A 72,089-nucleotide genomic window follows, 5' to 3' on the forward strand; every position below is an offset into this window, starting at 1 on the left:
TGGGGCATTGTCTTTATTACTGCTTGACATAGGAGGCCCAGGCCCACCATTTGAAGTACTATGACCTGGGTTTTATAAAAGGGTAGCTCAGCAGGCCTGGGAGCAAACCAGCAAGCAGCATTCCTTGGTGACGTCTGCTTCAAACTCCTACCTTAAGGTCTGGCCTTGGCTTCCCTCAGTGATAGACTGGAATCTGTCAGATGAAGTAAACCCTTTCATCTCCAAGATGCAACAGAAACTCAACGAAAGCCTCTCCCCTCTCTGTCTGCCTCTCTGTCTCTGTCTCTTTCTGTCTCTGTCTCTATCTCTGTCCCTCTCTGTCTCTCTCAGTCTCTCTGTCTGTCTGTCTCTCTATGTCTGTCTCTCTCCCTCTCCCTCTCCCTCTCCCTATCTCTCTCTCTCTCTCTCTCTCATAAATCCAAGGAATCTTAGACATGATGATTAATTTCATATAAACTATTATAGGAACAACCATTTCTTCATCTGATTTTTTTTTTTCTGGGCAAGAAACTACTGCTATATACAAGACACCATGTTTGGCTTAATTTCAACACTGCAACTGAAAGGCAATGCCTGGGCCAGAAGACAGGGATTTAAGAAAGGATTTCTGCTTTCTTGATTGGTTTATTCCCTCAAATGAACATATTTGCAATCTATATATGAGAACATGACTAAAAGGTAGAATAGGACAGGGTCATGATTGGGACAACTGGAGTGGCCAACCCACCCTCATTGCCCCACTTCAGTTCCTGCCATGAGTCTTACACAAAGACCCTAGGCCAGCAGTTTGCTGGTGCCCTGCTTCTCAGGACCTCTTGCTTCGTTCTCTAAAGCTCACATCTATAAACTGACAACAAACGCCTTTTTAAACTTTTCTTCCTGTGAACAAGAGCTCCTGAAAGGACTGATGGAGCCTGGATGTGGTGGCAGACCTCTTTAAACTGAGTATTCGGGAAGCAAAGGCAAGAGGATCTCTGAGTTTAATGCCAGCTCCATCTATAGAACCCATTCCAGGAAAGCCAGGGTTACACAGAGAATTCCTGTCTCAAAAAAACCAACACTCCCAGCCCCCTCCAAAAAAAGACAATTGCTTACAGAAAGGGGTTGACATATCAGAACTCCAATACTCTGGAGAGATTGGAATGCTACAGGACTAGAGGACTAGAGGCTAACTAACTTGTCTTCCAGGGCCAGCTCTAAGACACTGCCCCAGGCAAGGTGAGGGGTCTGCTCTCCCAGATGCTGAAGCCAGCAAGGGGCAGGGCCATTAGCATAGGAAATTTATGAGCATCTGATCAGAAAGACACTGAAGATGAGAGGCTTTTGTTACTTTCAACCATTAATGTGGAGGTGTCTGAGAGAATACCTCATGATGATCAATGGCCTTACACGGAAACTGGAGAAATGTTCCTCTTTCTTGGGTCAAAAGTGTTGACTCAAAACCACATCTCTAACCTTAAGGGAATAAAAGACAGTTTTTCTGAAATCATTTTGGGTGACCATGGCCTAGGAACACAGACTTTACCTCAAATTCATGTTCAAATGTAGAAACAGTTTCATGAAGTATTATAGCTTTATAGAACAAAAAGTCATAAATCAAAGCAAGTTTAAAATACCGTGGAGTTATAGCAGAGGAGTAGGTACATAGAAATTGAGGAATCTTTTTTATAGGCCCAAGATACTATTGAATAACCTGCTTAGTTTTGAGGTTGGTAGAAGCTTGCAGTCTGGTAAATTAATAAATATTTATCCATTAGACACAGGGTGTTAGTTCTGACACCATGGCAAGACTAATACTTGCCCAAGATAAGGTATTTAGCTTCTGGACCTACCACATTCCAGGCTTTCCACAGTGCTGAAATTCTAGTCACTCAGTTTCTGCAAATAAAGCTGCTTTTTGGAAACTCTCCTTTGCAGTCCTCTTTGTTAGCCAACCAAATATTTTTTGAGTGGGGTCACATATTATTTATTAAATATCATAAGTTCCCACATAGCTAAGCAACTCATTGCTAGGATCTGATGTAGAGGCTGAGTAGAGCAAGACAGCATCTTGTGGAAAGAAGAATAGGTAATAGGTAATGTAACCTTTTAAATTATCTGATATTAATACCAATAAAGACAAGAGAAGTGTAAACTGAGGATAAAGCAGGCACAGCAAGGTAACTTTCTTTTCTGTTTTTTTTTTTTTTTTTTGGTTTTTCGAGACAGGGTTTTTCTGTATAGCCCTGGCTGTCCTGGAACTCACTTTGTAGACCAGGCTGGCCTCGAACTCAGAAATCCGCCTGCCTCTGCCTCCCGAGTGCTGGGATTAAAGGCGTGCGCCACCACGCCTGGCTAACTTTCTTTTCTTAATTACATACAAAGTATCTATTTACAATCCTTATCCTATAGTCTACCTTTCTCTTGAGCTCCTCCAAACCCAAAAGGGCTCCTCAGTTCTCTTTGTTAGAATAGTGCTTTGCCTGTGTCCTGCCAGCTGCTTTTCTGTTGCTCTTTTCTGAGAGAGAGAGAGAGACAGACAGACAGACAGACAGACAGACAGACAGACAGACAGACTATGAAAGGTCCAATTACATATAAAAGAAGTCTCTGCCTCCTCCCCTACACCCTTGGATGGGGATGGGGAGGCTCCAAGGCAAGTCAGTAGTGGCTAAGTCATTTCAAGTTTATGGTGGGTTAGCTCTAGAGCACCCAGCTGACTTTGTCAGGGGTCATACATCAAGAAACACAAGCCTTCTCCCAAGCAACTTGCCTTAACATGGACAGGGACTTTCCATGCATTAGCATTCTTATCTATGGAGGCTTTTAGAGGCACGCCTAAACTGCATCTCTTCAGAACACACCTAACATCAACTGAATAATGCTATACCTATTTAAGCTTTGACATCTTGCTAATAATTAGCATTTCTACATACAATAATCAAATATCCTGTAACAGGTAAAGGCCACTAAGAAACAAAATCCTGGATGATGTTAAACCATCTGCTCATGATGCAGATCTGAATGATTTTCTTATGCTCTTTATCTGACATAGCACATGAACTGGGATGACTATATCTACAATCAAATAATTAAAGACACAATTTGACCTAATGGAGCGAAGCTAACAAATGAAGGAAAGATGTATTTAAAATAACCAAAATGTACATATTTACCTAGATTGACTATATTTCCCTGTGTTTATAGTTATTTGTACTGTATGAGCTATCTTACTCATATTTAAGTGGCTGGAAATGACACCTCCAATCACTTTAGTATTGTCTTCCCTTTTTATTTGTAAAATACAAGCATTCTTTAATGATTTTTTAAAAGGCTGGATAATTGCACTATAGAACTTTTTAGATAATAGTTAAAACTAGAAACATCAATACTTAATGTATAAATCAACATAGGGGTTGTTATTTAAGATTGCTATCTTTTGTCTAATTCTAAACCTTTGGTTATCTACAGCTAGAGTAAAGAGAATTAAAGTTATATTTAAAAACTAGATTTTAAAATTTTATCCAAACTATACTGTGTAATGAGTGTATATAGGACAGTAAAAACCTTGGATCTCTTAAATGTTAGATTTGGAATAACGTATGGGCTTAGGGTAAGTTAGCAGTCATAGCTACAAGGCATAATTAAATGAAAGGACATTATATCTTCACTTGTAACTTCTCTAAGACCAAGATTATTTTATCACTTAAAGATATATTGGTGGAACAACTAAATATCATAAAAAATTAAATCTAAGAAATATAAACATTGAGAGAAACATTTGGTTCTTGGGGTACTCAATTGTCAGCTAAGAGGAGTACCATCCAGCTACTTTAAGTTCACATGCCTGTGCTCTCAGACGATGAGAGAAAGCTTACTGTCTTCTAGGAAATGGGTTAAAATTATCTGGATACACTCCAGTTCTTTTAATAAGAATTAATCTTCTGTGTGATTTTATTTTTCTTTTAAGTAATGAATTCCTGTCCATCCTGCCTCCCTGCCTTGTCCCCCATCCCACTTCCCCCTCCCTCCCTCCCTTTGAGAAAGACTCTGTAGGTAATTTTGAATTTTAGTAACCAAAGTTAAAAGTCATTTACAATATTAGTTTATTTAATAGACCAAGTCTTATAAACAAATTTAAATATTTGTCCATTAAAACAAGTTTTACAAGTTTAATTCACGAGGAGTTTTCTAAGTAGTGTTGACATAAAAACTACAGCTATAGAAATGGCTCAGCGGTTAAGAGCACTGACTGCTCTTCCAAAGGTTCTGAGTTCAATTCCTAGCAACCACATGGTGGCTTACAGCCATCTGTAATAGGATCTGATGCCTTCTTCTGTGTGTCTGAAGACAGCTACAGTGTACTTATATACATAAAATAATTTTTTATAAGACCCTACAGCTCTTATCTTAAAAGGAATAAGTAATAATTTATTTTGGATCCAATTTGAGTGGCTGTGTCTTCAGAGAACATATCTGTGTCATTACAAACTGTTCCAATGGAGAAGTAGTTTCATGACATTTTTATAGTTTTACAAGACAAAGACAGTCATACATCAAAGCAAGTTTAAAACACATTAGTGGGTTCAAAGAGGCAGGTACAAGGAGATGGGGGAGCTTAATCTACAGGCCAAGATGCTATCTGATATCACGCTTAGTTCTGGGGTTGGTGGAAGCTAATGATATACTAAGTCAATAATTTTAAACGGTCTTATTTATAATCAAAAGATGTCAGAGTCTGAGTAGGGCAACAGAAGGCTCTTCAGGAAGGCTAAAACTATCTCAGATAAATAGCCTGTAAAACTGCAAGATTCCAGTCTCTCCACAGTATTGAAATTTCAATTGGAACATCAGTTTCTCTGCAAATCCAGACTTTTTCAGGAATTTGTCATTCATAGCCAGACACAGACCTTTTTTCAGAAACTGTCATTTACCGTATGTATCATTCTCTAAACAGATCTTGTTGTTGTTGTTGTTTGTTGTTGTTAAACCAGTGACCCTCCAAAAAGAAAAGGCTTTGTCCAATGAGGGGGAAAAAACCCTAAAACTTAATCATAGGTTTTTAAAATCCATATACCAAAACAGTAAAATGCAGATAACAATTTTAATAAGGTCATTTAAAAATGAAAGTTCAGGGGGCTTTTTCTAAACCACATACACACACATACACACACACACACACACACATCATATCTTAGATATGTAACAATTATAAACACAGGTAAATTATATTTGTAGTTTTTGTTTTCTTAAATAAATTTAAGTTAATTACTTGTTAAATGTTTCAATTATTATGATTAGTACCTTGAAACACTTTTTATTAGAAAAAGTATTTGCTTTTATTAGTGTTTATAAAGCATCCAAAGTAGGATAAAGTTTATCATTTATGACTATCATTTTCACTTTTAACCTAAAAACAGGAGAAAAAATTTCAAATATATCATTGTGGGGTTAATTACGCTACTTAACATTAAGCTTATTTAAACTCTAAAGATGTATTAGTAAGCCTCCAAGTAGGTTTTTGAAATGACAATTAAAAAAATACTTAAGAGGTGGCATTTATATTGGCATTGTTAAAATCAGGGTCTTAAAAAAACTGTTAGGTAAAAATTTTTCTTAGAATAATTTAATGTTTGTATTCACATACACGTTCACACACATATGAAACATATACAAAAGCACAGACATAAATTGTCTTCTTGACCTTTGGAGTAGAGTTTACTATTTCAAGGAAGTGCAATTGTTCATAGGAAGAATATATCCTGCAGCAGGAGCAACCACCTCTTAAAGTTCATATATGTCTCAAGCAATTTGAGCCATGTGGTAGAACCAGAACTAAAATAAGGATCAAGGAGATAGCATCTAGACCAGAACTATGTGAGTATGTATATCTTGTCCCTAAAAGTAGATTTAAAATTCTAACTTAAAAACTCAAGTTAATTGTTCCCCAAAGAGATTTAGAGCCATTAGCTGTCTCTATTTTACCTATGTGGTTGCATTAATTAAATAGACTTTTTCTCATTTACCATTATTTTGTTCTTTTAAATTTCAGTTTTATTAGGAGCCAAAATAAATCTGGGTCAAGTTTACAACTTTAGTTTACATGAGCACTTACTTATAAGCCAATTTGGTACTAAGTATATTATGAAAAATAAATAAGCACGGCTTTCTTTAGCAAGTATAGTAAGACAGTTTGGAGGAGTAAATGTTTCTCCAGTTTTCCCAAATACTTGCAAGTTAGTAATTATTACCATAAAACTGGCTAGAATACCAGAATGTGGTTTATCTTTAAATATTTCCTTCCTTTTGAACACCTTCTGTGATGGTTATTCTTGGTTATCAACCTGTCTACATTTGGAATTAACTAAAACTCAAAATGTCTGGATACAATTGAGAGGGATTTTTGTTTTGTTTTGCTTTGCTTTGTTTTGTTTTGTCTCGTTTTGTTTTGCTTAATTGGGTCATTTGAAGTGAGAAGGTCAAATCTTTGTGGTGGAAAGACCCACCTTTAATTTAGACCACACCTTCTGTTGACAGTCTGTATAAAGGACATAGAAGAAGGAAGCGTTCTCTCTTTCTCTCTCTCTCTCTGTATATATTTATGTATGTATGTACGTATGTATCCCTGTTTCTTACCTCCCTTCCTTGCAAATCCACTCCTTCATTGGCATTAGAGCCCACTTCTTCAGGATTATGGTATATACTGAGGACCAGCTGAGATATCCAGTCTCATGGACTGAACAACTACTGAATTCTTAGACCTTCAGTATACAGACATACACATAGAGCCATTGTTGGGCTAGATGGACTACAACCTGTCAGTCCTTCTAATAAATCGTGTGTGTGTGTGTGTGTGTGTGTGTGTGTGAGAGAGAGAGAGAGAGAGAGAGAGAGAGAGAGAGAGAGAGAGAGAGAGAGTCATTCTATAAATTGTTACTCTAGGAAATCCAGACTAATATAACAATATTCCTTCTTAAATGCTCACACACACACACACACAAATACACACTTTTTTTTTCTTTTCTCCTGAAAAATCGCCTGGAGATGCTAGGAAGGAAACTTGTTTAGAATCAGTTTCATGTTTTACTTTCCGGATTGACTTTCTCAGCTTTTACCCTGAGACTGTCTTCTACATGTTTGTACATATATAAGGATGCTCCAGAAACTGGGTGAACCAATAAACTTCATCCTGTGAATGTTAACTTTAGCAGCTGTGTCTCCAGAGATTGACTGACTAGAATTTTAGTACTGAGGGAAGATTGGAATGTTCCAGTCCCAAAGGGTAATTAGCTTATGTTGAGCTAGTTCTAGCTTCCAAAACAGACACCCTTTGTCTACCTCTGCGTCTGAATTAATGCCCTGTGACTAAGAGATAAAAACACTTTAGAGTTTATTAATTTAGCAAACCACTAGCACCTATCAACCCCAAAGCTAAGGAGTGTCACCAAACAGCATCTAAGGCTTATAGACAATGTATTTTAAACGTGCCCTGATTAACCTAATTCTGTGTTCCTGAGCTGTGTTTTCTTAGTTAGGGTTTCCATTGCTGTAAAGAGACACCATGACCAAAGCCACTCTTATAAAGACAAACATTTGATTGGGGGTAGCTTACAGTTTCAGAGGTTCAGTCCATTATCATCACAGCAGGTAGCACGGCAGAATCCAGGCAGACAAGGTGCTGGAGAAGGAGCTGAGAGTTCTGCATCTTGAACTGACTGCATCCAGGAGAGACTGTCTCCCAGGCAGCTAGGAGGAGGGTCTCATTGTCCACCCCCACAGTGACACACTTCCTCCAACAAAGCCATACCTCCTAACAGTGCCACTCCCCAGGACAAGCATATTCAAACCACCACAGTTGTTACGTTTCATACTGCGGTATGATTGTGGTGGCGGTGACGGGACAGTTAGTGAGCCTAGACAAGGTATCCCTCTGAGGAATCACACCATCCAACAGGCCTCGTATAAAGAAGATCTGTTAGGGGCAGGGGGAGGGCTGGAAAGGGGCAGAAAAAGGAGGTGAGAAAGATAAAAAGAGAAGGAGAGGAGGGAGAGGCAAGCCAGGAACATGTGGGGACAAGAAAGAGAGAGTGAAGGAGAGAGAGTGTGGGGTAGCAGTCTTCTTATAAGCTGAGGCACCTGGCTTGTTCCCGGAAGCAGGTGATGATGTAAGCTGTTGCTAAGTCACTGTTGCTAGGCTCCCAGGAGGAGCCGAGTGGAATTGTCTGTAAGCCAATAAAGGTCACTCATACCTACTCCAGAATAAACTATCTCTTATTCCCTTTAAGATTAGAGCTGTGGTTTTTGCATTGACAATTAGGGATCCCAATCTGGGTTCTGAGAATGATCTTTCTTTTGGAGGAATCACACGAATGGAAGCCAGGTTCCAGCAAGGACCCATTCTTGGAGTCCAGACAGCCTGATGTTACCTTCTCCGCTGATGTTGGTAAGGACTTCCTGGGTCTCCAGACATCCGTTGGTTTGGTTGACTATCCATTTTGGAGTTTCTGAGGTGGTTAAGTAGGACCCCCTTTAGATCTGCTCTCTAAGCATGGGGTTTAATGGATCTAGTTTGTTTATTTGCTTTGAAATGTTTGCTCTAGAAAAACTGTTCTAGACATTTAGTTTGGCTTGTTTACTTGCTTGCTTTTGAATCTCCAGAGACAGTTTAGATTCTGGCTGTTTAACTCATTTTTCAGATTTTGTTTGCTTTTGGAACTTTAAAGACATTTTGGTTTTTAAAAAGTTTGTCTTAGTTTTCTTTGACATGCATTGATTCATTGTCTTTTGGCCTTTGTCTCCTGACTCTCCTCTTCAAATGCATAGGGATGTGTTTGGAGATGAAACTGCTGTCTGGTACTCCAGTGGCTTATGCGTGATAGTTGCTGACTAACTTGCAAGTATTTGAACAAATGGAAAGATCTAAAGACAATATAAACTTTTGCTACCTCCAAACTGGTATATCTCCTGTGCTTAACAATGCCCTAAGGCATTGGTTCTCAACCTGGGGGTCACAACACCTTTGGGTCCCATGTCAGATGTTCTGCATATCCAATATTTACATTATGAATTAAAATCAAAGCAGAATTACAGCTATAAAGTAGCAATGACATAATTTTATGGCTAGGGGGTCTGTCTTAGTCAAGGTTTCTATTCCTGCACAAACATCATGACCAAGAAGCAAGTTGGGGAGGAAAGGGTTTATTCAGCTTACACTTCCATACTGCTGTTCATCACCAAGAAAGTCAGGACTGGAATTCAAGCAGGTCAGGAAGAAGGAGCTGATGCAGAGTCCATGGAGGGACTGCTTCCCCTGGCTTGCTCAGCCTGCTCTCTTATAGAACCAAGACTACCAGTCCAGAGATGGTACCACCCACAAGGGACCCTCCCACCTTGATCACTAATTGAGAAAATGCCCCACAGCTGGATCTCATGAAGGCATTTCCCCAACTGAAGCTCCTTTCTTTGTGATAACTCCAGCCTGTGTCAAGTTGACACAAAACTGGCCAGTACAGGGTCACCACATGTGAAACTATATTAAAAGGTCACAATATTAGGAAGGTTGAGATCCACTGCTCAAAGGATTAAAATTTTTAATGATAAAATAGGAAACATTCTTTAATTAAAATGTGAAACTGGGTGGGCTGCCTTGTCTAGCCTCAATAGGAGAAGACAGTTAGGCCTCCTGCAATTTGATCTGCCAAGGGAGTTGATATCCACAGGAGGCCTCCCCTTCACTGAGGAGAAAGGGAGAGGGTACTGGGGAGAAGGGAGGTGAGGCAGAGGGACTAGGAGAGAAGAGGGGGAGAAAGCTATGATTGGGATGTAAAGTAAATATTAATTAATGAAAAATGTAAGTGAACCATAAAAAACTAATAAAATTGGTAATTCATTACAATAAAGAACTCTTTTAAAACTCCATGTGGATTAAGTTATATGCTAAAATAAAAATAATATCTAAAAATGTTTCATTTATACCAAAACTAAGGACAGAATCTACAATACATTCTCATTCTTGACTCTCTCTTTCTTTCTTTCTTTCTTTCTTTCTTTCTTTCTTTCTTTCGTTCGTTCGTTCTTTCTTTCTTCCTTCCTTCCTTCCTTCCTTCCTTCCTTCCTTCCTTCTTCCCTCCCTCCCTCCCTCCCTCCCTCCCTCCCTCCCTCCCTCCCTTCCTTCCTTTCTTTCTTTTCCTCTCTCTTTCTTATAAAATCTGACACACACACACACACACACACACACACACACCCCGCCATGTAACTGGTGTGGCAGATACAAGGACATTATAAAGAGACTGTCTGTCAATATGATAATTAGACTGTTGAAAGAATAAAAACTTGCTAAGAATAAAGGAGTTTCCTGTGACTCTCATCTTCAGGGAAAGAAAGAGCAGCAACCAGAGAGTAAACTTGTCTCCCAGAAAGAGACTTCACACAATTCTAGTATCTTGTCAGGCCACAATGGAGGATGAGACTAAAACCTAGACAAGAAGAGTCAAAGATGGGAGTGACTAGAACTGCTTAGCTGTGGAAATCCTTAGCTCTCTCTTTAAATTGTATGCTCACTTCAGGACCCTAAAAACGGACTTGAGGGGTGTGTTAGACTACTTTGTCCCTCTTCCCAAAGTGGCTCCATTGAGTAGATCTCCCTTTTCTACTTTCCATTTTTAATTTTGGCTCTTTTTATTGGCTTTTTGAGAAGTGGCTACACCAACCTCCGACTTGGTCACAAGTTGCGATCTCCAAGTGTCACTAACTCAGACCCACTCAGACACAGTGTACAGCCTTTATAGACTTTATTCAAGCTATCTGGGACCATACCCAAGAATTTGGGGATCTAGGTGTGCCACCAAGTGTCCAGAACCCAGGTTTCTAATGGCAGAGACCTGTCTAGGAATTTTGCTCAGGAGCTGCAGGGTGGGCTTTGCAGAGTAAATTATTGAATCTGAGCAGTTTTAACAGAAGTTAATATAAGCATTAGCCAGCAGGAGGGGGTTGCTCACAAACAGGCAGCTAAGATGAACGGTTAGCTGGAGGAGGTTCCAAGGATAAGTTAGCTGGGGTAGCCTGACCTTTGGTTCCTTGAATAGACTGGGTAGTCTTCTATGGGATTCTCCATCAAAGAGATCAGATGTTAAACCTGGGATGGCCTCAGTAAGAATAAAAGATGGAGGAACCTCTCTCTGCACTCTCTTATTCAGTCACACAATTTGATAACACCTCTGCATTTTAAGCTACATACACATAAGCACATGAATGCACACACACACACACGAACTCATGCATACATACAGGCACACACACAGGTACACATACATACCAAAAGGAAGGAGCGAATGAAAAGGAAGAAGGGGAAGAGAGAGAGAGAGAGAGAGAGAGAGAGAGAGGAACTACCTTTCGTCTTCATGACAAGCTTTACCTTTTGATCTTCTGTTATTAAGCCTCTCTCACATCTCAAAGAAACAGAGATAAACTTTCTACTTTTTTTTTCTGAACTGGGTGTACCTAACTTCATGTCATTGTGTCATGTGTATCCATGACAAGTGTTTTAGTGTGTTTTTGGTTGTTTTCATATGTTGTTTGTGTTAAAAAGTTGTTTTTGTTTTTGTTTTTGTTTTGACAAACTGTCCATTTCAGTTCTCCTTTTTAAAAATTTATTTTCCTAATGTGATAAAATTGCTTTTCTCATGCCCAATTAAAATACACATGCATATTCACAAATTTAAATAGTGTGATCATATATATCAAGCAATCATATATCAAGCACTTATAAAATACTACTGTATATATTTCGGTACTTTAAAAACCCATTAAACCCATTAAAATAATATCTTTGGGGACCTGCCTGCTGCTAGGTCACACCGTGCTTTGTGGGCCAAGGACACCCAGAGTCCTGCCCACTTCCACGATACTCATTGGCACAGATGAATGGAGGGCACCCAGAGGCCAGCCCACAGCCACACAACATTGGCTGGCTGTAGACACATAGAGGCCCCCCAGCTTCTTGGACCTACTTCAGAGGAAGCCAGTACAATGTACAAGTATGTAGTGGAGAGATGGTAGAGAAAGAGAAGCAGAACATTTTGAGCATTGTGAAGAGAGGTAGAACTGGAGACACGAGGGTCTGCGTCCATGGCCACGCCAACAGCAGGATTCTGTATCGATATTTGAAAAACCATGTGAATGTCCCTGGTCTGTGCCTCTGCCTGGGAGCACACTGATGTCCAGAGGTTTTCAGAGCTGGCTCCACCTCTCACTGGGCCCACTTCCTACCTGTGGCAGCACTCTGGAGAGCAGCCCTGCATCTCATCTGGCCAGCAAAACAGAGCTGGCCCTGGTGGCATGGTATGGGTGAGCCAGCCCCGAGGGCGTGAGTGTGGGAGAGCTTGCTTCTGCTTGTACTAGGAAGATGCCCTCGCTCCCTTTGCCCCTCACTACCTTCAGAAATGGAAAGAGGTGGCTCCAGGGTCATGAGAGCAGGAGAACTGGCCCTGTCCTTCACCGGCTGAAGCACTCGGGAGAGCGGACCCAGTACCTCACCTGGGCAGCACAGTTTGATCTGGCACTGGGGTAGCAGTGCAGGTGAACCTGCTTGGAGGACAGGAGAGCTGTATTTAAACCAATTTAAACTTATGCCTGAGTAGTTTACAAAGAACGAGATTCAGACTTTGGTTATCTTATTTGGTTTTGACAATTACTAGGTTATAACTCCCAATCTACTTTCCTAAAGGCTGGCCGGCTGGCCCGCCTACCTCCCCAAACACTTGCTGTTTCTCCTGGCCCTGTGCTCATGTCTCCTGTCTCCTCCCATAGTGCTTCCTCCCTCTCCTCCTTGTTCTCCTCTCTCCTCATTTCTCTACCCCCAGTCAGGAAACTCAAAACCTGCCTACCTCTAATCCCTCCAGTAATTGTAGCCATTTTTACTTAGCCAATAGTTTTAAATTCAGAAACAAGGTTTGCACAAGGCCCAGACCTTCAGGTACAGAATTTAGTATTAAATACATAGTAACAGACCAAACCTCAAGAGAGAGCAGGAGAGCTGATTCTGCCCCTTGCCAGCTGCAGCACTGGGTGAGCTAGCCAGGGCAGTGCTGGAGAGCTCACCCTGGTGGTGTGGGTGCAGGAGAGCTGGCAGGCTGACTAACTCAGCTATCCCCTAGGTTCAGATCAAGGGCTTTGAGTTGGGCCACTCCAACATCTACCTCACCTCTGAACTGCTGGAGCGTGTGAAAGGGCTGGTCCTGTAGATCAAAGCTATAGCTTACACAATGAGATGTTTTCTATGCTGTATTTATTATTATTATTATTATTATTATTATTATTTTATTTTATTTTACGGAGGAGGATGCAAGGGCAGAAAGCAGATATGAAGAGATGGGGAGATGAGTGGAGTTGGGGTACATGATGAAATTCACAAAGAATCAATAAAAAGTTTAAAAAAATAATAATATATTTGGAAATGTTAAATGTTTCATAAACCTTAAATGCTTATTGTTTTAAAAAATAACATTTAAAAAGACTTTAAAAACAGAAGTGGGAGAAAAGAAAAAATAACATTTGTTGGGTCAAGATTTCATTAAGCTATAAAAGTTAATGTCATATACATAAAATTGATCAGGATTTCCTTCCAAAACAGAATCTAAATATACATACTATTTCATCTCATATATATATAAAGAATAACATAAAATTCATATTATTTCTTCAAAATACTCTTGTTTATTTATTTTTTTAAAGATTTATTTATTTATTATTATATGTAAGTACACTGTAGCTGTCTTCAGACACTCCAGAAGAGGGAGCCAGATCTTGTTACGGATGGTTGTGAGCCACCATGTGGTTGCTGGGATTTGAACTCTGGACCTTCGGAAGAGCAGTCGGGTGCTCTTACCCACAGAGCCATCTCACCAGCCCCTCTTGTTTATTTTTTAAGTCTAAGTTTCTTTAATGAATGCTACAACTTTGAGCCAGAGGATTCTCACTCCCATCTGTCTATGCTTTTGACAATTATACGCAGCTATCTTGCCTTGAGGACATTGTGGCAGTTTTGCATCATTCATAAATTATTTTGATGGTTATCCCAGTGATGACTTATTTATTTCTTTTTTTTTAAAGATTTACTTATTTATTATATGTAAGTACACTGTAGCTGTCTTTGGACACTCCAAAAGAGGGCATCAGATCTCATTATGGATGGTTGTGAGCCACCATGTGGTTGCTGGGATTTGAACTCAGGACCTTTGGAAGAGCAGTTAGAGCTCTTAACTGTTGAGCCATCTCACCAGCCACCCTTATGGTTTCTTTAACGTTCTAAGTCACTTTTCTACATTTAATATAAAAAGAATAATTGAGTAGGCCAAACTATTCTTAGTATAAAACTGTTAAGTGTATTTATGTTTGTATGTATCTGTTTTTGTTTGCTTGTTTGTTTGTTTTTGTACTGGACCATCTATAAATTAATAGATTTACATGTTTACTGAAGATCTCTATTTTGTTTCCTTTTCACAATGAGGATTATAGGAAATGTAATAATAATGTTCAAAATTTTGTCTTTCTTTTTATTGTTGGTTTTGATTTTTTTTTTTTTGAGATAGTTTCTGAGACTCTGCCTTCTGGGTGCTGGAATTAAAGCCATGCACCATGACTAACTACCCAGCTATTAAATGTCTATTATGTATGAATATATATATGGTTATATGTTTTGTTGTTGTTTTCATAATACATGTCAACATAAAATCCAGGAGGGACAAGCCACAGTTAGAGACAGAAAGACCAGAAAACACCACAGAAAACCAGATGGCAAGAGGCAGGCACAAGAATATAAGCAACAGGAACCAAGGCTAATTGGCATCATCGGAACCCAGTTCTCCCATCACAGCAAGCCTTGGATACCCCAACACACAGGAAAAGTAAGACTCTGTTTAAAATCACATCTCATGATGACGATAAAGGAATTTAAGAAGAAAATAAATAACTCACTTAAAGAAATACAGGAGAACTCGGATAAACAGCTAGAAGCCCTTCAAGAGGAAACACAAAAATCCCTTAAAGAATTACAGGAAAATACAACCAAACAAGCAAAGGAATTGAACAAAATCATCCAGGATCTAAAAATGGAAGTAGAAACAATAAAGAAATCACAAAGGAAGACAAACTTGGAGACAAAAAAACTAGGAAAGAGATCAGGAGTCATAGATGCAAGCATCACCAATAGAATACAAGAGATAGAAGAGAGAGAATCTCAGGTGCAGAAGATACCACAGAAAACATGGACACAACAGTCAGAGACAATGCAAAAAGCAAAGAGCTCCTAACCAAAATCACCCCAGGAAATCCAGGATACAATGAGAAGACCAAACTTAGGGATAATAGGTATAGAAGAGAGTGAAGATTCCCAACATAAAGGGCCAGTAAAATATCTTCAACAACATTATAGAAGAAAATTTCCATAACCTAAAGAAAGAGATACCCATGAACATACAAGAAGTCTACAGAACTCCAAATAGATTGGACCAGAAAAGAAATTCTTCCTGTCACTTAATAGTCAAAACACAAAATGCACTAAACAAAGAAAGAATATTAAAGCAGTAAGAGGAAAAGGTCAAGTAACATATAAAGGCAGACCTATCAGAATTGCACCAGACTTCTCACCAGACTATGAAAACTAGAAGATCCTGGGCCAATGTCATACAAACCCTGAGAGAAGAACAATGCCAGCCCAGGCTAATATAGCCAGCAAAACTCTCAATTATCATAGATGGAGAAACCAAGATACTCCATGACAAAACCAAATTTACATAATATCTCTCCATAAATCCAGCTCTACAACAGGTAGAAGATGGAAAACTTCAACACAATAAGGGAAACTCCACTCTAGAAATAGCAAGAAAGTAATCTTCTTTCAACAAGCCCAAAAGAAGTTAGCCATACAGACAGAATTCCACCTCTATCAACAAAAACAACTGGTAGCAACAATCACCACTCCTTAATATCTCTTAACATCAATGACTCCATTCCCCAATAAAAAGACTCAGACTGGTTACTCCTCCAGAGAGCCAAATAACCCTATCAAAAAAAAAAAGTGGGGAGGGGAATAGAACTAAACAGAGAATTCTCAACGGAGGAAACACGAATGGCTGAGAAGCACCTAAAGAAATGTTCAAGATCACTAATCGTCAGGCTTATGTAAATCAAAACAACTGACCTCACACCAGTCAGAATGGCTAAGGTGAAAAACTCAAGTGACAGCAGATGCTGGCGAGTATGTGGAGAAAGAGAAACACTCCTCCGTTGCTGCTGGGATTGCAAGCTGGTACAACCACTCTGGATATCAGTCTGGAAGTTCCTCAGAAAATTGGACATAGTGCTACCTGAGGAGCCAGCTATACCACTCATGGGCATATATCCAGAATATGCTCCAAGGTTTAATAAGGACACATGCTCTACTATGTTCATAGCAGCCATATTTATAATAACCAGCAGCTGAAAACAACCTAGATGTCCCTCAACAGAGGAATGGATACAAAAAATGTGGTGCATTTATGCAATGGAGTACTACTCAGCTATGAAAAGCAATGTCTTCACAGAATTAACAGGCCAATGGATAGATCTAGAAAATATAATCCTGAGTGAGGTAACTCAGTCACAAAAGAACATACATGGTATGTACTCACTGATAAGTGGATATTAGGCAAAGATTGTGGAAAACCTATGATACAACTCACATGAAGTTCAAGAGGAAGGAAGGCCAAAGAGTGGATGCTTCAGTCCTATTTAGAAGAAGGAACAATATAATCAAGGGACATAGAGAGTGGGAAGAACTTGGGAGGAAGAGAAGAGAGGGAGGGGAAAAGAGGTATGGGAGGAGATGGAGAAGATGTACAGAGGATCAGGAAATTGAACAGAAGTATGTAGCAATGTGGGGTGGGGAACTGGGGTTTAGCAACTAGAAAGTTCCAGATGCCAGTAAAGCAAGAGCCTCCCAGAACCCCAAGGGAATGACATTAGCTGAAATACCCCACAAAGGAGAGGGAGAACCTGTAGGTCGAAACCATATCCAGAGGTTAGGCAAGCCCCCCCCCCCAGTTGAGGGATGGGGCCACCCACCCATCTCCAAAATTTTAATCCAGAATTGCTCCTGTCTAAAGAAAATACAGGGACAAAGAGCAGAACAGAGACTAAAGGAAAGGCCATCCAGAGGCTGCCCCACCTGGGGATCCATCCCACATGCAGACAACAAACCCAGACACTATTGCTGATGCCAAGAAGTGCTTGCTGACAGGAGCCTGATACAGCAATCTCCTGAGAGGCTCTGCCAGATCATGACCAATAGAGATACGGATGCTTGCAGTCAACCATCAGACTGAACACAGGGACCCCAATGGAGGAGTTAGGGGAAGGGCTGAAGGAGCTGAAGGGGCTTTATCTGACATCAATGTGAGGGGAGGCCCTTGGTCCTGAGATGGCTTGATGCCCTAGTGTAGAGGAATGCTAGGGTGGTGAGGTGGGATTGGGGGGGCACCCTCATAGGAGAAGGGTTGGGGTGGGGATAGGGGAGTTTCAGTGGGGAAACCAGGAAAGGGGATAACATTTGAAATGTAAACAAATAAAATATCCAATAAAAAAAAGAAAAAAGAAAAGTCGTTTTTAAGCATGTCATAAGATAAAGGTGGAACACTCTATGAAAAATTAGGGACAATTTGAAAACCTTGGAGAAATGCCCTATAACATTCATGGCAAAAGTGTCAATAGTCTTATATATATAAGAAAATCAACAGGGAAAAATCGATATAAAGAAAACCCAGTACAAAGTACTATGGTAAAGATAAAATAAACAATACATTTCCACTTATCATTACCAGTAACACAGGGAATAAAACTGAAATATTAAGAATAAAATATCCGTTTTCTATGTAAAAAAAATATAGAGGTTGTAAAATTTAATTTAATCCAAAACCCTAAGATAAAGTTAATGCTTGATTTTTTGCATCCATATTCTTAAATATTAATTTGTTCTTAGTAATATTTACCAAAAACAAAAGAACTTTTAAAACTGTTATTTTATCCTTTTACTAAATGGTCATTTAAAACCTGTGTCTCAAGTTAGCTTTTCTTATCCAAATTATACAGAAGACATCAGTCTAAAAGTCTAATAGCAATATTCACAATGTTTTATAATTTAAGTAGTGATGTTTCTTGATTTAATTAGTATATAAGCTGTCCTATAATACAATTAGCTAAGATTAAAAAGTTAAACAATTTGTATCTTACTAATAAGAAAGGGGGAAGGATACTGCTACACTGACTTCTCCCAAAGTCCTTTTCTAACCATTTAAATATGTTAGTTTATATATTACAAATAATTATAAATATAGGGGAAATACAAAGTCAATCTGGTTACAAAGTTTGGTTTTAGACATGTTTCCTTTTTGACCTTCACTCTATTATATCAAACTGTGTTGTTGATTACTTAATTTAGGTATAGTCATCTTAGCTCACATGTTATGTCAGGTACAGAGAGTATAAAAAATAATTCATGTGCGGATCCTGAAAGAATGGATTGATATGATCCAGGATTTTGTTTCTTAATGGCCTTTGCCAGATATTCTCTCTCCTGAAGATGCTGTCCTGCCCACCATTCAGCCCCATCTACATCAGGTCCTATGAATGAGCTTCCTAGTTGTGAGGGAACTTATGATATTTAATAAATAACATGTGGCACCGCTCCTGACCAAAATGTGATGCTTTGTAGACAAGGGAATTGTGAATGACAACTCCTGAGAGGAGGCTGTGTCTGAGCAGACCGATTAGATCTGCAATACCATGGAGAGAGAGGAATGGTGCAGGCTACTTACCTTGTCTTGGGCAAGTTTTAGCGAGCCCTCCTCCCAGTAGCCATACCTTACCCACCTCTGTGTCAGAACTAACATTCTGTGACTAATAGATAAAACCCTTTTGAAATTTACTAACTTAGCAGACTCCTAGCTTCTACCAACCCCAAAGCTACAAATGTCATCCAACTAAATTTGTCTTGATTTTGACTTTCTTTGTTCTGTAAAACTGTGAAATTGCTTCCACATTGGGACATAGAGTCTGGGGTAACTTCAATCTGTGTTCCTGGACAATGGTCACTTGAAATGGCTTCAGAATAAACTGTCCTCTTATTTCCTTTAATATGAGAGCTGTGGTGTTTTTCTCATTATCTGTGAATTTCATTTTTTGAATTGAAGAGATAAGAACTCAGGGGCCACTGACTTAGTGGAAGTTTTGTGTGACCATGGGTGTCTGAGACCTTAAATCCTGAATTGAAGTCCATCTGAGGAAAGCTTGCTTCTATCAAACTCAAAGTGTATCTATCCACTTTTCTGAATCAGCAGCAAGCTTCTGCCTTTTCCCACCTCAACATGAGATCCTGGGGGAGATTCCATTTCCTTGATAACCATTTCTTCAATAGTCTGGTATGGAAGATACCTAGAACAGGACGTGTGTTTCTCTGTAGATCTCTGCTTCTTCCAGGACTGCCACACTGCTGCGTGCTCCCAGACAAAAACCTCGCTCTTTCCTTCTTTATTTCCTTCCCACTAGCAATCTAGGAGGGTCTTCTTTCTCATCATCCTCTCCAACATGTGTTGTTAACTTAAGTTTTGATCTTAGTCATTCTGATTGGTATAAGGTGGAATCTTAGGGTCATTTTGATTTGCATTTCTCTGATCACTAAGGACTTTGAAAATTTCCTTAGGTGCTTCTCAGCCATTCGAGATTCCTCAGTTGTGAAAACTCTGTTTAGTTCTATACCCCAATTTTTGATTGGGTTGTTTGGTTGATTGGAGATTAACTTCTTGAGGTATTTATATGCTTTGAATCTTAGCTCTTTATTGGATGTAGGGTTAGTGAAAAAAAAAATTCCCAATCTGTAGTTGGCCGATTTGTCTGACTGACTATTCCCTTTGCCTTACAGAAGCTTTCCAGTTTTATGAGGTCCCTTTTATCAATTCTTGATATTAGAGCTTGAGCTATTGGACTTCTGTTTAGGAAATTTACCCCTGTGTCAATAAATTCAAGGATCTTTCCCACATTCTTATCTATTATTTTCAGTGTATCTGGTTTTATGCTGTGGTCTTGATAAACTTGGACTTGAGCTTTATGCGAGGTGACAAATATTTTTCTATTTTTATTCTTCTACATACAGACAGCCAGTTAGACCAGCACTATTTATTGAAGATGCTTTCCTTTTTCCATTGTAATTTTGGCATCTTTGTCAAAGATCAAGTATCCATAAGTGTGTGGTTTTATTTCTGGGTCTTCAATTCTATTCCATTGATCAACATGCCTGTCTCTGTAACAATACCATGCAGTTTTTTATCACTATTGCTCTGTAGTAAAGCTTGATGTCAGGGATGGTGATTGCTCAAGCTGTCTCACCCAAGAGGAATAGAAGGCAGGAAATAGTCAAACTCAGGGCAGAAATCAACCAAAAAGAAACAAAGAAAACAATGCAAAGAATCAGAAAACCAAAAGCTGGCACTTTGAGAGAATCAACAAGATTGATAAATCCCTAGCCAAAACTATCTAAACAGACCCATACTGCACAAGGAAATAGAAGAAGTTATTAAAATCCTCCCTCCCAAGAGGAAGTATCCAAATTACCAAAATCAGAAATGAAAAGGGAGACATAACAACACAAATGGAGGCAATTCAAAAAAATCTTCAGATCCTATTATAAAAGCCTATACTCAACAAAACTAGAAAATCTAGATGAAATGGATGGTTTTCTAGACAGATGACACATACCAAAGTTAAATCAAGAGCAGGTAAACTATCTAAACAGGCCCATACTGCATAAGGAAATACAAGTCATTAAAATCCTCCCACCCCCCAAAAGCCCAGGGTTACATGGATTCAGTACAAAATTCTATTAGACCTTCAAAGAAGACCTGATACCAATTTTCTCAAACTATTCCATAAATCAGAAAGAGAAGGAACACTACCTAACTCATTTTATGAAGCCACAATTACTCTGACACGTAAACCACACAAGGACCTAACTAAAAATGAGAACTTTATAACAATCTTGCTTTTGATTATCAATGCAAAAATACTCAATAAAATTCTTGCAACTGAATCCAAGAACATATCAAAACCATCATTCAACATGATCAAGTAGGCTTCATCCCAGGGATGCAAGGTTGTTTCAATATACGAAAATCCATCAATGTAACCCACTATGTAAACAAACTCAAAGAAAAAAAATCACATTATCGTCTCCTTACATGCAGAAAAAGCATTTGACAAAATACAATATCCCTTCATGTTAAAAGTATGGGAGATATCAGGAATTCAAGGCCCATCCCTAAACAGAGTAAAAGCAATTTACTGTAAACCAACAGCCAATATTAAATTAAATAGACATGCTTGAAGCAAACCCACTGAAATCAGGGATAAGATATAGATGTCCACTCTCCCCATATCTATTCAATATAGTACTTGAAGTGTTAGCTAGAATAATAACACAACAAAAAGAGATCAAGAGAATACAAATTGACAAAGAAGAAATAAGGCTATCACTAATGGCATATGATATGATAGTATACATAAACGGCCCCAACATTTATATCAGAGAACTCCCCCAGCTGATAACTCACTTTAGCAAAGTGGCTGTGTAAAATATTAACTCAAATAAATCAGTAGCCTTCCTTTATACAAATGATAAACAGACTGAGAAAGAAATTAGGGGAACAACTCCCTTCACAATAGCTACAAATAATATAAATTATCTTGCAGAAACTCTAACCAAACAAATGAAAGACCTGTGTGACAGTAACTTCAAGTCTCTCAAGAAAGAAATTAAAGGTTCTATGCCCTAGTATAGGGGAATACCAGGGCCAGGAATGGGAGTGGGTGGGTTGGGGAGCAGGGGGAGGAGGAAAGGGATAATGGATTTTTTCAGGGGGAACTAGGAAAGGAGATAACATTAAAAATGTAAATAAAGAAAATATCTAATAAAAAAGAATAAATACAAAAAAGGAGAAAGAAATTGAAGAATATCTCAGAAAATTGAGAGATCTCTGATGTTCATGGATTGGCAGAATTAACATAGTAAAAATGGCCATCCTACCAAAGGCAATCTATAGATTCAATGTAATCTCCATCAAAATCCTAACACATTTCTTCAAATATATGGAAGGAGCAGGTCTCAAAATCATTTGGAAAGGTGAAAAATCCAGAATAGCGAAAATAATTCTTAACAATAAATCATTCAAATGTAACCATTAGGATTTACTTTTGAGAATGGACACGTGCCATTGACATTTGTCACTTAGTATAAATTTTCTGATAGTTCCATACATTTTCTTGCCAATTTTCTCATTTCAGTTTTCTTTGTAGCTAAATAAAATTCCACTTGGAAGTGCATTACTTTTTCATTAGCCATGTTTCATTCGATAGATCCCAATTCTGGCTGGTCATTGCACCTCCTTTCCCTCAGTCTCTTCTCTATTTTTGTCTCTTCTGTTCTTTTACAGAAACTATTTTGGGTCAGAATCTTTGACTGTTGGATGGCAATCCCGTCTGTCCACTTGATGCTGTCTTTTACTGGAGATGGACTATTTGAGTTTCCTCTACCCACTGTACAGTATTTCATCTAAGGTCTCTCCCTTTGATTTTTGAGATTCTCTCACCTCCAAGGTCTTCAGAACACCCTAGAGGCTCCTTTCTGGCTACAGGAGATGGCCTCTTAAGATATCATATCCCCAAAGAAGTGTCACAGCTAAAGTCACCTCCACTGATTCTTGGGGGCCTTCCTTATACTAGGTCTCTGTCTCATCCTGAACATGCCCCACACCTCCTCACCATAGTCAGTTGCAGATTTCCATTCATTTTCATGGACATCTGGCCATCTCTTCTGTCTTTCCAAACACCTGATTATGATTTGCCCTCCCCAACCCCTCTCCATCCCAGCTCCCTTCCTCCATCTTCCTCTTATGACTATTTTATTCCTCTTTCTAAGTGAGATTCAAACTTCTTCCCTTGGTCCTTCCTTCTTGTTTAGTTTCTTTGGGTCTATGGAATGTAACATGTTACCTGTATTTTTTTTGGCTAATATCCACTTTTAAGTGAGTACATGTCATCCATGTTGTTTTTGGACTAAGTTACCTCACTCAGGATGATATTCTCAAATTACATCCATTTACCTGCAAAATTCGTGATGTCTTGGTTATTAGTAGCTGAATAGTATCCCATTGTGTAGATGTACCACATTCTCCTTATCTACTCTTCAGTGAGAGACATCTTTCTAGTTTCTGCCTATTATGAATAAAGCTTCTATGACATAGTGTAGCAAGTGTTTTGTGGGATATTGGAGCATCATTTGGGTATATGCCCATTAGTGGTATAGCTGGGTCTTTAGGTAGAACTTCTTCCGTTTTTCTGCGAACACACACACACACACACACACACAATTGATTTTCCAAGTGGTTGAATAAATTTTCACTGCCACCAGCAATGAAAGAGTTGTTCCCCTTGCTCCACATCCTCAGCAGCATATTCTAACTTTTTTATCTTAGCCATTCTGATGGGTGTAAGATGGAGGCTGAAAAGGACTTGCTTTTGACAAAAATGTCAAACCCAAACAATGGAAAAAGAAAGTATCTTCAAAAATGGTGCTGACTTAATTGAATGTCAGCACTTGGAAGAATGTAAATAGATACATATCTGCCACCATGCACAATATTCAAATCCAAGGGGATCAAAGACCTTAATATAAAGCTGGATATACTAAGTCTAACGGAAAAGAATGTGGGGAATAATCTTGAACTCATGGGTATAGGAGACAACTTTCTGAACAGAACACCAATGGCTCAGGTTGTAAGACAAACTATTAATAAGTGGGAACCTTTGAAGCTGAAAGGCTTCTGTAAGGCAACTATATTGTAAATAAGACAAAACAACAGATAACAGAATGGGAAAAGACCTTCACCAACCCTACATATGACAGTGGTCTACTATCCAAAATATATAAAGTACTCGAGAAGTCAGCCACCAACAAACCAAATAACCCAATTTTTAAAATGTGATATAGAGCTAAACAGAATTCTCAACAGAGGTACAACAGTGCACCCATGAGGAGGACCCAGCTCTGCTGTGCTCATGCCATTGGGATTACCTCACTTGCAAGCCCCATATGCAGGGACAGCTCTACTGTGCTGTGAGATGCAGGGCCTGCTGTCTCAGCTGCTAGGAAGGTGAGGATCAGAATCAGCTCTGCTGCTCTCATGACTCCCTTGAAGCCAACTCATCTGCCCCCAGCTAGAATCAAGGGACAGTCTCCTGCCACCTTCTGATCCACCTTCCTTTTATCTGCCCAGTTATCAGCTCTCCTTTATTTTATAAATTTAGGTGGGGAGCTGGTTTACAAGAAATCACCTGAGTGCAGACTCATTCCTTGTTCACAACCACTCACAGGAGAATGGAATTAACATCAAATATAATTAGATCCGGGGCTATTCATAACATTTCCCCCATTCTGTCCAATTAAAAGACTATTTTATCTCATATATAATTGAACATAACTATTATTATTTTGTAATTTATAAAGTACTAGAGACCTAACACCCAGTCCATCATCTTTGTTAATTAAACAGAACCTCTGTCATGGATCTTTACTTAAAAGACTTATAATTCTACATCTGGATATATCTTGGCTTATATATCTTGGCTTTATATCTTCTACATCATATATATCTTGGCATATATATATATGAATGCCATCTTAAAACCATCCTCTCAGAACTGTTCCTCTCAAAGTAAAAAACCTGGGTTGGCTAGGAGACTACGCAGTTTTTCAACTCCATCAGAAATCCAAGAATGACTGATATTAACTGAAAATATAAAGAAAGCCTAACACAGCTTCCAAAACTTAGCCAATTTACAGAGATCACGGATCACTTGGACAGTCCCTTACTTCAACATGTTGGAGCATTAGTATTTAGCTTATTGCCCAGGGTCATCTGACAGACTTAGAGAAACAGAAATATTTTTTTTAATATTTTTTATTAGATATTTTCCTCGTTTACATTTCCAATGCTATCCCAAAATTCCCCCAAACACTCTCCCCGAGAAACAGAAATAGTAAGGAGTAGCTTACTAAGGGGACCCACTTAGCCAACTCAGGTAGCTTACTAGAAAGCTCACTTGAGGAACAGATCTGGATTAAGGGTTGGGGGTGGGTCCTGGGCACTAGCGGTTCCGACCCCGCACCCCGCCCTGCGCGCCGCACCCGAGTGGCCCCCAGCCGAGCGGGCCCCCACTTCTCGGCCCGACCCAGACCCTTCTGCGCCTCCCTTGGCCTTTGTCCGGCGCCAGGAGGCCGGCCCCGCGCTCCCTGCCGGCCGCCGGTGCCCGGGCCCGCGTCAGCCTCCTGGCTCCGTACGCGAGGTCGGGGATCTGCGGCCTCCGTGGCCCCCCTCCCCAGCCCGCCCTGTCGTGGAGGCGGGCGGGCGGCGGCTGCCAGGGCGGGGTTTACGGCGCTCAGGAGAGGCCCCGGCTCCGCCCCGGGCCTGCCCAGGGGGAGAGCGGAGCGGTAGGCAGCCGGGTCGGGTCAGGGCCCCTCCCGAGAGGAGAGTGGAGCGGCAGCGGCAGCAGAAATGATGGAAGAACTGCATAGCCTGGACCCAGGAAGGCAGGAATTACTAGAGGCCAGGTTCACTGGAGTTGGTGTGAGTAAGGGACCACTCAACAGTGAGTCTTCCAAGCAGAGTTTATGCAGCGTGGGGTCCTTGAGTGATAAAGAAGTAGAGACTCCTGAGAAAAAGCAGAATGACCAGCGAAATCGGAAAAGGAATGCTGAGCCATGACACTAGCCAAGGGAAAGGCACTTCTAGGGGGACATAAACTTAGTGATTCCTTTGAGTTTGTTGGGGGAAGCGGGCCAGGAACCAGCCCTGGCAGAAGAGTTCCACCAGATGCATGATCCTCAGAGCAACATTCCTTATCCAATCCCTTACCGCGTGGAGTAGAACAGCCTCTGTATGGTTTAGAATGCAGTGCAGCAAAGGAGGCCTCAGAAGAGCAGTCTGCTCTGCCCACCCTCATGTCAGTGATGTTAGCAAAACCGCGACTTGACACAGAGCAGTTGGCGCCACAGGGAGCTGGCCTCTGCTTCACTTTCATCTCTGCTCAACAAAATAGTCCTTCTTCAATGGGTTCCAGTGTTTGAAAGTGTCCTGTGATTGTGGAAGCTGCAATGATGATACTTTCTTTTTGTTGTTTTGTTTTTTGAGACAGGTTTTTTTTTTGTTTGTTTGTTTGTTTGTTTGTTTCTTTGGTTTTTTGGTTTTTTGAGACAGGGTTTCTCTGTGTAGCCCTGGCTGTCCTGGAACTCACTTTGTAGACCAGGCTGGCCTCGGACTCAGAAATTCCCCTGCTTCTGCCTCCCAAGTGCTGGGATTGAAGGCGTGTGCCACCATTCCCAGCGATGATAATGTCTTTTCTCCATCACATGTTTATTATTGTGTGAAATGTTCAGAGGATTGGCACACCATCACAGAGCATAGATTACTATTGCATCCATACACCTTTGGCATCTCTGGCCTATGGAGACCCTTTGAGAATGGATTTTGCCTATATGCGTCTATGTTTCCCTGCCTTCAGAGGTCTGATTCTTGGGATTTTTGTGAATAACACAGCACCTTCCATTTGGAAAGCCAGTAAGCACCCTCTCATCTACATTCTGCCCATTTCTCTCATCTTCTCTTTCCTTGGCTTCATGATATTCACAGGCCATTCAAACTCAGTCATTTTTATCGTGAGGCAAACCATGTTCATAGGTGCATAGACTGGGATTTTTTTCCGTTAAACTTTTGGCCAAGTAGATCTTGGTTCTGGATTTCAGAGTGGTTTTGTTTTTTTTTTTTTTTTGTTATTGTTTTGGGTTTTTTTTTTTGAGACAGGGTTTCTCCTTATACCCTGGCTGTCTTGGACCTTACTTTGTAGACCAGGTTGGCCTCAAACTCAGAAATCCGCCTGCCTCTGCTTCCTGAGTGCTGGGATTAAAAGGCATGCGCCAATATGCCTGGCTCAGAGTGTTCTTTTACTGAAATTTATTCACAGCATGAACATCATCATTAATAGTTCATGTGTAGGCATTAATAGTTGTACCTCACAAATTATAGTCTCAAATTTCTGGTCGTTTCTGCATTTTTCTGTGAAACATTTTGCTGCCTTCTGGTAAAGTATATTCTCTATAGGTCATTATAAATGAAAAACATCAAAAAGCTAAAATTTCAAAGGGAAGAAATTTTGTGCTCTAAACTGAGTTCATTAGTCAGAATGAAAGACTATGATTGATGTTTACTGGTTAGGTGATATAAGTATGAGGGTCTCTGCAAATACTAGGTCTGGTAGAATAACAAGCCGTGAGACCAAAAGAAATCTAGTTCAATACCACTCTATAAATATTTCTACACTGGTTGTGGTTGTTTTGTGGGTTATTGCCAATGAAATTCTAGCAGCACTCAGGGAAAATCTTTCCCAGTGAATATGTGAACAGTTCTGAAGTAAAAGGTCTCCTGATAGTCAGAAGCCATGATATACCACAATGTCCCATGGAACAATGAACCACACACAAGAAATTTATTGGGAAAACACTACAGGGAGGCTGCCTCTGTTCAGGTGAGAAGCCCAAGAGAAATGAGTGGGAGGCAGGCTTTGCATAGTTTAATTTTTTGGGGTGGGTGTGGGGGAAGGATTTTCAGAATTGGAAATAGCTTTGGTTGGAGATTGCCTGGATTTTATGTTCTGAATTTGAGTAAACTAAGGAGTTTCTGAGTTATTAAAACTGGGAAGTAAACTATAAGTTTTCCCGGTAGACTCAGTTGCCAATGCTGAGTGAAATTTCAAGATTCTGATCTCAGGGTTGTTTATTTTAGAAACAAGTAAGCACAGTATAATTTTGGAAAGAAATTTTTTGGTAATAATTGTGTCAATTGTCTGTATACAATGAAGATGAATGTGTGGCTACTTCAAAGGTCTTTTGCAAAGTACATGTGAGTCTTTCTTTAAAGTTGGATTCTAAAACTAAAGAGCCTAGAGGAGGATCAAGCATACAGTGTAGAGGACACCAAGCTGTAAAGTACATGTCCTATATCCCCCAAGGATGGTTTGTACTGATGGAGAAACAATGATCTAGGATGATTGTCTGGGACAATTTAATAGTCTGGGACTTCCAGGTGTGGTCTGCCACTACAATCTACCACAGGTCACCAAGCTGCTTACTACATCCACTCTTTTACTTCTGGTTAAAAAAAAAAAAGTGTACTTCTCTTGCACTGAAGAGAAAACGCTGTGGTTTTACATTCCTGGCTAACTTAGAGCTTATTCTTGACCATAATTTCCTTTTGCCCTCTACAGAAAAAATATATTTTATGGTTGTTTCTAGTTCGTAGGATGTTAATGTTGTGTTAGTGTAAATGGAAAGACAGTCAAAAGATGTTTTCTAGAATATAAATTATGTTGTTGAGATATACAAAGTGTGATTACATTGCTTGACTCTATAGACATAAAACTTGCAAGTGCTGCTGGCGTAATCCCAGCAATCAGAACACTGTGGCAGGTGTATTTCTCTTCATTTGAGGTCAGACTAGTCTACATCAAAGTGACAATCCAACCTGTGGGCCCCAATTTCCTCTTCTGGCCTGCTTGGATTCTCCACATGTATTGAGGTGAATTTCCTAACCTTTTCAGTGGTGTGTCTGTATTTTCAAATTTTTATTGGCAGAGAACTAAGTGCTAGCTAGCAGGATCTTGATATTGTCATTTCTATGGCCCATCACCAGCTTTACATTTGTAAATACTCCTCTCACCCCTGCTGAGATACTTGAAAGGCAAGCAGCTCTCTATGCCTTGAGGCAATCCAGAGAAGTTCTGGTGATGTTTCACACCTGATTGCTTTGAAGAAAAAACCTGACATCCAATTCCTGGGACAAGAATTGGAGGGCTGAATTTCTGGATATTAAAAGAGATGTAGAGAGGAGAATGCAGATGTAGGAGATTTAGTGGGAGACAGAGAAGAGAACAGATAGATGAGAACGGAGCAGGAGAGAGGTTAAGTGGTATCTATGTATGAGGTCATAGGCTTGAATTGTCTTAAATCTAAATGATAGCTGGGAGACTGCTCCAATGAAAGTTTTATGCTTCACACTATATAGAAACCTTGTAATTATTTATAACACTGGTGTGTCCACAAACACTCCCAATATACTCATGTCCACACACACTTGTGTATATAGATATATAACATTTAACCAGAGTGCTTTTGGTATTTAAGTCAAATTAGACATAGATTGGTTATTCCCAGTAAATTCATGACATCATTGCCCTAAGCATATTTTGCTGGAAGGAAAAATTGTAGATCAACATCTTTTTGGTTGGTTCTGTGTATATATTTCACCTTCTGTACATTTTAAAGCACCTTCCAGAAGGAGGACACTGGAACATAAAAGTCAATGTTCTTGACACCAGTTTGACCTTTTCATATACAGTGTTTTGTGTCAGCCCTGTCTTTAGCAATGAAGACTTATTGTCAGTTTGTGAAAAGCAACCCCTTTTGTTGTCAGTGGCCAGCATTCTTTGGATATTTTTATGAAACCACTTTGGCTAGCAACTTTCTTGATGTAACACAGTGGAAAAGACAAGATCAACTGGAACTCCATCTCTTTCAGAATTCAGAGACTTCATTTGAAACACCTTTATACACTTATAATCAGCTGGTACTTTAAAAAATTTTTTTTGTTTTGTTTTGTTTTGTGAACATCTTACTAAGACTACAACCAGCAGGACTCCATGGAGTCTTGCTCCATGGTGCTTTCCTATGCATTGGCAGAACCATACGTGTGACAATGTATTATATAAAACATATTACCTTGTAATAGATGGGGAATTTTCCTGGACCTCACAACCAGAATTAAGGCAACTTGAAGAAATTTAAGATTTAAAGCTGTGGTCCTACTGTTTATTCAACTTGAGGGTTTAGCCCACATTTCAAAGAACAACGTAAAAACTAACATTATTCTCTTTGGACTTCTCTTGATATCAACTTTTGAAACCTAACTTGATGCATAGATACAATGGTAATTTATGTACTTTTTCTTTTTTTTTTTTTTTTTTTAAAGATTTATGTACTTTTTCAAGTCCTGCTCAGAAACTGCATGAGTGTCATTTGATGTAAGAATGAAATACAGAGGCTTAAAACATAGTTCAAAAATGCATATATAGTTATGGGTCTTGGTTGATAAAAGTCATGTTTATAAATGTCTGTTGTCTTGACCACTTGGAGCCAGTTACCTAATCCTTTATAAAATATTACTATTCACTATCCCATTCTTTCCCCATGTGATGGTTCCCTTGATGTTCTAGAAGCACTCCAAAGCTTTCTCTCAAGGCCAGTCAGAGAGATACAAACAGACAACAGATTACACAGATAGACACAAACATGGAGACAAAAGGCAGACAGAAAGGGAGAGCTACACAAGCAGCATTCAGGAAGTTACAGATTTAAACTAACTGAACAGACACACAGAGGATGGAAGCACAGGGAACATGAAGTAGAGAATTCAACTTTGGACTCACACTCAGTTTAATGCCTCTGAGGAAAAGGCTTTCATTTCTTTCCTTAACTCAACTCAGATGCATTATTAATCACCAGTATGTTTAATCTATTCACATATGAGGAATCAATTAGCTTGTGACTTTTTTTTTAGTATAAGTACAATATGGGAAAAACTAAAATTCACCCCAATGGGAAACAAGTAGCCCTGTCATCTGAAAGGGGTACAGAACCCCGTTCTTTAAAGTTAGACCCCCAGGTTTGGGCTTGTGCTTCTGAGCTCTCCTCCATGCTGACCTAGAATCCATTTTAACCTCTCATAATCATCACAACAGGTTTTGAACCTATGAGGTCACATGAGAATTCTGGAACTCATTATAATCATGAAAAGAGTTGACTTCCTAGCAATAGTCTAATGAGACTTGGGTAAATCTCGAGTCTCCTTTCCCCCACTTATACTGACATGCATGGGTGTCATAGAGTGTTACAGGGAACAATCTAACCAGGTATGAATAAACAGTGCAGTATGTATTTTAATTTTGTTCCTGTTTTCTTTCTTTCTTTCTCTCTCTCCCTCTCTCTCTCTCTCTCTTTCTTCCTTCTTACTTCCTTTCCTTACTTTTTTTTTGACAATGATCAGGACAGTTTTCTGAAGGAGTTTCCCTTTATTGCCTCATCCTTCAAGCAGTAAATAATATTGTGCCTTGACCTAACATCATTTTAATTCACCATTTTCTTTGATTGAGGCACCCACCTCCTCTACTTTTTCTTTAAGTCTGATAATCTGTCTCCCACAGGTTCTCTATGTATCATTTTTATTTGCCTCACTGCATTTTCTCTTCAGGATTTTTTTTTTTTTTGTGGCATTTCTAAGCACCTATTGAACTCAATTTTAATATTTTATATTGTCCTTATTTCCTTCAGGCATCTGGTATTATTTTCTTGCCCAAGATTCATTTTGTTCCTGTCTGAGTGGATTCACATGGTTTACAAACTTTAATGTCCTTGATCATGACTGTGGGTTTTCCACTTTGTCTTGGATATCACATAAATTGTGCTCCTTATTGGATACCTCTATGGTTTGTGGTTTGAGCCAAGGACATTTTATCTACGTTTTTGTTTGTTTTGGGTATCTGTTCTGAGCATCAGAATTCAAAGGGACTGCTTAATTTTGTGCATTTTTAGCCCAGAAGGCTACACTCACAATATGAGAAGTTAGACAGGATCCATTGTATCTGAAGGGTTCAGAACCCAGGTGCAGTGTCCTACTACATCCAGCTCTGGTCTAGTCTGGCAGCAACTTTGTGAAGAAGCTGTGCAGAGTAGGCCCTGGGAAGTTGTGTGGAAGGCAGCCTGCAACAGAGTTGGAGGAGTGGTTCCTGATGGGGAGTGTGTGATTCCTGCACGATTAGATGAGTTTAAGAAAAAGAAAAATTAAAAGCAAAGGAACAAGGAAGCAAGCAAGCAAGCAAAAATCCAAAACAACAAAAATTGCCGTGAAGAAGTGGGAAGCTAATTAATTAAAGGGTCCATAAGTAGGTGGGCTTAGAAGAATTCCAGGAAGCTGTTGAATTTTGGGCGGGTCCAAAAGGCGGGGCTAGGCAGAAAGAAGGGAACTTCCGCGGTTTCACCTTTCTTCTTGCACCTTGGTTGCCTCGTGGTCAGGAAGTCCTGGCGGGAGACTAGTGCCTAGTATTTGCTGTACCTGAAAACTTTCTTAAGCAGCAGTTGTTTTGCTGGCCTCGTAGGACATTCAGGAGCTGGTCCTGTCACCTTCCAGGTCAGAGGAGCTGTTGGACTGGGAAACGGGCAGGAGCTTGGCAGGGGTGTGGAGCAGGGGTGCATTTTCTGCCGCCATTCTCACAATTCAGTATTTGCGGACTGGAAAACTTCCTTAAGCTGCAGTTGCCCCTCCTAGGACATTCAGCAGCTGGTCCTGTCACCTTCCAGGTCAGAGGAGCTGTTGGACTGGGAAATGGGCAGGAGTAGGGCAGGTGTGTGGAGCAAGGGTTCATTTTCTGCCGCAACTCTCACAATTCTGTTGTGGATATCTTACCATTGTCAGGAAGTTTGAGATCCTGTGAATTGGGTTCATGGTAATGCTTTACTCAATCTTATGGTTGCCAGAATATTTTTCTAAAATATCCTCGGAGATCCTTGGCTGCATCTGGAGTTTGTACACCGGGAGGTTTGCCTTTGCAAAAGCCTTTATAAAGCTCCTGTAATCCAATTTCTGTTTTATGGTTAGCATAACTTTGGGGCATTGAGTCAGAAAGATCTTATTATTAAGCCTGTCCCTAAAGGCCTACTTTTTGTTTTTATGTTTCACTTTTTAACTGTCATGTCACTGTACATATTAATATTAACCTAGCAAAGTTATAGTCTCCGTTAGTTTAACACTGAGGTATATGCAGTCTTTGATGTAAATACAGCATTGAGAACTGTGTCTTCATAGGCTCAGTTATTAATGTTACACCTTAGGTTTGAATAAAACATGAAGACAGGATTGCAGCAAGGTACAGCTGAGGAGAAGATACATAGTAGGTTCTGTCAACCCTGAGTGTCGCCAGAGAAAAACTAATTGTACCATGTGGGGAAGTTTTATAAAATAATACATCCTGACCAAGAGATGGATTTGGTCACATGCTACAGGCAGTTTTATAGGCCACTGTAGTTTCCCATGAGGCTCTATTATTTTCCTAAGACATGCAACTTGCAGCAATGCACAACGATACCTGGTTCTTGTGCTGGTGGTTGGGTTAATTTTTGGCATTTCAGTCTGAGGGAGAAAGTATTCAGAGATATCTGGCTGGTTCCAAACTGCACCAGGCCGTCAGGTGGGGGGAGGGGAATTGAGGATGATATGGAGGATAGAGGGGCAGGCCAAGAAATAACCAGGAGCCAAGAAAACACCTACCTAACAATGACTTTATTGATATGTTAACAGACACCCCAGTTAGCCATTCCTCCTGAATTTCTTTGAATCCTTCCAAGGTTCTGCCCAGCATGCTGTGAGAGATTGATTTCAGGCAAAGATATTTTTATAAGTGGAAAACTTACTATGGATTAAGACAAAATTAGACCTTTTGAGTAATTCAATTGCTCACTTACATAAGAAAAATGACTCCTTGCTTCATGAAAAGCCCACGCACACTCATGGTTTGTTGAGTTCTACACTGTGGACTTCTTGCAGGTGTGGGAATGCTTAGACCCTGCACTCAGGGCTTTTTTTCACAGACCTCTTGTTGGAGAAGTCCAACTGTCTGGATTGTGTGGATTAGAATAGTTTACTTCCAGTCTTCCCTGATCCTCTTCTGTGTTGCTTGGAAAATGACTCTGTATGTGTGTTAACTGTGTGACTGACTTACACATCTCTAGGGTAAACTGAAATACTCAGAGAAAAAGAGACATTTTCATAATTTCTTCTCTTTCCCTCATGTTTATCCTTTTATCTGGTATTGACATCTCTCATTTGTGTTCCATGAAATGTTCCAGGTTCATTCTGAATAATATTTTCCCATTTTCAGGTATTCATATGCTCAGCCAAATGTGCATAAGTGTAAATCAACACTAAGAGCACAGGATGTTTAAGGTCAAGGAGATTCTCACAAAGGATCCAGGTATGTTAGAGGTATTGAATGGGGTGGAGTGGGGCTCACCTGTGAGTAGAAAGAGGACATGAATTTGATTTTACCAGATTCTATATCCTTAATGATTCTGGAAAAGAATAATATTAGATGTGATGATATGGATTTCCCATGGTAGGCAGTGCAGTCAGTTGTCACTTGATGTTAATTTAATTAATTTTGATGCTGGAAAATTGCTGTTGCCTATTGTAATCCCTTTTCTTTTACCCAGATTGAAAGCATCATTAGGCTATGGTTGTGACAAGGGCAATTTATACATAGAGCAAATGTCAACAGTAGATTCTCTCCTAGGGCCTGTGACCTTCCTTATGAATTTTCAGGCTAATTTTTACTGTAACCTACTTATTTTTTTTCTTGTGGAGCTTGAACCAGAAAACCTTCTGTTACCCACAGATAGTCTTGCCAGTATCATAAAAATTTCCATGCCTTGTCTGACAGATTCAGATTGTAGCAAGCAGGTTGCAAACCTGAGTATGATATTGATAACTCTGTTTCCTGCCCCACTTTGCGTAGCAGTTTTTCTCACTATGAAAGTTCCCACCAGGGTGTGTAAGATGTCTGCTGAGATTGAATGGTCTGATATGAGGTGGTTTTCTCCAGAAGGTCTACTTGCTTTCTGAATCACTTATTTTGTCCACTCTAAATGTTTTCCTGTCCTTGACCTGTGTTCTTGTTGATGTTCTGGGTTGCATTAGTCCCAATTAGAGTGGAATAATTATTGTTGACCTTCTCTGTCCTGTTTGCTTTAGTTTTGAGTCTGCTTGCCTTATTTCTGAGGTATGTTTCTTGTATTCTTGAGAGCTTTTATACTGAGCAGTGTCTACTTTTTACCACAGGGCTGTATAAGTAAGTTTCATTCTCCTACTGTCATTTTAATTTGGGAGGATTCCTGCCTATATGTATTAACCTAGGCCTAGTCATGTAAGCTTCTACTCTCCATACAGTATTATCTAGGCCTGGTGTGTTTTCAGCCTCTGAAATTTGCTGCTGAATAAGCTCCCCCTTTCTTATTCCTTCTCAATGCTTACCTGGCTGATTCAATTCTGTTTTTCCAGTTCACTCCTCTCCCAGCTGAGTTCTTCTCTCAGACACTGAATTGTTCCACTAGGCCTTAAATTAACTGTCAAAATCTTTTGTAATCCTCTGGTTCCTTCTCTTTCTCCTGCTCATTCTGTCTTTGCCCATGCCTAGCATGTTCTATCTTCAATCTGACTCTGTAAAACTCTCCCAGTAAAACTGTGTCCTTCTCCCTCTCTGTGGTTCTACTCTCTCAACTGTACTGTACTGCAGCCCATGCACTCTACTGTATTCTTTTATTATTCTCTTCTTTGTGTAATGTCTTTCTCTGTCTCAAGTAGCTTCTCTTTCCTCTCTCATTATAGCAAAGTTGGGCATATCCTATTCTGTCAGATCTTTCTCTAATATTCCATATTTTCTGTCGTTCAATTAGACATTGCTTTCAAACATGGGTGTGTTCTTCTATACATAAACTGTACTTGTGTTATTTTGGATTAAAGTGAATACTAAGGTCTTGCCTGTACTAAAACCAGAGCGATTAATGTTGTGTGCCTTGGGCAGAACTGCACCCAAAGTCACAACAGGTTCAAGTATCCCTACCCAGTGTGATGTCAGTTTAGTTCTGTATAATTTCTTCTTCTGAAATGAAAACTAAGATCCACATATACTACTCTTCAGTATGTTGATATCTGTTTCATTTTTTCTGACTTCTACTTGGGGTTTTATTATAATGTTCTTTGAAGATCGGTCGATGACATTCTGTTCCTTGTGAGATTATATTCCTTAGGATTTTTAATCTGGGAGATTTTGCTGGCAGTTTAGGTGGCAAAGTATGTTTACTTTGTTCTCAATTCCTTGTGTGGGATAGAGCTTTAATGTGTTGTATATGAGAAATACTTACTAGTTCCCTTGTGTTTGTTCATTCTTAGCCAAAAATTTCTTATTTCCTATGACCTCATGAAAAATTATGTGTTATTTTGTGCATACTTTCATCAGTTCATTTTCTAAGTAGTTTTTTTGTTTGTTTGTTTGGTTTCTTTTTGTTGTTGTTGTTTGGTTTACGAGACAGGGTTTCTTTGTGCAGTCCTGGCTATCCTGGAACTCACTTCATAGACCAGGCTGGCCTCAAACTCAGAAATCCACCTACCTCTGCCTCCCAAGTGCTGGAATTAAAGGCATGCTCCACCACTGCCCAGCTCTAAGCAGGTTTTTGACTAAAAAACATGTCCTAATGAATTACTACATTCAAATTTACTTTATATACTGTCAATGCTAGTAGCCACTTACTTTGGATTGCCAGTTATTTTCTCTCAGGGCTTGAAAAATATTATTCCATTCACTCCTGCTTTTAACCTATGTATAACTATTTATTACTAATGTATGCTACTGTAATGTCACCACACTAATGGTAAGGGACAGGACAAGACAATAGGAAAAGAGATGTACATTGTTATAGCACTTAGATGTGACAAAAGCCAGATACATCTAGGAGTAGAGGAAGCCAATCTGTAATAGCCTTCCCTAGGGAATGCTAAGCTAGAATGCTATGATCTTCTTCTACATAAGAATCCCAGTGTCTGAACACACTACCCATTACTATTATAGTTTGTCCACTTTCAAAATATTGGGATGAAACAAGTGATAGTAAAAATTGACTGCAAGGCTGATAAGGACAGAATTGAGTCTCTTTAGAGTCAGATATGTACTTGAAGAAATGCCAGTGTCAAGTTTTAAAGTCAAAGTCCTACTGTTCTTATTGACTTCTTGGTGGATGTAATACCATGGGTTATTCTTTCCATTTTAGAATGAGCTCTTGTTCAGTCTCCATAAGATGAAATTTGTACTTTTCCTGTTATACACACAGACAAAAATAATTCCACGAAATACCTTCATTCCATGTATTTACTGTTATTGAAACTAAAGCCTAACATATATCAATTGTGCAGGAATTTAAGATCTGTTGCTGAAATGTTGACATTACTTACCCTTTATGTCACAGGCAAGATTCATAAAGTGACATGCTTTGTAAAAATGTCCTGATTATTCCCTGAATATTTATGCATTCCTATGCCCAGCTTTCCTAGCCCATTTGATGTTGTCTTCAAATGCCTGGGTCATAGAGATTTACATATTATAAATTTATGACAGCATTATATTTTTTCCCTATATCTACATTTCTGTTCTACAGAAAGTCCTTTTACCACTCAATTTTCCATCACATGAGTTAGGGATTATCCTCATTTCTTTCATGCATATTACAGCTGTTAGAATATTTACAGGGAAACATTCTGGTAGAGTATTTGTACTATCCATTTTCTTTGCTAATGGAGGTATTTCAAAGCTCCTAAAGTTTTCTTTAATCTGTGCTATTTAAATCTCCTGGTGCTAGCATTTTCAGGTGAATGGCCTTTGTAGGAAATTAGTGTGGAGGCTTTGCACATCCTTGTCTCTCTCTGCTTAGTAGGATAGAAGGATGGCAAATGTCTTCAGTTTTTGTAGTGATAGGTTTAGGATGATGGCTACTATGTTTATTAGACTCAGTGATGGTCTTTCTTTCTTTTTTTTTTTTTTTTAAGATTTGTTTCTTTTATGTATGTGAGTATACTGTCTCTGTCTTCAGACACACCAGAAGAGGACATCAGATCCCATTAAAGATGGTTATGAACCACGTGGTTGCTGAGAATTGAACTCAGGACCTCTGAGTGATGTTCTTTGTCTTCCACATTCTTCAGAGCTTTCATAGTGATCCACTGTGATATTTTGTCCTAGGCCTTTCTTCGATATATTGACATGGTTGAGAGCCTTCTCCCACTGATTGTATGTACATTGTGCCTTGGGTTATTTGGTTTGTGCTTCTTGAAACAGTCTTGCATCTATGGCATGAAATCAAGTTGAGTTCATTTTCTATATCCATTAGAGAGAATTTTTTTATTATTTTAGTCATGCATATTTTTATGGTCATTTGCTTTTGCATCCCGGTACAGACACCTTTGTGTGATGACTGCACAACTTTCCCTTTCTTTCTGTATTCTGCAATATTCTCTGTGCAAGATGATTGAGGGATTTTTTTTTTTTTTAGATTTTTATTTATTTATTATATGTAAGTACACTGTAGCTGTCTTCAGACACTCCAGAAGAGGGAGTCAGATCTTATTACAGATGGTTGTGAGCCACCATGTGGTTGCTGGGATTTGAACTCCGGACCTTCGGAAGAGCAGTCGGGTGCTCTTACCCACTGAGCCATCTCTCCAGCCCCCGGTTGAGGGATTTTCTAACAAAATTTGTGAATTCGGTTCTGCATCTATTTAGTCTCAGACAGTGTTAGAAGACACCCTGCAGGCCTTGATTTCCATACGTGCTTAATGCCTGGCCTAGTGTTAGGACATAGAAAGTTTTCTTGTTCACTTGTTCCTAGGATATCATTTTTTCCCCGGTTAGTTCTCATTAATTGTGTATGACTTTCTATGGTACTCCATCATCTGCTATTTCCCAGTTTCAATATAAACTAATGAGGCAGGGGCATCAAAAGAGACCACCTGTATACCTGTTAAAAGCTAAGAGAAATATTTGACATGAGAGAACTATAAGGTCAATGTAATACAAAAACATGCTGAATATTTGCTTATACCATGGTCATGACAACTTTGTGTAGTAATAGTATCTTGATGTTCAGAATGAGTTCTTATGTTTTTATTCATGCATAAATATGTTTGTGTGTATGTATGTATATATGTATATATGTGTATGTATATATATATATGCATTAGTATTTATTTCAGGACACCCTGTCATACATTCTTACTTTCTTTCTTTTTTTTTTTTTTCCTTTTTCTTGGTTTTTTGAGATAGACATTCTTACTTTCATTTGGAACTACAACATAGTTACCAGATAGAATCTTTGTCTGTATTCCAAGACAACAGGGCACATATAGTACATAGATACACTGTATCTGCCTGGGAGAATGAAATGGAATCTCATCATAGGGTTAGGTGTGGTATTCTAGTAAGATGTCTAATGAAACACTATTCAACTGTAGGCATCATTCATGGTAGGCACTAGCCATTTGCCCTTGACTCTAGTCCCAGGAAGATAAGTTCTCAGTAACAACCCTGATAATAGTGTTTTACAGCCTGGATGCATATGCTCTGTGTTTATGCCAGGTGCCCACTGAAGTCAGAAAGAGTCCTCAGATTATACTTATATTCCTTACTACACTAAATATGTCACTCCATGCTCTCATGTCTGTAGAAGTGTTGACAAGATTCTTTGTATCATTTTGCTTTTAATGTCCTTTTATGTGGTTTATTATTGTCTATTACGTAGTTGTAGTAATTTCATTTTTGTATTTTTCAAACCCTGTTGTGAAACTTCAAGAAGAGTTCCAATATTTGAAACTGGGAAAAAAAAAAAAGAATGAGTTCTTCTCTGGTAAAAACTCCAGGTCAGTGTGCTGTCCACATTTCTTTGAAAATTCCTTTTTCACTCAAACCATTTTGAGTTTGAAGATCCACAAGTCTCAAAGATAATCTATTGTAAATAATGCTCAAAAAATTTATTGATTGCTAATTTCTACTTTGGATGGAGTTGTGTCCTTTTATATTAGTATGGAAGGAAGTTCTCATGTGTCACTTAATTAGCATTGCAGTCCCTGTGCTCAGTCTGATGGTTATCTGCAAGCACCACAAATGGATTTGTATTGGTCAGACTCTGGCATAGCCTCAGGGGATAGCTATACCAGGCTCCTGTCAGCAAGTGCTTCTTGGCATCTGCAATAGTGTCTGGGGTTGGTGTCTGAAGATGGGATGGATCCCTAGGTGGGGCAGTCTCTGGATGGCCATTTCTTCAGTATCTGATCCATTCTTTGTCCCTGCATTTCCTTTAGAAAGGAACCATTCTGGGTTAAAAATCTTGAGATGGGTGTGTGGCCCCATTCTTCAACTGTGGTCCTTGCCTATGCACTGGATATGGTCTCTACAGGTTCAGTCCCCAATTTGTTGGGTATTTCAGCTAATGTCATCACAGTTGGATCCGGGGAACTCTTGCTTTCTTGACATCTGGGACTTTCTAGTGGCTACAGCCAGTTCCACACCCTGCAGTGCTACACACCTCCATTCAATTTTCTGAAATCTCAGTACTTCTCCCTTGTCTCTTCCCACTCCTGATTCGCCTCTCCCGCCCTCTCCCCCCCTCCGCTCTCCCTCTTAGGTCCCTCCCTCCCTTTACTTTCCTTCATAATTTTTCTCCTAAGTAAGACTGAAGCTTCCACAGTCCTTCTTGTTAGCCTTCATACGGTCTGTGAGTTGTATCTTGGGTATTCCAAGCTTTAGGGCTAATATCCACTTATCAGTGACTGCATACAATGTGTATCCTTCTTAGGATGATATTTTTTAGTTCCGTCCACTTGCCTGCAAATTTTATGAAGTCATTGTTTTTAATAGCTGTGTGGTACTCCTTTGTGTAAATGTACCACATTATCTATATCAATTCTCGTGTTAAAGGACATCTGGGTTGTTTCCAGCTCTTGGCTTTTATAAATAAGTCTCCTATGAACATAATAGAGCATGTGTACTTGTTATATGTTGGAGCATCTTTTGGATATTTGCTCATGAATGGTATAGCTGGGTCCTCAAGTAGAGTATTTCCAGTTTTCTGAGGAACCACCTGAGTCGTCATATCAGCTTGCAATCAATCCCACCAGCAATAGGTTATCTTCCCCTTTCTCCACATCCTAACCAGCATCTGTTGTTACCTGAGTTTTTTTTTTTTATCTATTTGCATTTCCCTGACGACAAAGAATGTCATTTCTTTAGGTGCTTCTCAGCCATTCAAGATTCCTCAGTTGAGAAAGCTTTGTTTATCTATATACCCTATTCTTTTTTTACATTTTTTAAAATATATTTTTATTAGATATTTTCTTCATTTACATTTCAAATGCTATCCCCTTTCCTAGTTTCTTCTCCGAAAATCCCGTATTCCCTTCCCCCTCCGCCTGCTCCGCAAGCCACCCACTCCCTCCCTTTGCAAGAACAAGGGCCTCTCCTCCCATTGATGGCCAACTAGGCCATCACTGTAACATATACAGGTAGAGACACGAGTACAACCTTTGACTGGTGGTTTAGTCCTGGGGAGCTCTGTGGGTACTGGTTAGTTCATATTGTTGTTCCTCCTATAGGGCTGCAGACCCCTTCAGCTCCTTTGGTGCTTTCTCTAGCTCCTCTTCATTGGGGACACTGTGCTCCATCCAATTGATGACTGTGAACATCCACTTCTGTATTTGCCAGGCACTGGCATATCCTCACAGAAGACAGCTGTATCAGGGTCCTGCCAGCAAACTCTTGTTGACATCTGCAATAGTGTCTGGGTGTGGTGGTTGTTTTGGAGATGGATCCCCGGGTGGGGCAGTCTCTGGTTGGTCCTTCCTTCAGTCTCAGCTCCAAACTTTGTCTCTGTAACTCCTTCCATGGATATTTTGTACCTCCTTCTAAGAAGGATCTAAGTATCCACACTTGGGTCTTCCCTCTTTTTGTGTTTCACGTGCTTTGCAGATTGTATCTTGGATATTCTAAGTTTCTGGGATAATATCTGCTTATCAGTGAGTGCATATCATGTGTGTTTTTTTGTGAATGGATTATCTCACTCAGGATGATATGCTCCAGATGCATCTATGTACCTAAGTATTCCATGAATTCATTCTTTTTTTTGTTTTGTTTTTGGTGATTTTGTTTGATTGTTGTTTCGAGACAGGGTTTCTCTGTATAGTCCTGGCTTGTCCTAGAACTCATTCTGAAGGCCAGGCTGGCCTCAAACTCAGAAATCCGCCTGCCTCTGCCTCCCAAGTGCTGGGATTAAAGGCGTGCGCCACTATGCCAGGAAATTCATTCTTTTTAATTGCTGAGTATTCCCCTATCTGATTTAGGGTTGTTACAGATCTTTTCCCAATATGTTGCTGGTCTTTTTGACTTATGGACAGTGTATTTTGCCTTATAGAAGCTTTGCAATTCTATGAGGTCCCATTTGTTAATTCTTGACCTTACAGCACAAGCCATTGCTGTTCTGTTTAGGAATTTTTCCCCTGTGCCCATATCTTCGAGGCTTTTCCCTACTTTCTCCTTTTAATTTCAGTGTCTCTGGTCTTTTTTTTTTTTTTTTTTTAATTAGGTATTTTCCTAGTTTACATTTCCAATGCTATCCCAAAACTCCCCCGTACCCACCCCCCCAATCCCCTACCCACCCGCTCCCCCTTTTTGGCCCTAGCGTTCCCCTGTACTGGGGCATATAAAGTTTGCAAGTCCAAAGGGCTTCTCTTTCCAGTGATGGCTGACTAGGCCATCTTTTGATACATATGCAGCTAGAGAAGAGAGCTCCGGGGTACTGGTTAGTTCATATTGTTGTTCCACCTATAGGGTTGCAGTTCCCTTTAGCCCCTTGGGTACTTTCTCTGGCTCCTCCATTGGGGGCTGTGTGACCCATCCAATAGCTGACTGTGAACATCCACTTCTGTGTTTGCTAGGCCCCCGGCATAGTCTCACAAGAGACAGCTATATCTGGGTCCTTACAGCAAAATCTTGCTAGTGTATGCAATGGTGTCAGCGTTTGGCAGCTGATTATGGGATGGGTCCCTGGATATGGCAATCACTAGATGGTCCATCCTTTCGTCACAGCTCCAAATTTTGTCTCTGTAACTCCTTCCATGGGTGTTTTGTTCCCATTTCTAGGAAGGGGCAAAGTGTCCACACTTTGGTCTTCATTCTTCTTGAGTTTCATGCGTTTAGCAAATTGTATCTTATATCATGTGTATCCTAAGTTTCTGGGCTAATAGCCACTTATCAGTGAGTACATATTGTGCGAGTTCCTTTGTGATTGGGTTACCTCACTCAGGATGATGCCCATCCATTTGCCTAGGAATTTCATAAATTCATTATTTTTAATAGCTGAGTAATACTCCATTGTGTAAATGTACCACATTTTCTGTATCCATTTCTCTGTTGAGGGGCATCTGGGTTCTTTCCAGCTTTTGGCTATTATAAATAAGGCTGCTATGAACATAGTGGAGCATGTGTCCTTCTTACCAGTTGGCACATCTTCTGGATATATGCCCAGGAGAGGTATTGCGGGATCCTCTGGTAGTACTATGTCCAATTTTCTTAGGAACCGCCAGACTGATTTCCAGAGTGGTTGTACAAGCTTGCAATCCCACCAACAATGGAGGAGTGTTCCTCTTTCTCCACATCCTCGCCAGCATCTGCTGTCACCTGAATTTTTGATCTTAGCCATTCTGACTGGTGTGAGGTGGAATCTCAGGGTTGTTTTGATTTGCATTTCCCTGATGATTAAGGATGTTGAACATTTTTTCAGGTGCTTCTCTGCCATTTGGTATTCCTCAGGTGAGAATTCTTTGTTCAGCTCTGAGCCCCATTTTTTAATGGGGTTATTTGATTTTCTGGAGTCCACCTTCTTGAGTTCTTTATATATATTGGATATTAGTCCCCTATCTGATTTAGGATAGGTAAAGATCCTTTCCCAATCTGTTGGTGGTCTTTTTGTCTTATTGACGGTGTCTTTTGCCTTGCAGAAGCTTTGCAATTTTATGAGGTCCCATTTATCGATTCTCGATCTTACAGCACAAGCCATTGCTGTTCTATTCAGGAATTTCCCCCCTGTACCCATATCTTCGAGGCTTTTCCCTACTTTCTCCTCTTAATTTCAGTGTCTCTGGTCTTATGTGGAGGTCTTTGATCCACTTAGACTTGAGCTTTGTACAAGGAGATAAGAATGGATTAATTCGTATTCTTCTACATGATAACCACCAGTTGTGCAGGCACCATTTGTTCAAAATGCTGTCTTTTTCCCACTGGATGGTTTTAGCTCCCTTGTCAAAGATCAAGTGACCATTGGTGTGTCGGTTCATTTCTGGGTCTTCAATTCTATTCCATTGATCTCCCTATCTGTCGCTGTACCAGGACCATCCAGTTTTTATCACAAGTGCACTGTTGTATAACTTTACATCAGGCATGGTGATTCCACCAGAGGTTCTTTTACCATTGAGAAGAATTTCTGCTATCCTTGTTTTGTTTTTTTGTTATTCCAGATGAATTTGCAAATTGCCCTTTCTAATTAGTTGAAGAACTGAGTTGGAATTTTGATGGGGATTGCATTGAATCTGTAGATTGCTTTTGGCAAGATAGCCATTTTTACTATATTGATCCTGCCAATCCATGAACATGGGAGATCTTTCCATCTTCTGAGATCTTCTTTGATTTTTTTCCTCAGAGATTTGAAGTTCTTATCATACAGATCTTTTGCTTCCTTAGTTAGAGTCACACCAAGGTATTTTATATTATTTGTGACTATTGTGAAAGGTGTTGTTTTCCTAATTTCTTTCTCAGCCTGTTTAGCCTTTGTGTAGAGAAAGGCCATTGATTTGTTTGAGTTAATTTTATATTCAGCTACTGCACTGAAGCTGTTTATCAGGTTTAGGAGTTCTGGTGGAATTTTTAGGATCACTTATATATACCATCATATCATCTGCAAATAGTGATATTTTGACTACTTCCTTTCCAATTTGTATCCCCTTGACCTCCTTTTGTTGTCTAATTGCTCTGGCTAGGCCTCCTAGTAATACATTGAATGGGTAGGGAGAAAGTGGGCAGCTTTGTCTAGTCCCTGATTTTAGTGGGATTGGTTCCAGCTTCTCTCCATTTACTTTGATGTTGGCTACTGGTTTGCCGTATATTGCTTTTATTATGTTTAGGTATGGGCCTTGAATTCCTGATCTTTCCAAGCCTTTTATCATGAATGGGTGTTGGATTTTGTCAAATGCTTTCTCAGCATCTAACAAGATGATCATGTGGTTTTTGTCTTTGAGTTTGTTTATGAAGTGGACTATGTTGATGGATTTCCGTATATTAAACCATCCCTGCATCCCTGGAATCAAGCCTACTTGATCATGAGTGATGATTGTTTTGATGTGTTCTTGGATTCTTTTAGTGAGAATTTTATTGAGTATTTTTGAGTCGATATTCATAAAGGAAATTGGTCTGAAGTTCTCTGTCTTTGTTGGGTCTTTATGTGGTTTAGGTATCAGAGTAATTGTGGCCTCCTAGAATGAATTGAGTAAAGTATCTTCTGTTTCTATTTAGTTGAATAGTTTGAGGAGAACTGGAATTAGGTCTTCTTTGAAGGTCTGTTAGAAATTCTGCACTAAGCGCATCTGGACCTGGGCTTTTTTTGGTTGGGAGACTTTTAATGACTGCTTTTATTTCTTTAGGGGTTATGGGATTGCTTACATGATCCTGATTTAACTTTGGTACCTGGTATCTGTCAAGAAGATTGTCCATTTCATCCAGGTTTTCCAGTTTTGTTGACTATAGGATTTTGTAGTAGGATGATTTTTTGGATTTCTTTGGTTTCTGTTGTTATGTCTCCCTTTTCGTTTCTGATTTTGTTAATTTGGTTACTGTCTCTGTGGCCTCTTGTTAGTCTCACTAAGGGTTTATTTATCTTGTTGATTTTTTTCAAAGAATCAGCTCCTGTTCTGAGTTTGAGTAAACTAAGGAATTTTTGAGTTATTAAAACTGGCAGGTAAACTCTAAATTTTCCCTGTAGACTCAGTGGTTGAGGCTGAGTGAGACTTTAAGATTCTGATCCCAGGGTTCTTTATTTTAGGATTACTTAAGTATAATTTTGGAAAGAAATTTCTTGGTAATAATTGTCTTAGTCCTCTGTGCACAATGAAGATGAAGGTGTGACTACCTCAAAAGTCTTTTGCAAAGTACATGTGTTTCTTTCTTAAAGTTGGATTCTAAAAATAAGGGCCTAGAGGAGGATCAAGTATACAGTGTAGAGGACACCAAGCTGTAAGGTACATGTCCTATATCCCCCAAGGATGGTTTGTACTGATGGAGAAATAATGACCTAGGATTGTTGTCTGGGACAATTTAATAGTCTGGGACTTTCAGGTGTGGTCTGGCACTACAACTACCACAGGTCACCAAGCTGCTTACTACATCCATTCCTTCACTTCTGGTAAACAAACAAACAAACAAACAAAAAAAACCAAGTGTACTTCTCTTGCACTGAAGAGCAAACTCTGTGGTTTTACATTCCTGGTTACCCTAGAGCTTATTTTTATTTATTTATTTAGTTAGTTAGTTTTTTCGAGATAGGGTTTCTCTGTATAGCCCTGGTTGTCCTGGAACTCACTTTGTAGACCAGGCTGGCCTCGAACTGAGAAATCCGCCTGCCTCTGCCTCCCAAGTGCTGGGATTAAAGGTGACTGCCACCAAGCCCGGCCTAGAACTTACTTTTGACCATAATTTCCTTTTGTTCTCTACAGAAGAAAAACATTTTATGGATGTATCTAGGTCTTAGGATGTTAATGTTGTGTTAGTGTAAATGGAAAGACAATCAAAACATGTTTTCTAGAATATCAATTATGTTGTTGAGATATACAAAGTGTGATTACATTGTTTGACTTTATAGACATAAAACATGCAAGTGCCGCTGGCAGAATTCCAGCCATAAAAAAGCTGTGGCAGCTGTAACCCTAACTCATGTCCACACACACTTGTGTATATAGATATATAACATTTAACCAGAGTGCTTTTGGTATTTAAGTCAAATTAGACATTGATTGGTTATTCCCAGTAAATTCATGACCTCATTGCCTTAAGCATATTTTCTGGGAAGGAAAAATTATAGATAAACGTCTTTTTGGTTGGTTTTGGTATAAATTTTACTTTGTGTACCTTTCAAAGCACCTTCCATAATGAGGACAGTGGAATATAAGAGTCAATGTTCTTACAGGCACCAGTTTGACCTTTTCATATACAGTGTTTGTGTCAGCCCTGTCTTTAGCAATGAAGACTTATTGTCAGTTTCTAAAAAGCAACCCCTTTTGTTGTCAGTGGTCTGCATTCTTTGAGTATTTCTATGAAACCACTTTGGCTAGCAACTTTCTTGATGTAACACAGTGGAAAAGACAAGATCAACTAGAACTCCATCTCTTTCAGTATTCAAAGACTTCATTTAAACCATCTACATACACTTATAAAGTGGTACTTTTCAAAAAAAAATTTTTTTTTTGCAAACGTCTTATTAAGAATGTATCCAGCAGAACTCCGTGGAGTCTTGCTCCATGGTCCTTTCCTATGCATTGGCAGAACCGTGAGTGTGACAATATATTATATAAAAGATCTTACCTTCTAATAGATGGAGAATTTTCCTGGACCTCACAGCCAGTTACCGAATCCTTTATAAAACTCTGTTAAAGATTACTGTTCACTATCCCATTCTTTACCCATGTGATGGTTCCCTTAATGTTCTAGAAACATTCCAAAGCTCTTTCTTATGGCCAGCCAGAGAGATACAAACAGACAACAGATTACACAGATAGACACAAACATGGATGCAAAAGGCTGACAGAAAGGGAGATATACACAAGGCAGCCTTCAGGAAGTTACAGATTTACAGACACACAGAGGATGGAAGGCACAGGGAACATGAAGTAGAGAATTCAACTTTGGACTCACACTGAATTAAATGCTCTGAGGGAAAGGCTTTAATTTCTTCCTTAACTCAACTCAGATGCATTATTAATCACCAGTATGTTTATTTAATCTATTCACATATGAAGATTCAATTAACTTGTGACATATTTTTTTGCATAAGTACAATATGGGAAAAACTAAAAGTCACCACAATGGGAAACTAGTAGCTCTGCCATCTGAAAGGTGTCCAATGGGCACAGAACCCTGTTCTTTAAAGACAGAACCCCAGGTCTGGGCTTGTGCTTCTGAGCTCTCACCTCCATGCTGAGCTAGAATCCATCTTAACCTCTCAGGATCATCACAACAGGTTTTGAACCCTGGAGGTTACATGAGAATCCTGGAACTCATTACAATCATGAAAAGAGTTGACTTCCTAGCAATAGTCTAATGAGACTTGGGTAAATCTCGAGTCTTCTTTCCCCAGCTTATGCTGATATGCGTGGGTGTCATAGAGTGTTACAGTGAATAATCAGGAAACCATTTATCAACAAAAAGTGCAGTATGTATTGTAATTTTGTTCTAGTTTTTCTTTCTTTCCTTCTTACTTTCTTTCTTTTCTTCTTTTTTTTTTTTACTTTTTTGACAAAAAACTAGACAGTTTTCCAAAGGATTTTCTCTTAATTGCCTCACCCTTCAAGCAGTAAATAATATTGTGCCTTGACTTCACATCATTTTAATTCACCATTTTCTTTGACTGAGGCACCCTCCTCCTCTACCTTTTCTTCAAGTCTGATAATCTGTTTCGCACAGGTTCTCTATGTTTTTTGTTGTTGTTGTTGTTGTTGTTGTTTTTTACCTCACTGCATTTTCTTTTCAGGTTTGCCTCCACTATCTCAATTCTGTTGTGGATATCTTACCATTATCAGGAAGTTTGAGATCCTGTGAATTGGGTTCATGGTGATGTTTTAATTTATTTTATGGTTGCCAGTATATATGTGTGTGTGTTTGTGTGTGTGTGTATAATATATATATATATATATATATATATATATATATGTATATGTGTATATATATATATGTATATGTGTGTATATATATATATATATATAATATTATTATTCATTTAAATAACTCCGTAGATCCTTGGCCGTCTCTGGAGTTTGTGTACCGGGATGGTTGTCTTTGCAAAAGCCTTAATAGAGCTCCTTGAATTCAAATTCATTCATGCTTTCTTAACTCGCCTGTTACTCCATTTGCCATTTCATTTCCCTTTCTCCAGGGAACTGAATAGGCATCCCGAGAGAGCTTTGTAGATATTGGTCATATGGGGGACCAGTGCAGATTTGTTCGAATTAGAAAATATTCTTCATAAAGTACCGTCATGTGGCTGTAAATAGTAACATTAACTAGCAAAGTTATAGTCTCCGTTAGTTTAACACTGAGGTATATGCAGTCTTTGATGTAAATACAGCATTGAGAAATGTGTCTTCATAGGCTCAGTTATTAATGTTACACCTTAGGTTTGAATAAAACATGAAGACAGGATTGCAGCAAGGTACAGCTGAGGAGAAGATACATAGTAGGTTCTGTCAACCCTGAGTGTCGCCAGAGAAAAACTAATTGTACCATGTGGGCAAGTTTTATAAAATAATACATCCTGACCAAGAGATGGATTTGGTCACATGCTACAGGCAGTTTATAGGCCATTGTATTTTCCTGTGAGGCTTTATCATTTTTCTAAGACATAAACCTGCAGCAATGCACGAAGATACCTGGTTTTTGTGCTGGTGGTACAGTTAATTTTTGGCTTTTCAGTCTGAGGGAGAAAGCATTCAGAGATATCTCGTTGGTTCCAAACTGCACCAGGCCATCAGGTGGGGTTGAGGGAAACTGAGGATGAGATGGAGGATAGAGGGGCAGGCCAAGAGATAAGCAGGAGCCAAGAAAGCACCTACCAAAATCCCTATCTTCATTGATATGTTAACAGGCAGCCCAGTTAGCCATTCCTCCTGAATTTCTTTGAATCCTTCCAAGGTTTAGCCCAGCATGTGTGAGAGGATAATTTCAAGCCAAGATACTTTAATAAGTGGGAAGCTTACTGTGGATTAAGACAAAATTAGACAGTACCTTTGGAATAATTATGAATGCTCACTTACCTAAGAAAAATGACTCCCTGCTTCATGAAAAGCAGTCTGCCCACGCACATTCATGGTTTGTTAAGTTCTGCACTGTGGACTTCTTATGGGTATGGTAAGGCTTAGACCCTGCACTCAGGAGTTTTTTCAGAGATCTCTTGTTGGAGAAGTTCAACAGTTTGGATCCTGCATGTCACAGTGGTTTTCTTACATTCTTCCGTGTTCCGCAGTGTTTTTGGGAAAAGGAATCTGTATGTGTGCTAACTGTGTGACTGACTCTCACATCTCTAGGGTAAACTGAAATCCTCAGGGAAAAAGAGACATTCTCATGACATCTTCTCTTTCCTTCATGTTTATCCTTTTGCCTGGTATTGTCTTCTTTCATTTTTTTCACATGAAAAGTTCCAGGTTCTTTTTGAACGATATTTTCCCATTTTCAGGTCTCCATTTCTCAGCCAAATCTGCATAAATATAAATCAAATCTAAGAGCCCTAAGATGGTAAAGGCCAAGGAGACACTATTGAAGCATCCAGGTGTGTTAGAGGCTTTGAACAAGGAGTGGGGTGGGGCTCACCTGCCAGTACAAAGAGGACATGAATTTGATTTTGCCAGATTCTATTTCATTAATGATTCTGGGAAATTTCACTAAGAATATTAGATGTGATGATATGGATTTTGCATGATAGGCAGTGCTGTCAGCTGTCACTTCATGTCAATATTTAATTAATTTTGATGCTGGGAAATTGCTGTTGCCCATTGAAAACAAAGTTTCTTTTACCCAGACTGAAATCAGCATCAGTTAATATGTTTGAAAAGGGCCATTTACACATGAAGCAGATGTCAGTCCTGGATTCCCTCCCAGGGCCTGTGACCTTCCATATTGGATTTTAGCCAGATTCTCAGTTTAGTCTATGTATGTTTTTCCTGAGGGGCTGGCCTCAGCTTGAACAGGAAAGCCTTTTGTTAGCCACAGATAGTCTTGCCACTATGATATTAGAGGCCAAACCTTGCCTAGTAGATTGAGATTGTAGCACACAGGATACAAAATCTGGGTATGGCCTTTGATAACTCTGCCTCCTGCCCCAGTTTGCATAGCAGTTTCTGGACACTGAATGCTACCACCAGAGAGTCATCCACAATATTTGTTGACAGAGTGGATGGTCTGATCTGAGTTGTTCTTCAGAAGATGCACTTGCTTTCTGAATCACATCTTCGGTCCAGTCTACATGAGTTTAAGTCCTTGAATTGTGTTCACAGTGATGCAGTTTGTTGAATTTGGCTTGCTGACAGGAGGCTGATATAGCTGTGTCCTGAGAGGCTCTATTAGTGCCTGACAAATACAGAAGTGGGTGCTCACAGTCATCCATTGGACAGTGCAGAGTGTCCCCAATGAAAGAGCTAGAGAAATTACCCAAAGACCTGATGGGGTTTACAGCCCCATAGTAGGAACAACAATAGGAACTAACCAGTATCCCTAGAGCTCCCTGAAACTAAACCACCAACCGAAACACAAAACAAAAAACCAAAACCCAAAAAAACAACAACAACAAAAAAAAACCAAACAAAACATATTGTGGGACTCATGGCTCTAGCTGCATATGTAGCTGATGATGGCCTAGTTGGTCATCAATGGTAGGAGAGGCCCTTGGTCCAGTGAAAGTTACATGCCAGAGTATAGGGGAACACAAGGGCCAGGAAGCAGGAGAGGGTGGGTTGTTTGGCAGGGGGAGGGGGGAGAAGATAGGGGATTTTTGAAGAGGAAACCAGGAAAGGGGTTAACATTTGAAATGTAAATAAAGAAAATATCTAATATAAAATGGAAAAAAGAAAGGATGGAATAATGACTTTCTGCCTTTTCTGGACTGTTTGGTTTAGTTTCAGGTCTATTTCCATTTGTTTTCTGAGGTGTGTTTCTTCTTTTCTTACATTCTAGAAAGCTTTTATTGTCAGTGGTATTAGATTTTCCACAGGATTCTAAAAGTAACTTGTATTCTCCTATTATAATTGTTGTCTGGGAGGCTCACTGCCTCTGTCTATTTACCTTGGCCTAGTCCTGGAAGCCTCTAGCCCCTAAAGAATCCTAGAGTGTTTTCACCCTCAGAAATGTCCTGCTGAATAAGCTCCCCCTTTGTTCATTTCAACTCTTTTTTTTTTTTTTTTTTTTTGTTTTCGAGACAGGGTTTCTCTATGTAGAGTCCTGGGTGCCCTGCAACTCACTCTGCAGACCAGGCTGGCCTCAAACTCAGAAATATGCTGGGATTAAAGGCATACGCCACCATATGCATTGTTAGACAGGTTGGTATTACAGCACAAAGGTCAGCTTCTAGGGAGAACCATTAATGACAGCTTACACCCATCAGCCTACAGAGCCCCTTTTAGCAGTTTGTATGCTAAACCAGCATATCCAAGATCCTTTTAGACACTGAGTGGTCTTCTCAGTTATCAGATTATTCTTTAGGAATGTATAAAACCAAATGATATATCTTTTTATATTTTTCTCGTATTCTATAGCGTGTTAAGCATTTTATCAGATTGGATTATTTTCTTGGGATAGTTGCAGGTCTTGATTTAAAGAATTATCTTTCTTGTATTTCGAGAAAACTTGCCTTCCTCATATCCTTATTTGATCATTGGAAATATTCTAAGACTTACTTGCTCTTTGGAAGCACTGCTGTACTGTGATACTTTAGTGTGGAAGCTTTGTACATCCTTGTCTGTCTTCTGAGTAGAGTAGAATGATGACAGCTGTCTTCAGTTTGTGTAGGGATGGGCTTAGGATGTTGGCTATTATCCTCATTAGACTCAGTAATGTTCCTTCTGTTCCACATTCTTCAGAGCTTTCATAGTGATCCACTGTGAAATTTTGCTGTAGGCCTTTCATAGATATATTGACATATATCTATCAGTGAGCTTTCTCCCACTGATTGTACATAATTTATGCCTTGAGTTGTTTGGTTTGTGCTTGTTGAAACAGTTTTGAGTCTCTGGCATGAAATCAAGTTGAGTTTACTTTCTGAATCTATTAGAGAGAAACTTTTTTTTTTTTTTTTTTTTTTTTTCCGAGACAGGGTTTCTCTGTGTTGCCTTGGCTGTCCTGGAACTCACTCTGTAGACCAGGCTGGCCTCGAACTCAGAAATCCACCTGCCTCTGCCTCCTGAGTGCTGGGATTAAAGGCGTGCGCCACCACCCCCAGCTAGAGAGAAACTTTTTTTTTTTTTTTCTTTTTTTTTTAATATTTTTATTACATATTTTCCTCAATTACATTTCCAATACTATCCCAAAAGTCCCCCATAGCGCCCCCCACTTCCCTACCCACCCATTCCCATTCTTTTGGCCCTGGCATTCCCCTATATTGGGGCATATAAAGTTTGCAAGTCCAATGGGCCTCTTTTTCCATTGATGGCCGACTAGGCCATCTTTCGATACATATGCAGCTAGAGACAAGAGCTCCAGGGTTCTGGTTAGTACATCATGTTGTTCCAACAATAGGGTTACAGATCCCTTTAGCTCCTTGGGTACTTTCTCTAGCTTCTCCATTGGGAGCCCTGTGATACATCCAATAGCTGACTGTGAACATCCACTCCTGTGTTTGCTAGGCCCCGGCATCGTCTCACAAGAGACAGCTATATTTGGGTCCTTTCAGCAAAATCTTGCTAGTGTATGCAATGGTGTCAGCGTTTAGAAGCTGATTATGGGACGGATCCCTGGATACAGCAGTCTCTAAATGGTCCATCCTTTCATCACAGCTACGAACTTTGTCTCTGTAACTCCTTCCCTGGGTGTTTTGTTGAGAGAAACTTTTTAAATGTTGCACTGGTGCACCCATACTGTTATTATTTTCTGTGTGCATGTTTTCGTGGTCATTTGCTTTTGGACCCAGGTAAGGTCAGCTTTGTATGATGACTGTACCATATTCCCCTTCTTTCTGTATTCTGCACTGTTTTCTCTGTAAATTTTTTGTGGGATTTTTCAGAAGAAATTTGTGAATTTGGTGCAGCATTTGATTGTTCCTGAGAAAGTGCTAGAAGGAACACTGAGAGCCTGGGTTTCTGCTCTTGATTATTCCCTGGCCTAGTGTTTATTGTTCCTAGGAAATCAATATTTTCCTTGCCAATTCTCATTAATTTTCTATCACTTTCTATGGCACTCGATCATCTGCTTTTTTTCCCATTGTCAATCTATATTTCTGAGGCTGGGGCATTAAAAGAGATTATTCATATGCCTGTTAAATGCCAAGAGAAATATTTGACATGAGAGAAATATAAGGTCAATGAAATACATAAAAAGCACTTAATATTTGCTGATATCATGGTCATGACAACTTTCTTCAGTAATAGTATCTACATGTTCAAATGAATTCTTATGTTTGTATTTATGCATAAACATATGTATGTATGTGTGCATATATGTGTTTGTATGTGTATTGGAATGTATGCTAGGAGACCATTATCATGCATTCTTTCTTTCACGTGAACCTATCAGAGTGGTGGCCAAAGATGAAATCTGTAACAGCTAGGCTCCGAAGAGTGTCATTGCATTCACATTTATTACTGATTGGCAACCTGAGAACTGCCTGGAACAATGCCTCAATGCAGATACATGGTTGTTCAGACAGATGTTCCAACTTTGATAGTATTTTAACAGATTTGATATAATGAGGGAATCATTCCAAGGGCATTACCCTCAAATGACTCATTTTGTGCATGTGTGTATATATATATATATTTGCCCTGGTAGCCACCAGTGAGTTTCTACCATTTCTCCTTCTTGATTTTGTATGTCAATATATTTTATGCAATATGCTCTCAGCATAAAATGTATTCATAGTAACACTATTCATAAAATTGCATATAGAAGTTGTATACAAGTCAAGTGTCATTTTTACACTAAAGACACTTACCTTGAGTTTTTAAATAAAGTTTCTAAAATTTTCTCTGTACCCCATCCCATCCCTCCTCTCCATTCCTCCAAGAGGATGTCCCCACACCTCACCATTCCACCAGGCCTCCCCAATCCCTGGCACTTCTAGTCTCTGGAGGGTTAGGTGCATCTTCTTTCACTGAGGTCAGACCAGGCAGTCATCCACTGTTTATTTGTCATGGTCATCATGTTAGCTGCTGTTTGCTGCCTGGTTGTTGGCCCCTTTTCTGAGAGATCTTGGGGGGGGTCCAGTTCAGTTGAGACTGCTGGCATATGGATGGGGCTACCTTCCTCCTCAGCTCCTTCTGACTTTCCCCAATTCAACCACCGGGGTCATTGGTTTCCTTCCATTGGTTGGATGCTAGAATCTGCGTCTGACTCAGCTGCTTGTTGGACCTCTTAGAGGGCAGCCATGCCAGGCTCCTGTCTATAAGCACACCACAGTATGAGTAACAGTGTCACTGCCCTTTGCCTCCCCTTGATATGGATCCTAATTTGGGCCTGTCCATGGGCTTCCTTTGTCTCATGTTCTTCTTCAGTTTTGTCCCTGGAGATCCTTCAAACAGGAACAATTTTGGATCAGAGATTTTGTGTATAAGATTGCAACTCCATCACTCCACTTGATGCCTGTCCCTCCACTGGAGGTGGACTCTACAAGTTCCTCCTCTCCACTGTAGACCACTTTATCCAAGATCTCTCCCTTTTAGTCCTGGAAGTCTCTCACCGCCTAGGTCTTTGGAACATGCAAAATGAACCTCCATAGCCTACCTCCTGAGGCTGTCTATTTCCATTTTTTCTACTGGTTCTCAGGGCTTCAGTCCTCCCCCGTCCCTCACAATGCCTGATCATGTTTCCCCTTCCCCTCTCTGTCCCTGCTTCCACTCAGTTCTCTCTCCCTTCTTCCCCCATAACTGCTTTCTTCTGTCTCCCAAGTGGGATTGAGACATCCTCACTTGGAACCTTGAGCTTTTCAACCCTCTTTAGTCATTTATGTTTTATTATATACTTTTTTGGCTGATATCCATTTATTAGTGTGTACATACTATCCATGTCCTTTTTGGGTGTGAGTTACCTCACTCAGGATGGAATTTTCTAGTTCAATCCATTTTCCTCCAAAGCTCCTGATGTCGTTGTTCTTAATAGATGAATAATACTCCATTGTGTAAATGAACTATATTTCAGTATCGATTCTTCCATTGTGGGGCATCTGGGTTGTTTCCAGATCCTGGCTATCACAAGTAAGGCCACTCCGAACATAATGGAACACAAGCCCCTTGTGGGAAACCACATGTGCAGTTGCAGGCAGGGTGGTGTTGGCTACCGCTAGCCACCATGCATACATAGGCAGTAAAGTTTTTTTGCCATGATGAGGTTTTGAGAATTAACCAATCAGGTGAGAGACAAGTTAACCAATCAGATGAGAGACAAGTTAACCAATCAGATGTAGACATGCAAATGAGGTGGTAAGCATAACCCATGCATAACCAATCAGGGTGTGAGACACGCCTCTCCTAGGGCTATATAAGCAGCACCAGTTCTGGGCTTGGGGTCACTTCGCCTCTGTAATCAAGCTCTCCCAATAAATGTGTGTGGAAGGATCCTGTTGCAGCATCGTTATTGCTGGCCAGTCAGGGCGCACGCAAGAGCCCCTGTGTCATGGTGGGGCATCTTTTGTGTATATGCCCAAGAGTGGTATAGCTGGGTTTTAAGGTATATCTATTTCTAATTTTTCTGAGGAATCTCCAGATTGATTTCCAGAATAGTTGATCAGTTTTCAATTCCTCCAGGAGTGGTCCTCTTTCTCTACATCCTAGCCAGCATGTGCTGTCACCTGAGCTTTTTATATTAGCCATTTTGATTGGTGGAAGGTGGAATCTCAGTGTTTCTTTGATGTATATGTTTCTGATCACTAAACACTTTAAACATTTCTTTTGAAGTTTCTCAACCTTCCACAGTTGCTTCATTGTGAATTGTCTGTATAGGTATCTACCCCATTTTTTGATTGGGATGTTTGGTTTCTTAGTGGTTAGCTTCTTGCATCCTTTATATATATTGGATATTAGCCTTCTATCAAGTGTGGGGATAGAGAAGTTTTTTTTCCCCCCCAATCTATAGGTTGCCACTTTGTCCTATTTGCTATGTCCTTTGCCTGACAAAAGCTTTCTAGTTTCATGAGGTCCCATTTGTCAATTTGTGAACTTAGAGCCTGAGCCATTTGAGTTCTTTTTAGGATATTTCCCCCTGTGAAAGTCAGTTTAGGGCTGTTTCCCACTTTATCTTCTGTTTCCTTGATTGTATCTTGTTTTATGTTGAGTTCCTTGATCCACTTGAACATGAGCTTTGTGCAAGGTGACAAATGTGGATCTATTTTCATTTTTCTACATACAGACTGCCAGTTAGACCAGCACTGGTGATTGAAGATGTTTTCTTTTTTCCATTATATATTTTTGGCTTCTTTGTCAAAGATCAATTGTCTGTAAGTGTGTGGTTTAATTTCTGGGCCTTCAGTTCTATTCCATTGATCAATCTGTCTGTCTCTATTCCAATACCATGCAGTTTTTATCACTATTGCTCTGTAGTAACACTTGAGGTCAGGGATGGTGATTCCTTGTTGAGAATAATTTTAGCTATTCTGGTTTTTTTGGTCTTCTAGATGAATTTGAGAATTTTTCTACAACTTTGAACAATTGTGTTGGAATTTGGATGGAGATTTCATTAAATCTGTAGATGGCTTTTGGTAGGATGGCCATTTTTACTATGCTAGTTGTACCAGTCCTTCACCATGGGATATCTCTCCATTTTCTCCATTTTTTGTAACTTTTATAAAAAGAAATGAAGTACACTGATTTTTAAACATAGCAGCTCCTATGTAGTTTGCTTGTGTGTGCTTTCTGGTTGCTAAATCTAGATATAGAGGCTAGTTTTAAGTGAGAAATTAGCTTTCTGTTTTTCAGCTCCTTCACAGACTAAGTTTGGCTGTCTTGGAAATATCTTTGTGGATAGATCTTATACACATAGGTGTGTATTGCTCTGTCTCCTGGATCCTGGAGTTGAAGATGTGTCCCATGATACCTGGACCTAACGTTTTCTTCACTAGAACTTGATCTGTTCCAGGCTGTTCTTGGACTTTGAAACCTGCCTGCATTTTCAAACTCAAACCAGAAACTTAACTGGGTGAAATTTTGTCTGAGATCATCACTCTTTCACTTCCTGGTACTCCTTTATTCCTCACACCATGAGCCTTGTTCTTTTAAACCATCCCTTTCCGTTTACTGACTCATTTGTGTAGCTACCTCTGTAATTTTAGGTACTTGGACCCCTTATACAAATCATATTGCATGCTTATAGTTTGCATAGTTGAGAATTTTTGTGCAGTGGGTGCGGGGAATTAAAGGGGATCCCACGTCCCACCAGAGCTCCAGTGCTGTGGGCAAGTGGACAGCAATCTCCTTGAGTTCCAGGTGGGTGTCTCGCTGTGGGAAGCTATGGATCTCCAGTCCACAGGGGTAGAGAGGGAGCAGTTTGTGGTCTCTGGGCCTCACAGAGGCCACAGACCACAGGTTCTCAGTCATAGACATCCCAGATGTCACTGTATGTTGTGGAAGAGCTGAGAACAAAGTGAGGGCCCTGGGAGCAACTCGGTCAGTCCTGGAGCTGAAGGGAGAAGGGAGCAGGGGGATAAGGCACTCTGTGGCTCCCAGGATGTGAGAGTCTTTGGTCTACTCTGGTGACTAGAAATGCTGAGAGTCTTTGGTGCTGGAGGTGACATGTGGCTCTTTAGGGTCAGGTTTATTCCATCATTGAAGAACAGCGGGCTTTGATAAGTGGAGAGATAGTTCCTGGTTTTAAGGTGTTTATTGTAGAAAGTCAGAGAGAGGGAGAGGCATAGGGAAGTAGAAGCCAGCCATGGCCATGTGGAGAGAGGGAGGAAAGGATAGGGAGGAGGAGAGCTAGAGATGAGAATAAGAGATTTAAGAGCTTAAGAGAGAGAGGAGGGGCCAAACATCCCCTTTTATAGTGGGCTGGGTTACCTAGCCCTTGCAGCATTACTGCAGGGAGGAGCTGGTAACTGTGAGGTTGGAGTCTAGCCAGAATGCCAGGAGCTTGGGACATTGTCAACGTGACAGATAGTCACATGATTATTTAGTTGTGGGGCTCTGTTCTGTCCCTTGTAGAGTTGTAGCTCACTGTTCTGTCCCTTGTAGTGTTTTCTACTGGGTCTCCAAAGTAAGCTTTGCTCAACTAAAACAAAGGCTGCCTTTCACAGTCCCACAGAGAAATCCTCTAAAGAATGGTTCTTACATTAAATTATATATTCTTCAACTCATGTTTTCATAGTTCTTTCCCACAGCCTTAAAGTCTGTCCTGAAGGTCATAACATTACCATTTTCCTGAGGAATATCTGACACATTGTTGCTTCATGGAATCTTACTGTTTCTGGTCATGTAGACATAAACCTTGGCAGGGAGAACATTCCACTTAGGAGTAACTTGTAATACAGTGTCTATGTTACCATTTGAGCAAGCCTTATGCCTACAGCAGCCATCAGCGCTGGATAAGTCACATATAGTATTGACCCTGCTCCCTTCTATTGCTATCCCAGACCTGGAAGACAGACTTTTTTCTTTAAAGTTTTATTTAACTATAGGCATGTTATTCTCTATGTTTTTATTTTCACTGAATGCCTATATGAAACCAATGGAACCATGAAGTAATCACAAAATGCATCACACAAGATTCAGGTAAAAATCATACCTTATTTTGTGTGTAGAAAGAAAGAATTAGTCTGTGTTTCTTTTCATGAACAGCAAGTGCCCTTTACCCCTGAGTCATTTCTCTAGCCCAGAGGTTTACATTTCTGCTACAGTTTCATGATAGAGTCTGAATATAACCCTGAGTTCTATTTTTGGAAAAATAAAGGAAGAATCATAAATGATAGTAATCTTTGCCACCCATAATCATGGTAGATGAATGAGCACAAATAATAAAGATAAGAATAGTAATGAAGTTAAAGAATCATAAAAGCATTTGGTCCTTGCAGTCTATAATCATGTTAGATGAGTGATCTCAAATAATAAAGCAAAGAATATTGCTGAAGTCAAAAGATTCAGACTTTAAGTTGGACAGTAATAGATTTATGTGCAGTAATGTATCCACAATTTATGAAGAATTACTATAATTCTTATGCAACTTAAAACATTCCTTTCCATTGTAAAAAATTATTTTACTTTTTCATTTTGTTGTTACATGTAACATTTATTTAATCTGGTTCTCTTAACTATTCTGAAGGGAAACCACTGTGGAATTTATGAAATTATTATCTGTATTGGTTTTGTCATGAATAAGAAAATGGTACATGACAATAAGGCTACCTAATGCTAATTTTTTGTTTCACTAAATATTCTCAAACTAAATCTATAGTACATATTTTAATTCTTCATGAAAAGATTTTCTTTTAAGTTATTCTTGTGTTTTACATTCCATACTCTATTTTCTTGTTCTAGAAAGGATGCAGCATTGTATATAGGCCTTAGGATCTCAAGTGAGCATTTTAGACTAAAGTCTGGCTGTTGACACCCAACTGCATACAGGATAGGAACAGGGTCTCCATTTGAGCAAAGCTGACAGGTTTTAGAATTTGTTAGCACAGTTTCACTTACCATCAGTTACCATCTGAGATGTGATACTGGGATCAACAAAGTATTCTTAAAGATACATTCCTGCATCCAGACCGCAAATGTATACTTTATTATGTCTCAATATTTGTTGACTGTAATATGATGTTTATTTCATTTCAGATTGAGGATTCCTTAGAATTTTATATCTCTTGGTTCACTGTCCACAGCCTGCATTATCATAATTATTTCCTTAGTCAATTGCAGGAGTTCTGTTTTCTATCATTCAGTTTGTTCCTGTCCTCTTTGAGTTCCTGTGCTTGTTTCCTCTTTATGTACTTTGACCTCATTGAATGGTGTTTGAATTGTATTTTGAGTTCTGTGTCTTGAGTTTGTTTCATAATTCATTTTGCCATGATGAGCATTGGTATCACATTAGTGATTTGGGGTAGGGAAATTCTATCAACATTATCAAATTGCTTGAGTTCCAGCCTGTATTTTTTTATTCTGTGTGGCATTTGGTCAGGTGGATTTCCATGAGATGTTATGCTTAAGCTTTGATAATCTAGGATGGAGGGTAGTTTGCAGCTTCCTACTAGATTCATCTAAGTTCTGGGCAGGTAGCACTCAAGTGGTGTGGTCTAGAACAGATCCAGAGCATCCTGACAGCTATGTGTATGTCTTCGTTGTACTAATTTGAAGGTTTGGTCAGTATGTGAAGTGTAAATTTGGTTAGGGAAATTTCCTATCTTGTGTAGAGTTAGAGATGAAGCATCCCCTCAAGCACAGACACTTTAGGTTGGGCTGTGGAGTCCCCATCCTCTCAAAGGCTTGAGGGAGTTAAAAAGAACCTCTCTGGAGAACCTCCAGTACCCTCATGATCTGCTTCTGCTTCCAGAGTGCACGCATTAAAGCCCCGAGTCTCTATGTCCAGCTTTTGTATTCATCACCAGGATTCCTTATCAAACCCTATGTGTGTAGGCTGTGTGTGAATGAATTTCATTTTAGGTAGATTACAATGAGATTCTGAAAGTATAAAGAACATTTCAAGGAAGCTATCTTTTTTTTTTTTTCCTTCATGTGTGTTCTTTCAGAAGTTATTAGGCTCCTTTCCTTATTCCATAATTAATTCAGAAACTGAGTAAAGTACAGTATTGTCACCATGAACTTAAAGTTTCTCTATGCTCTTGAGTTTTGAGTGATCTTTGATTACAAAGGTGTCTTGCTTTATCCAAGGTAAAATGGTACCTAGATATCAGTCTTAGCTGCATCACTAGCAAGGCTGGCTGGGACCATCTGCCACTTAGGCAGAGCGCCACCTGCTGTGCTGCTTCTCATCACTCTCCATTGACTACCTGCTACCTGCCTGAGGCTGAACAGGTTCTCTGAGATCTCCCAGAGTTAGCTACAAACTGTGATTTTCAAGGGTTCCTACTAAAAGGCTGATCTGACAACTTCAAAGGAACTTTGCATGGCTGGGAATGGGCCTCCCCTCTTCTTTATAAAGCATGTGTGCAGACATTAAAGTTGAATCTTGATCAGAATACTGTCTTGACTCCATTATTTCTCTCCCCGCCTAGATTCCCTCTTCTCTTCCAGTTCCAAGATGCCTTCCTTTAGCTGTATTATTGCTCTAGCTAGAACTTTACATAGCATATTGAAGAGATATGGGAAAAGTGGGTAGCCTTGTCCCAAATTTTAGTGGAAATGCTTTAATTTTCTTTATGTCTAATTTGGTACAAGACTTAGAAAAAGGGGTGTTGCATTTTGTCAAACATAATTTTGGCATAAAGTGAGATACTTATGTGAGGTTTTACTTTCCGTGTTTTAAATGGTGTATTATTGTTTTGGCTATTCCTGGCTGTCAACTTGACTACATATAAAATGACTACAATCCAGAAATAGAGGGAATACCCATGATCCAGATCTGAGTCTGTAAGGCACAGGCATCTGACCTAGAACTTGGCATGGAATGACGCATGCTTTTGATCTAGGTCTTGAGGCATGGTGGCCATGAGAAGCTTAGGTGTCAGGAGCCATCAAAGGACAAGTTAATATGTCCTACTATCAGAGGACAAACTGGTGATTTTCCTGAGATTACTTCACTTTAGGCTAGCAAAATTATGAAAGAACTTCAGTAGGCAAGGTACTGGAGAAAATCACTTTAGGAAAGATTTCTGCTCTTAATGTGCTTTTCCTGTCACTATTAAACATATATAAAAACCACTAGGAATCAGTTCACAAGGTTGAGCAGATCTCTGCAGAACTACAAGATGAACTAACTTGTAGTGATACACTAAAGATATGTAGATGGTTTCTTTATTCTATACAATAATGATCCAAAAGAATTCCTAAGTTGATGTTAATTACTAAGCTCTTTTAATAATAAAATTAATACTATTCTGATAGTCAGAACTGCAGTGAAAACTCTGCTATCCTTTAGTCTCACTTCGGAGATAGAAACCAGACATTCTTCTGCTTAGAGGTTGTAAAAGCATTAGTTAAAGGTCATAAAAAGGGAATGAATGATTTATGATAGGTACAAGAACAGAAGAAATAAGATTGCCTAGATTGATATTTGCAAAACTTTACTAATAACTTACCATTTTTAACCCTCTGTGAACCTGTGGACCTGTGATAGGTGAGGAATGTATAACCGTGTAATTACTCTTAATGAATATGCATGTTAACATTCAGTGTTTGAAACTTCTTATTCGATTTATGATTTGAATTTATGTGTAAACTTGTGATCATTTTTTACCATGTGGTCATGTATTCTGGAAGATGTATAAGGGCTGAGGATAAAGTGAGTTGCTCACATTTCCCTTGTTCAGCTCAAGATCATACGGCTTTCCCCCCTTTTCTTAGAGAGCTTTCATAGAAAATATTTACAAATTAGAAATAAACATTAAAATCACTTTTCAAAGTGTCCCCTTTCTTTCCTCCATATCAAGCAGCAGGCTCTAAGTTTGTGCTTTGCAATTCATGGGAGACAGCACAGAGGCTGAGTGACTTACTATCCTGCTGTTAGGCTACAGGTGGTAATTGCCTAAGCCAGTAGTTTTTTTACTCTCAGAATAAACAAAAAAAATTATGCCTTTTTAGAAATTATCATCAGGATTCAGTATAGTTAGAAAGTTAGAGTTTCTGGGAGCCATCATTCTTTGAAGTCACAGCTGAATTCTGGTCTGTGTCTCATTTCAAACACTCCAGACTGGGAGCCTCCCAAGAGGCCCTCATATCCAAATGACCAGAGCAGACCTTTGGGTCCCTACCTGTGGTGTGGCCCATCGCACAGGCTCAGGTTGTGGGACAGCTTTTCCTAGCCTCAGCTGATCCGTGTGTCCTTCTCCAAGGCTCGGATTTATATAAGAAAGCATACAGATGCTCAATTTCTTTCACAAAATCACCATGTAACTGCAGGTATCCAGACATGTAAAAGAGAAAATGATTCAGCGTAAGGTCCAGACTAAGGAAGGAGTTCTCTGTAATACTTGTGTAGCCTGAAGGAAGCCATGAGTTCAATCTGCTGTAGTCATAAAACCCTGTGTGGCAGCAGAAGGCTATAACCTAGCACTTAGGGAAGTGAGGCAGCAGGATCAGAAATTAACCTCAGTGAGACGCTGAGTCTAAATTCAACCAGGGCTGCTTAAGAAATCGTATCAAAAATGGAACTAGGCAGGCATGGTGATATACAACTTTATCCAGTTCTGGGGAGCTAGAGAAAGGTAGATCTCTGTGAATTCAAGATCAACCTGGTTTACATAGGGAGTTCCAGACAAGACTCCACATTGAGACTCTGTCTCTAAATTGAAAAAAAAAAAAAAAAAAAAAAAGAATAAATAAGCCAAGTTATGTCACATAGCTTCAATCTCAGTTCTGAGGCAGAAGAGAGAGGTTGTCCTAGAACTTTCTGTGCAGACAAGACTTGCCTTGAATTTACAGACATCCCCTCTCTAATTCCATTCTGATTTATAAGAATGCATCACTCTGCCTAGCTTACTCTCTTAGCTGTTTAGGCCTCTAGGATGCTAAAAAGGTTCTTAACTCTGGGGATGCTGAACCCACAAGATAGGAGTCCCCAATCTTACAATGGAAAACTGGAAAACCATTCTAATCTAGCTTGTGAGAAAACGCTCCAGAGTGTCATCTACCCAACAAGAGGATGCCTTCCTGTGCCAGGTAGTACACAGAGAGTAATGCATTAATAGGTTTCATCACTTTTCATGAACACTCAATATTTTTTACCTTATTGAGCAGACATTATATCCATGACAACCATCACAGTAAAGGCTGATCACTCCTTATCTGAAAATTCAGATTCCAATACATCCTCAAATTTAAAATTCTTACATTACCACAGTGATGCCATCAGCAAAAAAGGTCTGTGGTCTTATGTGATCTCAGTTTTTATTGTCACCTTAACTAAATTTAGAGTCACCTAGGGAACATGATTCTAGACATGTCTATGAGCACATTTCCTCAGAGCTTCAGCTGAGAATGGAATACACAACCTGGATGTGTGCAGCACCAAATAGTGGACTGTGGACCTGGGCCATGTAACAAGTGGAAAGTAAGCTGAGCACCACCATGCATCTCTCCTGCTGGTGTAGTGCAGACACCATGTGACCATTCACATTCATGCCATACTTTCCTTAAGTCAGGCTTGTATTTCTCTGGATCCAAGAGCCTGTCCTCTTAAAGAAATCCTCGTTTAAGTTGTTTTTGTCAGGACTCTATTCTGTCTGTCTGCTGTCTGTCTGTATGTTATTTATCTATCATTCTAGTTGAATGAGAATATGGGCATGAGATTGGAGGTCAGAGAATAACTTGCAGGATGTGCCTCTTTGCTTCCACTGAGAGGGTCCGTGCAATAGAACTCAGGTCACCAGGATTGTGCAGCAAGCACTTTTAGCTGAAGAGCCATTTTATTGGCTCTTGTGTTAGGCTCTCTACCCCATGTATGCATGTGTACAAACACATAAGAATCATGTGTTTGAATTTGTTCCTCATGCAAAGATGTCTCATTATATATGTAAATGTTTGAAAATAATAAACACTAAAGTAGATCTAGTCTCAAGCAGTTCAGAGCAGCGACAGTGGTCCTGAAGTAGCTTCCATTGGCCTATGTATGCTATGCCACAACACCAAAAAGTGCAATGATTACCCAACAGAAATCTTAACTGCTCCTAGTTCTGTAGGCTGATGTCCACTGTCAGGTACTGTTGGTCTGGCTTCTGAAGGTCTCTTCCTTCTCTTCTAGATAGCCACCCTCTCACAATTGCTGTCTGCTTGTACTTTGATCTGGCTTCTGAAGGTCTCTTCCTTCTCTTCTAGATAGCCACCCTCTCAGAATTGCTGTCTGCTTGTACTTTGGTCTGGCTTCTGAAGGTCTCTTCCTTCTCTTCTAGATAGCCACCCTCTCACAATTGCTGTCTGCTTGTACTTTGATGGAGTCCCCTATTTAGAAGAACAGCAATGTTACTGGAGTAGGGCCAGACTTTTATCTGCTTATCTTCCTAAAAGTCTTGGCCTCCAGACACAGCCATGTGCTGTGGAGTTTAGACCTGGACACACAGGTTGGAGGTAATGGGGGTTATATACAGTTCAAGCTGTGCTGCTCTCTCTTCTCTGCAGGGTGTGGTTCTGATGCGTTGTTTGGGAATCTGCTTGTGAGCACAGAAGTTCCTGTTACCTAGTTAGTTTTTAATCAATCAATGAGGATGCTAACTGCTAATGGCTAAGAAGAGGTGGGAATTCTAGGTTTCCATAGGCAGGCTAAGAGATGCAAGAGGAGGAAAGCAGATTCACCATGCTTTATTTATTTATTTATTTATTTATTTATTTATTATATGTAAGTACGCTTCCTCAGACTCTCCAGATGAGGGCACCAGATCTCGTTATGGATGGTTGTGAGCCACCATGTGGTTGCTGGGATTTGAACTCTGGACCTTCGGAAGAGCAGTCGGGTGCTCTTACCCACTGAGCCATCTCACCAGCCCCTCACCATGCTTTAAAGTGAACAACCAGCCATGAGATGTTACACTTGATCTTAGCCAAAAGGCCGAGAAGCGACACCAATTCTGGCTTGATTCCTCATTGTTAATTCTGGACAGAGAGCACAGGTCAGGCCCCAGCAAGGATATCAAGAGGACAAACCCTTTAGACACTCCAGGAATAAAATCTGCAGCACCCAGTGTTGCTGTGGCCATAGACAGTTGAAGTGAATTACAGCTCTTCAGTTAGTGGCCCTCTTGTAATTCTAAACAGTGACTTCACCTCTCACTGGCATTGACATAGATGATGAAAGCCAGCTCCAGATATCACACAAATATACTCAAGGTCACAATCTGAAACCACTCTGAGGTCTCTCTGTTTAGGCTGAAATGCTCAGAGCAAGATAACAGCCAGGCAGATGAGGATATTAGATGATTGACCTAAAATGTGAATTCCTAGAACATCACAGTATCCCAGATCACTTGTTGCAGAAGACGTACATAATGTTGCAATCCATGCTACATAATGAACTCGGAAGACACATGAAGCAAACCTTCAAAGAAAACATAGAAATAATCTGGTGATGTGGCACACAGCACAACTTTAATCCAAGCTCTTGAGAGGGTAAGGCAGGAGGATCTGGATGTCAAGTTCAACAGTGGCTTCTACAAATAAAAGAATAGAAAATAAAATAAATGAAATAAATGTTGGTTCAACAAAATATCAACTAACCTGTCCTACAATGGAATATTATCCAACTTCCAAATATGCAAGAAGTTGTGAGTAAATAATGTGTATTCCAGTCTTATTGTTATCTAGTCTCCCTCCCTGCCTCTATGTTTAATAAACTTATTTTCTTTTAGGAAATATAATTAGTAAGGAAATTCTCACATATTATACTATGGATGAAAGTTATCGACAGTATATCCAGTGAACTAAGCCTATGAATGAAGTATAGATGTGGCTAGACAGTGCTGGATTTTGCATAACCTGGATTATGAATGATTTTGAGCCACCACCTTGGTACTTTGAACAGAATTCTGGCCCTGGAGAAGAAGTTAGCACTCCTCCCCACATCAGCACCTCTCTAAACCCAAGTCAGAAGAAAATGCTTCTTAAATAAGAGGTGTAATACTGAATAGCGACACTTAGTTGGAATTTGAAGGCCCTAGCGAGGCTGCCTGCCATGTGCTTGCCTGCCACAGGGTGGAGAATCCAAGGGAGGTCTGAGAAAATGAGCAGAGCAGAGATCTAGGAAGTCACATAAAAAAACTCAAAATGATCAGTAGGTGAAGTTTCGAAAGTGCTGATCAGTCAGAAACTTGTGGTGTGAGGTCAGGATGAGACCATGACCAGAGTACAGTGCAGGGTGTGGGTTGAACAGTGCAGCTCAGAGTCTGAGAGGATTTAGGGAAAGGTAGGACATATTTTTATAGGATTCATCCTTGATGCTAATAAGTGAGAGGAAGCATGGACAGCAAGAGAGAAGTTGCAAATTTTATAATTGTACTAAGGAAATTTTAGATGTAAAAAATGTAGAAATTAGATCTAAAAAATGTAGATGTAGAAATTTTAGATGTAAAAAGGGGCAAATTCAAGGCATAGCTTGACTTCTTAGGTTCATGAGGCTCCCATTTACAAAGATAGGAAGAGGGGCTACACTGAGGATGGGGGTTACAAATGAGGACCTAGGCTATTGGTGTATGATTAAGACACTTTCAATATTCCATTTTACTTATATATCTTGGTGACTAATTTTTTTGTATATTTTATTTATTTATATTTCAAATGTTATCCCTTTTTCCGGTTCCCCTCCAGAAACCCCCATCACTTCCCTCCTGCTTCTATGAACGTGCTCCCACATGCCCCCACCTACTCCTGTCTCCATTCCCTGGCATTAATGTACACTGGGCCATCAAGTCTACACAGGACCTAGGACCTCTCCTCCCAGCCATGCCCAACATGACCATCCTCTGTTATGTATGTAGCTGGGGACATGGGTTGCTCCATGTGTACTCTTTGGTTGGTGATTTAGTCCTTGGGAGCTCTGGTGTGTCTGGTTGTTTGATATTTTTGTTCTCCCTATAGGGTTGCAAACCTTTTCAGCTCCTTCAGTCCTTTCTCTAACTTTTCCCATATGGACCCTGTGCTCAGTCCATTGGTTGGCTGCAAGCATCTGCCTTTGTACTTTTTAGGCACTGGCAGAGCCTCTCAGGAGACATCTATATCAGGCTTCTGTCAGCAAGCACTAATTGTCATCCACAATAGTGTCTGGGATTGGTGTCTGTATATGGGATGAATTCCCAGGCAGAGCAGTCTCTGGATGGCCTTCAGCATCTGCTCCACACTTTGTTTCCATATTTCCCTTAGACAGGAGAGTGGGGTAAAACAAATTTAATCTTTGGGGTTGTGAGGTCTGATCCTAAGTGGGCTTACATATCACATGTAATTAATTGGAAGACATATGTGATAAAATGAACTCTAGTGTGAGTTTTCACTGTAGTTCATATAATTCTTGGGTTTCTTTGTTGTGCTTTTATTGTCATTTTAGATATGGTCTCACTAAGAAGTATGTCTGGACAGACACTTGTTATATAGACCGGGCTGGTCTTCAACTAAGAGTCATCTACCTACATGTGCTACTAGTAGTGCTGGGACCAAACACAAGTGTACCCACCACAGGTTTCCATCTTATTTTACATAGGTCTCCCTAAATATTCTGTGCTAGCTAGGAAATGAGGACCTGCATGACTCAGCCGAGATACCAAGTGTGAGTGGCCGCCTACTCTGTGCCTTTAATTTTATTTATTTTTTTAAACAGGATCTTATTAGGTTTGCCTTATCAAGGGTTGTTGGTGGAGTAATGTGCTACCAACCACTCTCAAACAGAGTAGATGAGATGAGTGGCCTGTTCTCCCATTCTGTTCTCAGTGTTGTTCTTGAAGCCCAGGTGAAGAGGAATGTTAATTTATACAAAGGCCTGAGGAGAGATGACTCAATCACTTAGAGCTGTGGATATTTTTGTAGAGAACCTGTGTTTGATGACCAATACCTATAAGGCATCCAATGCTGTATTATGACAGAGCAAGCAAGACAATGCCTTCAGTCCTCCATCTTGTGTTGTTGCTAAGGCCATTTCAGGTTTAATTTGAATTTGATCTTCTTGATGAATCCTATGGAAATTACTAAACTTCATTTTTAGAAACCCAAGTTCAAGATATCCTAGATGACTTATCCCAGCCTGTTTGTGCTGGAATCCCCTCTGGCTAACTGCTTATCTTAGATTGTATCAGACACTACTTGCTTCTGTGAGGCTCCCAGTTCAGCTGCCTCTTGTGAAAATCTGGTGCTCAGGAAACTCAGTGCCCTTGCTAGCTTAGCCCCCTTACCTAGGATAATGTTTAAGAAGCAATTATTGTGTACAGTTGTCTCCCTATAGGGGTCTGTATGGTTTTTTCAATTTTTTATTAGATGTTTTCTTCATTTACATCTCAAATGCTATCCTGAAAGTCCCCTATACTCTCCTCCAATCCTGCTCCCCTACCCACCCACTCCCAGTTTTTGGCCCTGGCGTTCCCCTGTACTGGGGCATATAAAGTTTGGAAGACCAAGTTGGCCATCATTGGGAAGAGAGGTCTGTATGTTAACCCTGATATTTGCTATAATAATCTACCTCTACCATTTTGGACCTAATTTAATCCAAGCATGCATTAAATATTAAATACTGACCAAGAGGTGGACCGATGTTAGGAAAATCTCTCCAATTTTCAAGGGAGAATGGACTCAGTCTCATGTTATAGCCGTTTTTTTGTTTTGTTTTGTTTTGTTTTGTTTTGTTTTAAGTGTTAAAATCAATGAGGCGACCACATGTTCACAGGAGCCTATTTTATTCCTAAAGGACTACACTTCCCAGCATTCGAAGAAGTTATGTGCTTCCTGGGCTGAGGAGGCTTCCAGATTAATTTTGAGTATTACAGATGCAAACTATGTATCTTGATTTCAGGTGGAAGAAGGGGAAGTGCAAACTTGGTGTTCTGAGACTCCCTTAGGTAAGCTTCCAGACTGCTAGATGGTGAGTACAGGGTCATTGCCCACATCTGGGTGGAGCCGGCTGCTAAGTCTCTGGAGCTGGTGTGGTGTGGATCTGGGTGGTAAGTAGTAGACCGATCTGGCACCCTGTGCAGTCTTATTTAGTTGTACTTATTCCCTGGACCAGACAACCCCGATTTACAACAAGCCAGTAGGCCAATCCCCATTGATAGTTTCTGTGTACTCTGCTGGTGAAATGAACCAATTCAAGAAAGATTAGATTAGATTAAGTGCCAGTTCATTTGGAAGCTGCTCTTGGATGAGTTCACTGGCCCCAAGCACCGAGTTAAAGGAAGTCCCAATGTGTGAGGGGGCACAGAAAGGGGGAAGAGAAAGAGAAGAATCAGGCATGTACAGAGAGATAGGGAGAAAGAGAGCAAGAGAGAGAGAGCCTCACAGATACACAAAGAGAGACAAAGATGGAGAGACTGACAGAGAAGATTTATTCAATCAGTGTGCAGAGGAATATTAAGCCAGAACAGCAGATATGGCTAGCCTGCAAGAGTTCAGGAAGAATTAGAAAAGGTGATATTCTAAGCCTACATAAAATTGTACAGAGACTAGAAACGTCCATGATTATGCTAGGTAAGCAGACTGTGGCCATATGCTTCAGAGAAGACAAATACCTCAGGTTAATAAAATTACGTAGACAGAGCTCCTTCTCTAAAGCAAGGAATATGCTTGGGAAAGGTGCTTATGGTCTGGAGCCAGGACCTTCGGGGAAAGGTTGTGTCCAATCTTGAGAAGCCAACTCTTGCCACCACGTGGGGCTGTGGTTATTAGTCCCAAGTCCACTGTTGGCTTGTTTTGTAATGTTCCTGACATATCCTGTGTTCCCTGCGAACAGCATGGATTTGATAGACCCTCCGGAGTTTGTTCCATTGTATGACAGTTTCGCTGACTTCACAGAAGTGTCCCCTCTCTTTTCCTGTTTCCTCTGTAAGTAGTATACAAGATGCTATTCTTATGAAGCTTACTGCATGATATGTACCTGTGCAAGACTCGTGTTGCAAGATATCTGATCATGCTCTGAACTCTGTGTGTAACAAGATTAAATAAACCATGGGTCAAGAAGTGCCAGAAGCAACCAGCTGACAGGAAGAGAACCTAGGATTATTAAGTAAAAGTCACAGAGAGTAAGAGGGAATTGGGAGCAAAGACAGAGAGATGCACAGGAAGCAGCATTTAGGTACATTCAGTTTGGAGGATGTCATTTGAGAAGGTGTGGCAGAAAGAGATTCCTTCTGGGATTTCACATGAAGAGAAAGGTGATCAGGTACTTTCTCTGCCTCTCTGCGCTAGCAGGCTTCCACCCAGCATCTGGCTCCTGACACTTCCTTGACCAAATCGAATGATTTAGAATTTATTAAAAACAACAGATATCTCGACTGCAGCTTTTATATTTTCCATCTTCGACTTTTGCTAATTTTCTCATCTTCTGGGACTTTCTGCTTAGGAGCCTGTCACTGAAGAATTATCTGATGTTTAGAACATTGTACTTATGAAGTGATTCTGGAAATATCTTTGCTGTGGGAATCTCCCATCTGCCTAAGTGGTTGGAATTGCCTTCTGTAGTCCATATATACACAAGTAGATCTTGCATTCTAA

The sequence above is a fragment of the Mus caroli genome, unplaced genomic scaffold (genome assembly GCF_978045245.1).
Source record: "Mus caroli unplaced genomic scaffold, Mus_caroli_1 scaffold_6, whole genome shotgun sequence".
Lineage (NCBI taxonomy): Eukaryota > Metazoa > Chordata > Mammalia > Rodentia > Muridae > Mus > Mus caroli.